Source organism: Cornus florida, unplaced genomic scaffold, assembly GCF_030987335.1.
Source record: "Cornus florida cultivar Cherokee Brave unplaced genomic scaffold, ASM3098733v1 CherokeeBrave_3.0.0_Hap2_Chr10, whole genome shotgun sequence".
Lineage (NCBI taxonomy): Eukaryota > Viridiplantae > Streptophyta > Magnoliopsida > Cornales > Cornaceae > Cornus > Cornus florida.
Window position 1 is genome coordinate 93,536,657 of NW_026775580.1, and position 64,221 is coordinate 93,600,877.

General features: G+C 33.3%; 4 protein-coding genes and 1 pseudogene across 10 annotated transcripts in view; 1 reads left to right on the forward strand and 4 right to left on the reverse strand.

Moving 5' to 3' along the window:
- Positions 1-8,931, reverse strand: part of LOC132275931 (uncharacterized) — a 9,469-nt gene extending 538 nt beyond the window's left edge. The window contains exons 1-9 of one of the 5 annotated variants that reach the window (XM_059777137.1): positions 8,839-8,931; positions 8,587-8,668; positions 7,312-7,430; positions 6,387-6,469; positions 4,525-4,646; positions 2,327-2,494; positions 1,514-1,607; positions 667-726; positions 1-102 (exon numbers count right to left, since the gene is read on the reverse strand). The exon at positions 1-102 is cut by the window's left edge and continues 135 nt beyond it. In XM_059777137.1, the coding sequence (XP_059633120.1) occupies positions 1-102; positions 667-726; positions 1,514-1,607; positions 2,327-2,494; positions 4,525-4,646; positions 6,387-6,469; positions 7,312-7,430; positions 8,587-8,617 (779 nt within the window). In that variant the 5' untranslated portion in view covers positions 8,618-8,668; positions 8,839-8,931. Of the gene's footprint in view, positions 103-666; positions 727-1,513; positions 1,608-2,326; positions 2,495-4,524; positions 4,647-6,386; positions 6,470-7,311; positions 7,431-8,586 lie in introns of all 5 variants that reach the window. The other 4 variants (XM_059777138.1, XM_059777133.1, XM_059777134.1 and 1 more) reach the window with 4 other exon arrangements.
- Positions 8,932-12,749: 3,818 nt separating this feature from the next.
- Positions 12,750-25,310, reverse strand: LOC132275932 (uncharacterized). Of its 3 annotated transcripts, none has more exons than XM_059777141.1 (8): positions 25,032-25,310; positions 23,497-23,615; positions 21,342-21,424; positions 19,468-19,589; positions 16,171-16,335; positions 14,600-14,693; positions 13,213-13,382; positions 12,750-13,060 (listed from the first exon to the last, which is right to left on the reverse strand). In XM_059777141.1, the coding sequence occupies exons 1-8, from the start codon at positions 25,201-25,203 to the stop codon at positions 13,053-13,055; spliced, it is 933 nt and encodes a 310-aa protein (XP_059633124.1). In that variant the 5' UTR covers positions 25,204-25,310; the 3' UTR covers positions 12,750-13,052. The 3 variants fall into 3 exon arrangements, with proteins under 3 accessions (XP_059633124.1, XP_059633122.1, XP_059633123.1); XM_059777139.1 differs by having other exon boundaries at positions 13,146-13,382; XM_059777140.1 differs by having other exon boundaries at positions 13,201-13,382; positions 25,032-25,309.
- A 2,730-nt stretch (positions 25,311-28,040) lies between these two features.
- LOC132275929 (probable pre-mRNA-splicing factor ATP-dependent RNA helicase DEAH5) lies at positions 28,041-34,953 on the reverse strand. Its single transcript, XM_059777131.1, has 3 exons — positions 31,140-34,953; positions 29,749-30,389; positions 28,041-28,465 (listed from the first exon to the last, which is right to left on the reverse strand). The coding sequence occupies exons 1-2, from the start codon at positions 34,418-34,420 to the stop codon at positions 29,996-29,998; spliced, it is 3,675 nt and encodes a 1,224-aa protein (XP_059633114.1). The 5' UTR covers positions 34,421-34,953; the 3' UTR covers positions 28,041-28,465; positions 29,749-29,995.
- Positions 34,954-41,955: 7,002 nt separating this feature from the next.
- LOC132278142 (putative transcription factor bHLH041) lies at positions 41,956-45,965 on the forward strand. The gene is made up of 8 exons (XM_059779957.1): positions 41,956-42,282; positions 42,445-42,540; positions 42,681-42,786; positions 42,925-42,939; positions 43,030-43,092; positions 43,185-43,940; positions 44,305-44,697; positions 45,487-45,965. Exons 1-8 carry the CDS (start codon positions 42,167-42,169, stop codon positions 45,553-45,555), a joined length of 1,614 nt encoding a protein of 537 aa, XP_059635940.1. The 5' UTR covers positions 41,956-42,166; the 3' UTR covers positions 45,556-45,965.
- A 4,591-nt stretch (positions 45,966-50,556) lies between these two features.
- LOC132278143 (DNA repair protein recA homolog 3, mitochondrial-like) lies at positions 50,557-60,701 on the reverse strand (annotated as a pseudogene).
- Between the last annotated feature and the right edge of the window lie 3,520 nt (positions 60,702-64,221).

Consider the following 64,221-nt stretch of genomic DNA (forward strand, 5'->3'; position numbering starts at 1 on the left):
CCTTCTACCATGTGTAATTTGTGGTTAGGTATGATTTTGGCGAACTCCAAAGCACCTTTGACCGGGATAACTTCATCAGCAGATCCATGGACCGTCAAAACCCTGTATGTACAATATTCAACACGAACCATAAAATAAATAAAAAGGTCATGTGAACTATGACGACAACTAAACAATCACTGCAATGAACAATCAACCGAGCAGGGAGAGTAACTTTTCAAATACATACATATGTATATGCATGCATATATAAACATATATCAAAAGGTATAGTTTAAAATCCAGCTGTACGAGTTATTATTATTTGCAATAGCTAACTTCACTGAGCTTATGAGGAAACAACAGGTTGTTGGACTGAGTTTGTCTGAGAGCTCATTCCTCGCCATGGCTTCCTTCCAGCGTGTTTTTTCACAGTATATGAAAATATGTCATGATTTGGTCAGTGAAGATACCTAATGCAATTTTATTTTCTACAACAGCAAAAATGAGTCTTCTTTGATGGAAAAAAATCACATGGCATTGTTATTATGGCAGTAAAAAAAACTGATAATGAAAAAAAAAAAGTTTGCCATAATTGCACATTACAGACATGAGGGTGTTAGAGATTGATACAAGGCAAGTCAAGAGATGATAGGATTAAAGAAGATTCCAAAGTAAGAATTATACCAAGCTCTGTCACGATGAGAGAAGCTGAAACGGTTTAGCCATGCAATAGAGACCAATGAACTGAGAACGATACATTACCAATTGAGCATAAGAATAGTGAAAAGAACAGGGGCTGACTGGTCAAAGGAAGTGAGAAAAGACATTAAGACCTAGAAGTTGTGATTAGTGCTATTTGACATGAGATCAGAAAAGAATATTGCATGGGAATTTGTCAATTTAAAGTTTTTTTAGTAACATGAGGAGTTTTAATTAACATTGCTGAAATATTCATTTTTTAAAATTTTAGAGGTTTTAGGGATGCAATTTGAGATTTTATATGTAACCATGAGATTGGATATATTTTTGGTTACTCCCACTTAGTTTTAGGATGTTCTGATCTTAAGTTGTATAATGTGACAGGCAAAAGATGAATAAAGTTTGATAATATACATACATATATATAGATACTGGAAGAGATTCTCTCTCCCCCCTACCAAATGGATCATAAATTATGCCCTTGGGAATTATAAGATAGGATGGCAATAACAAACTCCATTCAATCTGTCTGCTGAGAAAATTGCTAGCAATAAACACAAATAATTAAGCACATACTTTTCTTTCTCTGGAATTGTTCCAACATATAATATTTTAAAATATCATCAGATAATTTTTTTTTTTTTTTTTTTTTTTTTTTTTTCCTAGTTGGTACTCACACACACGTCTCTTCTGAGACTTGAACCTCTGACCTCCCTTTGGGAAGTAAGAGGCTGATACCGCTAGGCCACTGGCCCGTTGGTTATCATGAGATCATATGATGGTACGTAATTATAATCTATAAGATGGAATTGACTTTGTTCTGAGTCCTGACCTGCATCCCTTGTCAATTTTGAGGCACGCTTCATGCATATTTGTGTTTAAGCGATCCATCAAACTTTCCTCAGTCACACGAAAATCAACTTCTCCTACAAAAGGAGCATTTCTGTCATCAGTCATTTATATATTTATAAGTGCATAAAAAATCATTTTGGGAAAATCAGAAAACCTGCAATTATGTGAGAACTTTCCTATCTTGTTGGGAGCATTTGATTGATTTTGTAATATATATATTTTTTTATTGTCGGGAGCATTTATATTTTTAATGATACAACCGTCAAATATCAACACAACTCATAATATTTTTTTACTTTTTATTCCTTTTGCTTTGTACAGTGGAGGTATACTTTCACTTTTGCCTTTGTACTAGGGGGTATACTGTTTTCAGTCTTTCATTAATACAATTTTATTTAGGGGGAAAATATATATATATATATATATATATATATTGTTAGTCAAGGCACACCATAACACTTATAACCATTTACAGGAAAGTCACATACTCCTACAGCCTTCATCGAAAGAAATACAAATTGGTTGAAGAAACGCTATCAAATTACATGTATATAAATACAAAGTTTCATGGCAGGCATAGGGCTAAATTATGAGTAAACATGTAAAAACATGGTAATAAAGCATATCAAATCCATATAATGCTAGAGAGAGCAAAACTAACTGGACTTCTTTAATTTTGAATTTAGAGGCATACAAAATTAATTAAAATATTCATGCATATATTGGACATGAACTAATAGAAACTAAAAACCAAAATTAAAATTACATATCCACAAAAGAATCTATAAGTTACCTGATCTATTTTTAACATCAATAAAACCATCCTTCTTGATTCTCTCAATGAAGTCTTTACACAACAAGCGATCTTCTACGCCTTCCTTCAGATTATAACGGCCAGAAACATTGACCACCGTGCGGACATCATGATATTTAGATGCGTATAGGAGCACGACATTGCCTCCTGCAGGGATTGCTTTCAGTGATACAAATTTTTGCAGAGAAAATAATGTGGACGAGTAAATGGTTACCGAAATGGATTTCACAGCTGACCCTTGTGAAACAAAATTGAAAAATTTGCCTCCTGCAGGGATTGCTTTCAGTGATACAAATTTTTGCGGAGAAAATATAATGTGGACAAGTAAATGGTTACCGAAATGGATTTCACAGCTGACCCTTGTGAAACAAAATTGAAAAATTACCGAGCTAAAACTAAAAACTACACGTGATGTATGGAGTTTTTACTTCTTATCACACTGGTTTCATATGAAAAGAAAGCATCCCCCATCCTTTGATGGTTATGTAATGCAGACCCAGTTCATCTTTAAAATGTAGTTGTCATCCTAGTCCTCAAAAATAAGACAACCATGTGTGGAGTATTTACAATTCAATAGAGTTGTGTTTCATTTTAAGAATCGTGAGCAGACTTGGTTGGATTGAGGCCTGAAATCCAACTCTTGTTTGGGGTGCAATAGTTGGAATCTATGTGAATTCTACCACAAAACTAGGACATGGATTTTATTTAAATGAAGATAAAGGAAAAAGGTATGCCCTATATACAACTCAGGGCTGACCCAGAATGTATCAAATGGAGCGGAATGTTATTGAAGGCTGTATACAGCTTTATATTGTTGTTCTAGGACAATACTTCAAAAACTCAATAATGCTACCTACAATTGACCATATGGTGGTGTAAGCTATGGAAAGTGTGTGGGCTATATATCTAAAACAGTGGAAGACTGGCTGTAGGTTGTGTGCATAGCAAAACAATGGTCTTGCCTAGGTTTTTAAGATGATACATTTCTGGATTTCTAGAGAAGATTTACGACATGGACAGCATATTTTTTTTTATATAAAGGGCTTATAGAATAAAGAAAGGCTTGGGTTATGAAATAAGCCTTTGGGCCCGAAAAAAAAAACAACCGCGACTGAATCAGAGGAATCTGCTTGGCGAACTGCAAAGAGCTGGAGGAAATGTTTTAGTTATTACTCCTAGAATCCCCATAAGCATCATACACCTAGGGTTTATATCAGACAACTCCCACACAGCATAATTTCTCAAATTCTGTTCTAAATGGTTAGAGATAAGTAGGCTCCCAAGTATTCTGAATTTTAACAAGACTAGTACTCCAAATTTAAAAAGTATGGAGAACTTGGAAATTTCAACTAGCACAGTTGATCTTATGACTACTTGAGGCCACTTAATATATATATATACATACAAGAACATACAAAAGACCCAAAATTAGACACATGGCCCACCACTATATTACACGTCTTGGGAAGTTTTATATTTGGAAAACTGATGCAAATCATTAAGGGTACTTTAGTCAGGATTGAGGCAGTCAATGGTGCCTTGGTAAGTGCCTTGAAGAAAAGTCAAAGAGTCCTTCTTGTTTTACCAAGCTTTGGAATTACTAAGTATACTTAGGACAGTGGTAAAGTCTTATTAATGTTGTGTGGGAATTCTTATAAAAAGGACAGACCTCTATATCTGCTATAATCAAGTTTTTATCAACATAATTTTGAGATATTATCAGAGTTTATACTTCTCTAAGGCTGTCCCCTAGATTCCCCTATAGAAATCTAGGCTCAACGGTGATTGGAGTATTTCTGGTCTTTCTTACTGTTGTAAGAAGACTTCTTTCTTTTTTCTGTTTGCTTCAAAAACACCCATGTCTAAAGTTAAATAAACAAATAACAACAAAACCAACAGCATACTACCTAAATTGGGGGGGGGGGGAGGGGGAGGAAGGACTTCTATTAAATTCGAATTCATCAGTTCAAGTGGGACTGCCAAGTAACTTAACAGTCTTAATCAGTTATTACTTCTATCTTGTTTGAATTTGGTTATTCTTGATCTTCTAACAGACTGAACCAATTGTTCTAACTTGGAAATCACGTGTTTTAAATTTTTAAGCATAAACCACATTTTTCTCCAGCAATTTCAGTGGGAAAAATTGTAGATTGGATATCTAGTATAAAAAGGCACACCTTTACTATGTCCAAGAATTGCACTAATTGGCCGGTTTGCCCCACTGAAGTGTTGAATTACAGCATGCAAGTCTTCAGCCTCTCTCCAATAGTTACCAAACTGAAATGAACCTTCACTTTCCCTAAAAATCAATATTAATCAATATAAATTTAGGTCAAATGTGAAGTTGTGCTCAGCAATATGACTCCACTAATGCAGAATGGAAAACTTATATAAGTACATATAAGCATCATAAAGTTGCCTTAAGAACTCCAACATGAAGCAAGGTACAGTATCAATCATTTCCGGATCATAATATGCCAAGGTTCAAATAGTGTCGCGTCAGAAAAGGTGAAATGAATTTTCTTTTACTAATGCACAAAATCTAACCATGTTATAATATGTTTGGTAGATGTAATTTTAGGTTGCTTGACAGCTTAGTTAATTATTTACACGACGATGTCATTCTATAAGGTTTTGGCTTATTTACAGACAACACATCTCTATCTAATATGATGGAAATTCTCGAAAGAAATTGGTAGACTAGATTTTTTGTATTTTTTGTTATTTTCTTATAGAAAATAATTTAATAAACATTAACTGAAGACTAAGGTGTGCCAGTGGAGAAGACCCTTCCCAAGAAGACTGCAGAATAGGAAGATGAAAGGAACAACAACCCAAACTAATGTAATCACCAAACAGCAACAAGAGGATTCCAGGGTTAATACTCTCCTATTAGAAAAGAAAAAATACATATCGGAAGTTGCACAGCAGAAAATTAAGGAAGTCAGCTCTCAAATACTCCATTAAAAATGAAGTGGCTGCATGTCCAAGAAACCGGAAGAGATAAATGCACCACATTTGACAAAACTCCATGTAATAGTAAGGTCCTATCTAATTTTCTTATTATTTTCATTTTATTTTTAATTTACCTTTCATTTGTGTGTGCTTGTGAGTACCTTTGTTACTTCTCTTCCATGCATTGAAAAGAACAAGACATTTCAATTCTTTTTTCATTTCCTCTTTGTAAGGTTACATTATATCTCGGCTCTATTGATTCACAACTCTGCCGCGAAAAGAACAAGTCATTTCAATTTTGTTTACCTTTGTTACTTCTATTCCATAGATTGAAAAGAACAAGACATTTCAATTCTTTTTAAGGTTGCATTACATCTCGACTCTCTATTGACCCACAACTTTGATAAGCATCACACAGATTGATCACACTTTGCTGCTTACAATTCATGCAACCACTGGAGCACTGCATATTGCTAGCTCACTACCTCCACGTGACAAAAGTTTAGTGACATTACTGTTATATATTTTTCTAGGAAATTATTGGGGTGTGTCTTGCTAACATAATGGACACGAGTAGGAATTCTTCAATCACTTCTAAATGAGAGTAGATAATTGTACAAGTGTGCATTTTTTTTACCTCTCACTACCAACAATCAATATTTCTTCAAAAAAGATATTAACAAAAAGTATACCATGATCATTGAAGTAAAGAAATATCTATGTATCTAAAGAAGCTAGAACAGATTTATCTTGGAGTGAATCAAAATTTTAGGGAAATAAAATAAAAGTTCAACATAATTATTGAATAGTAAGGAATAAAGTGTACATATGTAATTTGGATCCATATATTACAAAAATGATACTATGCTTTTTCGCCAGAGAGGTGGTCCTTTCTTTTTTACTTTTATTGATCAGCATAATTAATTCTAATTAAAAATATATAAAAAAGAAGAGACGAAGTGAATCTACAAGTCAGCCAAAAAGAAGGCCAATGTCCAAGCTAAGAGCTAGGATGAAACACCACCAAATGAGTGGTAATTACAAAGGTCATGGTTTCTACAACCCTACAATTCTAGAAGCTTACCCATTTCCAGCAAAGTCGAAACGGAAGGCGCTGATTCCTTCATTTTCTAAAGCAACAGCAAGGCTCACCATAGTGTTGTTCTCCTGGAATAGAAACACGAGTGGTGAGATCATTTCTACAATCGAGCAAAACATGAGTCCTCAAAATTTACGTGAACTATTGAGGGATGTACAACTTTAAATTCTCAAAAAACAAAAAAAAAAAAAAAAAAGTATTACTCAAATTTGGTTGCACAAAATCTGCACAAAAAAGTCAAAAGAGCTCAGCATTATTGTGCTACGTTTTGTTTAAAGCCATTATTATTCCTGATCGTACTCGGTGGAACTTGACGTAAGTCGTACCAATTCATCCAAACACAATAAGCAAAACTAAGGGCTTAAACCTTTAGTTTGAGCTTAAAGAAAAAAATTGCCTCACAAGTGATTGTTCCCATTTTATATTTAATCCATAGTACATGTTGAGAATGGTGTCAATGCACAATCACAATTGTTTGTCATTTCCCACACAAGTCATTTCCAAAATCCAATAAGGATGCTAAGTTAATAAAGCTAAAAATAGTTTACCCCTTTTATTTTCACACTTCTCTTTTTCCATCATAAACATGATTGCTACACTTCAAGCACGCAACAGAAACATATACACCGAAGTTTTGCAATTTACAACATCTGACAGAAATTTTGCTCTCTAAAATAGAATTTCACCCTTGCTAGACTAGTGAGGTAGAAATAATTTTTGGCATTTGACAGTGTAACTAGGATTGATATGCTAGATGGAAAAGTTAACAGTTAATAATGGAGAAAATGGATCATAATCAAATTGAAGCACAAGGATAAAGCTTTAAGTTAATAAGTTTCATAACACCACCCATGCACCCCACGCACTTTGTAGAAGAAAAATAGAGCTTCAAGTATCACAGATTACTGACCTTTGAATCTCGAAAACCATGGCACAAGATTACGATCTCTGTAGATCCAGTTTCATGCAATATACCAACAAGTTTCTCACTGTTGTTGTTTGAAATTATGATTTTCTGTTGCTGTATTACTGAAACATTGCAACTTATTAGCACTATAAAATATCTTAAATGGTTTTAAGAAGTAAGCACAAGTAATCATCATCCAATGCATCAGAATTTAAAATTAGTAATAACTGTATGCACTGACTCGACTTACTGCATACCATTTTTCATAACTAAAATTTCTTCATCCAAGTTCCACTTACAAATATCACATTTAGAGTTCCAACTTTATAAACTAAAATATCTTACATTTCATATTTCTTGTTAGTAGTTATTTAACTTGTTTCTATTAGGTTCCAAGGATTCAACAATATTTCAAGAGAACTTTTCCAATAATAAAGGACTTTGATGTTCTCTAGTCCTGAGATATTTGATGTGTTAATATCATGGACGTACACATTGTTTAAAATGTACATAGAGATGACCTGCCGTACAAATCAATCAACATTTAATTGGAACCGAGTAGAGAAGCACATCAAAATAACATAATAGAAACTTTTGGAAGACCGTGGAAGAAGAAAAGGATGACAACCCTTATAAATTTATACATTTGAAAGTTTACTATGAGATTTATTTTCCGGGTGAGGCAATACTGAATTATGAAATAATTGTTCCACAAAAACTTTTTTCTAACACCTCTAAATAACAAATCATATCTGAGGCTCCCAAGTAGAACCACAAGGATGCATTCTTTTGAATACATTCTTCCTTCTTCACCATTTCAACCCACCCTTAATAAAAAAAAGTGAATGGTAAAAATATCTATAAATCGAATTTGAGAAGATAAAATGTTCAACTTCTAGCAACAAGTTAAACCCCATGAATCTGTCCACCCAATGCCATTTATTTTCAATACGTCGAACAAAGGTAACTACCCAGTGTCATCCTGTATAATTCATGTTTAACGCTCCAAGTTTTTACCACTAGAATTATTTATCATATTACAAGCATTGAAGTGCCATTAGCATACCCAGGTTAGCTCCTTCAACTAATAAAAGCTTGTGTCGAAGCATTTAGAACATCAAAAGTCATGTATTTGCAATCACATATTATGCATACTAAAGTTAGTTAGTATTAGTTATTCCCATTGTTATTTGATCCATCCATATACAGAAAATATAAGAAAATTCTTAAAGAAAAGGAAATCAACACACACACAGATATAAAAAGGAATTTTCTTACTTGGGTTTTGTGTAGAACTTTGCTGGGCCATCTTCAATGTTCTTATGATGATCTGAGTGCGTGGAGGAATGAAGGAGCAGACCTGGTGAAGAGAAAAATCTGATGAAGGGGGTCTTTTAGTAATAAATGAATTTGAGAGCAGTGAATGATAATTATACACAATAATTCCCATTTTTTAATTAAAATGTGGCTAAGCATTAAATGAAAAAGCAAATGGAGTTGAAGCGAGAAGGAGGATCAGACGATTCAGACCCAGCGTGCTGAACTGAGCTCTAGCCTTTGGTCTTTACGCTAGAGTGACTTGGAACAGATAAGAGACGAGAATGAATTGAAGACCTAATTATGTTGTCATCTTGCTAAATTACTTTCCCCGTTGGTCAAAAAGTCAAAGATATATCACTGGGCTTTTTTTATTACAGTATTATTTTATGGGCCTAAGTGCCAAAAAAAAAAAAAAAAAAAGTATTTAACTTCTATATTATTCATCTTTTTGATCAAATTGAATAAATATGATGAAAAATAGCCATTGGTGATGTAATTTTTTTTATCTTAAACTCCAAAAGTACTTTTTTTTTTTTTCTAACAAGAACGCTCCTACTAATTTTGTATATATTTTAAAAGTGAATAGATTTGTTTGAATGTACTTAAAGACCTATCCAAGAAAATCTTTCTCTCTAATATTATTTTTCTCTCTAAAATATGTTTATGTTGCCGTTTGCCAGTTTGTTTCCAAGAAGACATCATTTTTATTTTTTATATTTTTTGTTATGATACTATATTTTATTTGGTTTGTCCATGAGTTTCTAGCAACTCTACATCATTTTTAATTTTTAATTTTGTTTTTTTTAATATTATTTATTTCAATATATATATAGAAACATGATCGTTCTTGCAAATATTATTTTCTAATTCTATAACTTCTATCTATTCTCGTACTATAAGAAAATATAATAATATCTCTCTCTAAATTTTATTTTTCTCTCTAAAATTTCTCTATGCTATCTCTTTCTAAAATAATGCACTCGGAATCAGTAGAGAGTCAGAGAGTACAACTTGGGAAGATGTTGCTTGACCCGTTCCAAAAAATCAGCAATCCAATTTCAATCTTCTCAAGAAGATCATGAGAAAAAAATTAAGAATCAATTACAAATTTTCAATATAAATAAATAGAAATCATAAAAGAAGAAGAAGAAGGAATATATAAAAAATTGAGGAAAAATTAGATAGAAAATTACTTATTGTATTTAGATGAGGCCATGTCACATCAATATTAGGAAGTTTGGATCAATTCTATGAGTATTTTCATTTGTGTTGACTTGTTTAGTTTTTATTTGCAAATTTTTCCATTTACATGCGATGCAAGCAATGTTGTCTCAATCTTTTATAAATAGTTTATTTACTATTATGAAATAAAAGATAAGGTTGGTGAGTGCGTGAAATACATATACAAAGAAGATTGTGAGACCTGAAAATTGAGATTGAAGAGAGATATATGGAAGAGAGAGAATTATGGCAAGCGAAGAAGAAAAATATGACTTTAAGGTTATTTTTGACATTTGGCCTTTTGCTTCTTCTTTTTCTTTTTCTTTTTTGTTAATAATAAAGTAAGGTTAATTTAGGAATTTTATTATCAAAAATATGATTTGTCCTTATTTGCACCAATTGAAAAAAATAAGAAGTTTTTCAAACAATATGGGTCTTGACTTCTTTAACTAAAAAAATATGGGTCTTGACATCATAGCATTAGTTATGAATACATATGTTCAGATTTTACGTACACAATTGATAAATATAACATATATTTATTTCAAAAAATTTAATTACACGCTTTCTCTTTTCGCAAATTAAACTCACTTTTTCTTTCTACAATAATTTCTCTCTCTACTTAGACACATCTCTATTAATTTATAGAGTATTAAAAAAAATCAATTTCTTGTTGGACAAAAGTTTTATAACTTACTACAAATATTAGTCTTCAACTATAAAATAGGAGACACAACTTTTTACTCAAATCTTTAGCATATTTTTTTAGTCTTCTAACTTCCAAAACTAACTAGGAAACCAAGTCTCCTGGCTTCTAAAATGGATCAGAAAACCATTTCTCGCACTTTACAAGTGCAATTCCACTAAAATATAATTTTTATATCTTAAAGACTTAAACAAATCAATAAGTAAAGAAGAAAAACAAGATTGTAAATGGAACTACTATAAAATTTTCTTTGTGATCAAGGTTCAAGGATGTAATCCCGTGATACTTTCAGGTTTCATATGAATTTATTATCAAAGTAATAAAAGTAATAAGTAAAATAAAAAATAAATAAAAGAACAAAAATAATATTATTTATATATGTACTAATAAAACGCATGTGCAATACGTGAGTGAAAATATTTGTATCATCTTAAAGTAAAAAATTATAAAGAATAATAAAAAAAGAATAATTTTGTGTATAGAATTATTAAGACTATAAAATAAGAAAAATAATTTGAAACTCAATAGATAAATAACGTATAAATAAATAAAAAATAATCTGAATCTCGATAAATAAATAATGTATGAATAAAAAAATGGATTATAAAAATAAAAAATAATCTGAAACTCGATTAATAACTAATGTATAAACAAAGAATCAAATAAAAAAATAAAATAATGTACTAAAAGTCCTTGAAACTCTTCAAAACAAAGTTATAAATTAATTTTTTAACTTCAAAGTATATAAATCCTAAACTATATCAACTACTCCTAAGAATTTTATATGCAAAATTATTCTTATATTTAATTTTATATAATATTATTTATATTAATAAATATATAAAAACAAACTCATTCCAAAATATATATATCAATTACTAATAAAATCCTAAACCATTTAACGACTCTTAAGAATTTTATAGACAAAATTACTCAAATAAGAAGACGACAAGAGGAAGAGGAGGCGTGAATTAGGTAGGTCATACTCTTAAGTTAATTATTATAATAATATTATTTAATTAATAATTGATAATATTAAGGAAAGAATTAGATATATAGAAGAAATCCAAGTAGCAAGTGAATTAGTATTTTATTTATTTTAGTATTTTTTTTTTTTTCAAAATTTATTTTAGTTGGAAACCCAACTAAATTAGTAAAGTTAATTATTATAATAAGACACAATCCAAGCCTCTAAAAAATTGAACAATAAGGCACGACGTAAAATAATTTTCTTGAAAATAATTTTTTTTTCAGGTAAAATATTTTTTTATTTTTATTTTTTTGGTGAGTAGTAAAGCGTGTAAAATAGTTTACTGAAAATTGATAAATAAATTATTTTTGTTACGTTTTAATATATTTTTTCTTCGTAAATATTTTACAATAATCAAACACAAAGAATACAGAATATATTTTATAGTCAAATAAAGGGAGCCTAAATAGAAAAGATGTAGCTTTACCAAATTGCAAAATTTAAAAAATTAAAAATAAAATTTTATCCCGCGTTCAAAACCGCCGTACAAACTACTGGGATAGTCTCTACCCATAGTTCATAAGAAATGCGGATTTTGACAAAATAGACAGGCAGTTTTTCCAAATTTGTCGAAAATAGTTGCAAATTTCTGACAGTTTTATTGCTCCCGGTAAAAAAAAACCGCGGGACAATATTAAAACTCTTTTAAGCATGCCATTTTTAACCTAATAGGTGTGAATGGAGGAACGATGTTGCTTTTTGTATGGTGGCATATCACATGCAGTGGCTTTCTCCCATTATTAGTGCCAATCAAAACTATATTGTTCCCTCCATCATAATAATTTGATTATGCCATTCACATATATTATTAGTATTATTTGGCCAAAATATTCAGTGGGGCAATCATTTTAGGGTTCTACAGTTGAATAGTTTTAACTTTCAAGGGGAGAAAGCAAGCCTATTTCTAACACTGGTATTTGAGGGTTTCTCTTCTATCTTCATTGGAAGCAGGAGACTTGTGTTACATTAACTAAATCTTCTTGTGAATAAACTGGATATTAGGGCTAATGTAAAAAACAAGGTTTAAGATTTGGCTAAATTCAGCCGCGACGGCTACAACATTTCTGCACCTAAGTCACTTTTATGGGGGATCAGATTAAATAACCAAAAACCAGTCATTCTGGAGGTTAACCCCTGGATTTATTGGTTGAAGATTCTATGGAGGGTAGAAAAAGAAAATGTATATACAAAGTTAATAACAATTCTGAAATTCAAGCTTAACCACAACAAATGTTGCAAGGAAACAAGGGGATGAGGAAGGAGTAGTTTCCTGCTTAATTCATTATGCGTCAGAGAGAACATAGTGTTGGTCGAATCAGCCGTGTATCAAGTAGCAATTGATGCTTAAACCCTAATTCTGTTTATCAGGAACCAACAATGGGGATGATGGAGGAGGAGTTTCCTGCTTAATAAGCTCCAGATGCAGTTTGGCTCAAACATCTCTCACAAAATCAGTGGTCGTTTCCGCTAAGAACCTGTATATATATAATTGAGTTAGTATCATGAGAAAGTTAAAGAAGTTGAACTTCTATATAGATCTAAAATCTCTTGAAATCCTACTAAATATGTAGGTCTGTTGGTCACTGGACACAAGAGTACTGAGAAATATCCTTGCCTTGCTGCAGACCTTCCTTGATGAACGGGATAACAACAGAAGCTAATTCAGTTTGATGTGAAGTATAACAATGATCTGCTCTTTCTACCATGTGTAATTTGTGGTTAGGTATGATTTTGGCGAACTCCAATGCATCTTTGATCGGGATAACTTCATCAGCAGATCCATGGACCGTCAAAACCCTGTATGTACAACATTCAACACGAACCATAAAAGAAATAAAAAGGTCATGTGAACTATGACAACCAACTAAACAATCACTGGAATGAACAATCAACTGAGAAGGGTGAGTAAGTTTTCAAATCCATAGATACGTACACACATGCATATATATACAACTATCAAAAGGTATAGTTTAACATCCAATTGTACTAGTTATTAATTGCAATAGCCAACTTCACGGAGCTTATTGGACTGAGTTTGTCTGAGAGCTCATTCATGGCCATGGCTTCTTCCGAGCTTGTTTTTCACAGTATACGTAAATAGTGCATGGTTTGGTCAGTGAAGCTAATGCAATTTCATTCTCTATAACGGAAAAAATGAGTTCTTCTTTGATGCAAAAAAATCACATCGCATTGTTATTATGGGGGTATAAAAACTGATAATGAAAAAAAAAAAAAAAGAAGCCATAAAATGCACATCTGACATGACGGTGTTAGAGATTCAATACAAGGCAAGGCAAGAGACGATAGGGTTAAAGAAGATTGCATACTGTGAGAAGAATTATACCAAGAGTCAAGATTAGAGTAGCTGAAACGGTTTAGCCATGCAATAGAGATCGCTGAACTGAGTACGATACCAATTGAACACAAGACAAGTGAAAAGAACAGGGGCTGACAGGTCAAAAGATGTGAGAAAATACATTAAGACCTAGAAGTTGTGATTAGAGCATTTTGACGCGAGATCCACGAAGAATATTGCATGGAAGTTTGTCAATTTGAAGTTTTTTTCCCAGTAATATAAGGAGTTTATAACCTTGCCGTAATATTCATTTTTAAATTTTTTAGAGGTTCTAGGAATGAAATTTGAGGTTTTATATGTAACCATGAGATTGGATATATTTTTGGTTACTCCCTCTTAGTTTTAGGATGTTCTGATCTTAAGTTATTTAATGTGACAAGCAAAAGATGAATAAAGTTTGATTATATACATGTATACACACACACACACCACCAGAGATCTCTCTCTCTCTCTCCTGCCTACCAAATGGATTATAAATTATGGCCTTGGGGATTAAAGATAGGATGGCAATAACAAACTCCATTCGATCTGTGTATTTTTTTCCTACATATAATATTTTTAAAAAACCTGGTGATCATGATAGTACCCAATCAACATAATTTTAAAAATGGAATAAACATAATTATAATCTATAAGATGGAATTGACTTTGTTCTGACCTGCATTCCTTGTCAATCTTGAGGCATGCTTCATGCATATTTGTGTTTAAGCGATCCATCACACTTTCCTCAGTCACGCGATAATCAACTTCTCCTACAAAAGGAGCCTTTCTGTCAACCGTCATGTATATATATTTATTATACACAATAAGTGCATAATAAATCGTTTTGGCAAAATCAGAAGACAACCTAAAATTATGTTAGAATTTTTTTTTGATAAGTAAAAATGTATTAGAAAGTGTTCAAAAGGGGAACGCGTCCCAAGAGCTGTACAAAACAAAAAAGAGAGAAAGGGGAAGACCTACGGACCCAAAGAACCCAAAAAGTCCACGAAATCATCTAAAGATGTACAATTTCTCTCCCAACCCCAACAAAAAAGAGAACAGATAATAGAGAACTTCAACGCCCCAATGGGAGCTTCCTCCCCATCAAACGATCTTCTATTCCGCTCTTTCCAAAGGCTCCACCAAACACAAAGGGGGGTTACCCTCCAAAACTCCCGAACATGCGCCCCCACCCTTTGGCCCCTCCAAATGTCAATCAAATCCCTTGAGGTCCGGGGCATGACCCACTGGACACCAAAAAGACCCAAAATGAGACTCCAACAGTCATGGGCCATAGGACAATGCAAAAGAAGGTGATCCACGGACTCTCCATCATTCATCATTCTTACACAGACAACACCGATTGACAATGATTTGTCTTCTCCTCAAATTGTCCAGAGTTAAAATCCTACCCCAAGCTGCAGTCCAAACAAAAAAAGCCACCCTAAGAGGCGCCTTTGAATGCCAAACCGTCTTCCACGGGAAAGTGGTACCGTGAAACCCAAAGAGACAGAAAAAGGAGGACTCAAACCGTCTTCCACGGGAAATTTATTGATTTCGTAATAAATTTTCTAGGATTCATTTTATTGATTTGCTAATAAATTTTTTAGGATGCATTTTATTGATTTTTTATTGCCAGCCCTTCGGAGAACATAATTTAATGATGCAACTGTCGAATATCAACAAAACTCGTAATCTTTTTTATTTGTTATTCCTTTTGTGTTGTACAGCGGAGGTATGCTTTCACTTTTGCCTTTGCACTATATTGTTTTCATTCTATCATTAATACAATTTCAATTAGAGAAAAAACAAGTTATCAATCAGACACGCCATCATCTCCATAACACTTATAACCATTTGCAGGAAGTCACATACTCCTACAGCCTTCATCGAAAGAACTACAAATCGGTTGAATAAACATTATCATATTACATATAAATAAATACAAAGTTTCTTGGCAGGCATAGGGCTAAATTAAGAGTAAACACGTAAAAACATGGTAATAAAGCATATCAAATCCATACAATGCTAAGGAGAGCAAAACTAACAGAACTACTTTAACTTTGAATTTAGAGGCATACAAAATCAGTTAAATTATTCATGCATATATTGGACATGGACTAATAGATTACAATTTTTCCTATAACTTTCATAAAACAAAGACAGAAGAAAGGAAGGGGGAAACTAAAATTCAAAAGGAAAAAATACATATTACGTAAGAGCTCCACAAAAGAATCTATAAGTTACCTGATCTATTTTTAACATCAATAAAACCATCCTTCTTGATTCTTTCAATGAAGTCTTTACCCAAGCGATCTTCAATGCCTCCCTTCAGATTATAACGGCCAGAAACATTGACAACCGTGCAGATATCATGATATTTAGATGCATATAGGAGCACGACATTGCCTCCTGCATGGATTAATTTCAGTGAAACAGATTTTTGCAGAGAAAATATGATGTGGACAAGTAAATGGTTACCGAAATGGATTTCAAAGCTGACCCCTTGAGAAACAAAACTGAAAAATTACCCCACATGATTTATTGAGTTTTTACTCGTCACAATGAATTCATATGAAAATAAAGCATCCCCCCATCCTTTGATGGTTACGTAATCGAGATCCAGTTCATCTTAAACAAGTAATTGTCATCCTAGTCCTCAAAAATAAGCAACCATGGGTGAAGTATCTACAGTTCACTAGAGTTTTGTTTCATTTTAGGAATTGTGACTGGATTTGGTTGGATTGAGGCCTACAATCCTAATCTTTTTTGGGCTGCAATAATTGGAATATATTTGAATTTTACCACAAATCTAAGACATGGATTTTATTTAAATGTCGTTATACCAATACTAAGGAAAAAGGTGTGCCCTACACACAACTCAATGTTGACCCAGAATGTGTCAAATGGAGTGGGATGTTATTGAAGGCTGTATGCAGCTTTATATTGTTGTTGTAGGCAAATACTTCAAAAACTCAATAATGCTAACTACAATTGACCATATGATGGTGTAAGCCATGGAAAGTGTGTAGGTTATATATCTAAAAGATTGGAAGACTCGCCAAGGGCGGAGCCAGGATTTTGCAGTTGGAGGGGCCAAACTTTGAAGCAACATTACCATAAGACTATTTCAAGCCAATTTTTATTTTTAAACTATTCGTTATATTCATACAAATATATATCTAGCCAACTTTTTGTCAATTTGGTAAAAAAAAAAAAAAAAGAAAGTATGAATTGCAACATTAAAAAAGAAAATGTTGAAAATTTTAATAATACACATATATTATATGTATAAAAAATTGTGTCTGCGTGATGAGGAGACAGTGGATCACCTTTTTTTACATTGCAGTTTGGCTAGGGACTGTTGGGATTTGATGCTTGGGTTATTTGGGATTCCCTGGGTCATGCCTAGATCCTCTAGAGGGTTGATTGAGGCTTGAAGAGGTTTTTCAATGGGGGCTCTCATTCGAGATGCTTGGAGGGTTACGCCTCTTTGTATTTGGTGGTGCATTTGGCTCCAGAGGAATCGGAGATATTTCGATGGAAAGGAGAAGCCTATTTCTATGCTTAAGTTCTGTATTATTTTCATCTTTTTTGTTTCAGGGAGAGATTATAGATCTGTAGAGGAAATTGTTGTTTTTTTGGCCTCTTTGAAGGCTTGAGGCGTTTTTTGACCTTGTGTGTTTCTTTGGGATTTGCTCCCCTTTTGGGGGCCTTTTATAAATTTTTACTTATCCAAAAAAAAAAAATGCATAAAAAATTATTATTATATACTCCCATCGTCCCAAAATAGTTGTCTGCTTTGGGACAGATGGAGTAATTTATATGGTATTTGAGAATCTGACCTATTCATTACCCAATTTCGATCTCAACTCAAGAGTGAAAGAGATTTTTTTGATTTTGCAAGTTGGAACCGAATCTTTGAATCAATTAATAAAATTTGGGGAAAAGTATATATTGACAAAATGAGATTTGTTTAATTGATTGATAATGTTATATAAGTTATATATATATATATATATATTCCTAATCTATGGTATAGAAATAATGTATAGAAGAGTATTTGAAAAAAAAAAAAAAATAGGGTTTTTAATATTGACAGAAGCTTCAAACGGAAAAGCAAAACAGAAGATAAAAGGAGAAAGAATGGGAACTTACATATTCACATCCGTTTTGCCTTATTATAAAAAATAAAGTTAAAATTCTTATTTAGTCATCAATTTGAAACAACTAGCCTATCACTATCAGACTTCTCCTGCTTACAATCAGCATATACAACAACCATAGAAAGCTTGAGTATAGATCTATTGAGGAGATCGTTGTTTTTTTGGCCTCTTTGAAGGCTTGAGGCGCTTTTTGGCCTTGTGTTTTCCTTTGGGTTCCGCTCCCCTTTTGAGCGTCTTTCAATAAATTTTACTTATCAAAAAAAAAAAAACAACTATACAAAGCTTGAGTATATTATATATATATATATACACACAATCTTATTATATTGCAAATGAATTTGGGCCTAAATTTGTTAAAGGCCCATTAGAGAAAAAAAAAATTTTGGGGGGGGGGGGGGGGGGGGGGGGGGGGCGCCAAGTATAGACCATCCCATATAAATTTTCTTTTTTCCCTATACTAATTTTTTTTTTTTTTCCTATACTTAAAAAAAAAATTCAAAATTTTTGGGGGGGCACTGTAGGTTGTGTACATAGCAAAACAATGGTCTTGCCTTGGTTTTAAAGGTACATTCGTGGATTTCTAGAGAAGATTTAGGATGTGGATGGCATTTTTATTTTATTTTATTTTAATACAGGGCTTATAGAATAAAGAAAAGCTTGGGTTAAGAATAAGCCTTTGTGATTAAAAAAAAAAAAAAAAAAAAAAAAACAACAACAACAACAACAATTGAAATTGAATCAGAGGAATCTGCTTGGCGAACTGCAAAGAGCTGGAGGAAATATTTTAGGAATCACTCCTAGAATCCCATAAGCACCACACACCTAGAGTTTATATCAGACAACTCCCAAAGAGCATAATTGCTCCAAATTTTGTTCTAACTGGATAGAGATATGTAGGCTCCAAAGTATTCTGAATTTTAACTGGTAATTTCGACCAGTACAGTCAATCTTATGAGTACTTGAGGCCACATAAAATATATATATATATACATACAAACAACATACAAAAGACCTAAAATTAGACACATGGACCACCATAGTACACGTCTTGGGAAGTTTTAAATCATGAAAACACCCATGTCTAAAGTAAAATAAACAAATAAAAACAAAATCAACAGAATACTACCTGTATTGAAAAAAAAGAAAGAGAAAAAAAAAAAAGGGACTCCTATTAAATTAGAATTCAACATTTTACGTGGGTTCGCCAAGTAACTGAAGCAGTTATTTTCTTCTATCTTCTTTGAATTTGCTTATTCTAGATCCTCTAACAGACTGAATCAACTGTTCTAACTTGGAAATCACAAATTTATTTTTAAGCATAAACCGTGTTTTCAGTGGGAAAAATTTGTAGATGAATATCTAGTATAAACAAGCACACCTTTACTATGACCAAGAATCGCACTTATTAGCCGGTTTGCCCCACTGAAGTGTTGAATTACCGCATGCAAGTCTTCAGCCTCTCTCCAATAGTTACCATACTGAAATGTACCTTCACTTTCCCTAAAAAACAGTATTACTCAGTATAAATTTTAAGTCAAATGTGAAGTTGTGCACAGCAATATGACTCCAATAATGCAGAATGGAAAACTTATATAAGTGTATATAAGCATCATAAAGTTGCCTTAACAACTCCAACATTATGCAAAACATTACTAGTATGGATGGAGTACTGTAGCAATCATTTCCGGATTATGATATGCCATGGTTCAAATAGTAAAAGGTGAAATGGATTTTCTTTACTAATGGACCCAATCTAACCATGTTATAACTTGTTCGGTAGATTCAATTTAGGTTGCTTGACATCGTCATTATTTATTTACACGATGATGTCATTCTATAAGGTTTTGGCTTAATTACAGACTAAACACATCTATATAAGAAGGAAATTCTTGAAAGATATTGCTAGACTAGATTTTTAGTTGTTTTCTAGAAGAAGAGAGTTTATTAAATTTTAACTGATGAGTAAGGTGTGCAAGCGGAGAAATCTCTTCCAAAGAAGTCTGCAGACTAGGAAGATGATAGGAACAACAGCCCAAACTAATGTAATCATCAAATAACCACAAGAAGATTCCAGGGTTAATACTCTCCTATTAGAAAAGAAAAAATACATATCGGAAGTTGCGCGGCAGTTAAAGAAGTCAGCTCTCAAATACTCCATTAAAAATGAAGTGACTGCATCTCCAGGGAACCGGAAGAGATAAATGCACCACATTTAAGAAAACTCCATGTAATAGTAAGGTCCTTTCCAACTTTCTTTTTCTTTTCCTTTATTTTCTATTTATTTTTCATCTGTGTGTGTGTGAGTACCTTTGTTACTTCTCTTCCATGCATCGAAAAGAACAAGACATTTCAATTCCTTTTTTAATTTTATTTTTTTCTCTATCGAAGGTTAGATTACATCTCGGCTCTATTGATTCACAACTCTGTTATGAAAAGAACAAGTCATTTCAATTTTGTTTACTTTGTTACTTTTCTTCCATGCACTGAAAAGAACAAGACATTTTAATTCTTTTTTCTTTTTTTTTTTTTTTTTTTTGAAGGTTACAATACATCTCAACTCTATTGACGTACAACTCTGATAAGCATCACAAAGATTGATCACCCTTTGTGGCATACAATTCATGTAACCATGGGAACACTGCATAATGCTAGCTCACTAATCCATGTAACAAAACTTTTGTGATGTTACTTTGTATATTTTTCAATGAAGTTATTGGGGTGTGTCTTAATGGATACAAGTAACAATTCTTCAATCACTTCTAAATGAATCTAGATAATTGTACAGATGTTCATTCATTATTTCAAACTCTCACTGCTAATAATCAATAAAGCTTCAAAAAAGATTTAACAAAAATTATACCATGATCATTGAAGTAAAGCAATATCCATGTATCTAAAGAAGACATAACAGATTATTTGGAGTGAATCCCATTTTTAGGAAAATATAATTAAAGCAAGTTCAACATAGTTATTATATAGTAACGAATAAAATGTACATAGGTAATTTGGATCCATCCTTTACTAAAATGACTATACTTTTTTGCCTGAGAGGTGATGTTTTCTTTTTTAATTTTATTGATCAGCATAATTAATTCTTTTAAAAAATATATAAAAAAGATGCAAAGAAATAAAACTACAAGTCAGCCAAAAAGAAGGCGAAGGTCCAAGCTAAGAGTTAGGATGAACACCACCAAATGAGTGGTAACTATGAAGGTCACGGTTTCTACACCCCTACAATTCAAAGAAGCTTACCCATTTCCAGCAAAGTCAAAACGGAAGGTACTGAGTCCTTCATTTTCTAAAGCAACAGCAAGGTTCACCATAGTGTTGCTCTCCTGGAATAGAAACACGAGTGGTGAGATCAATTCTATAATCGAGCAAAACATCAGTCCTCAAACTTTATGTGAACTCTTGATGGATGTACAACTCAAAAAAGTATTACTCAAATTTGGTTGCACAAAATCAGCACAAAAAAGTCAATGAGCTCAGCATTATTGTCTTTCATTTTGTTTAAAGCCATTATTGTTCCTGAGCGTACTTGGCTGAATTTAAAGTAATTCCAGTGATTATGTACATACGCACTAACCAGGGTTTGCCCACCCCTAGTTCCATGCACCAGGGTGTTGCGAAATTAAACAAAAAGCACAAAAAAGGGATCAAACGCACACAACAAGAACTCAAATTTTACTTGCTTCACCCAAAATCTAGGGCTACGTCCAAGGGTTGTAGGGATTTCACTATGATCAAAACAGTAGCGGATATGGAGAGCTCAGAATGAATAAATACCCTCTCACTAGGGCAACATAACAAGTGCAGAAATTACCAAAATACCCACCAAAAAATTTGGGTATTTTGGTAAGTTGGATCCGTGGAATTGGGCCTTGGTGTACAGTATCTACCAGGCTCCACACTATCCATCACAGGGTTGCATATTAGGAAAAGCCTTTAGAAAAAAAAGAACACTCAATATGTATTGTTTAGTATGTTTCGTTTATTAGTAAAGTTAATTTGTGGTAGTTCATAGCAGGAGCATCTAATTGGATTGGACAATCCAGTTGTTTGACCCATGAACCAATACCTATTTACAAATAGTTAATGGTTTGGTTCGGTATCATCATCATCCTTTCCTTAATCCCATATGAATGGGGGATTTGGTTTCAATAAAATCACTTAAATAGTAGAGAGCAAGAGCAACAACTTCAACAAAACTATCATCAGTCCAAAATAAGAAATCTTGACACAATCCAAGAGCAGACAAGCACTAGCAACTAGATGCATTCCAATGTTCAACAATTGGATGCTTAGCCAAGTATTAAGCTCTAACAAGATGCTCAAATGGCCACTGATTCACCTGCCTAAGCTACCAAGCATTAAACTAGGAGAGTTTTAAATTTTACTTCAATTTTTTGAATCAAAACTATGCCATCAACAAACAACATAAACCGCAGGATTTCTTCCTTAATATGCCAAAAAAAAAAAATGCATTGAAAACCAATTTAAAAGATTAGGGGCCAATGTAAACCCATCATATGAAAAATGAAAAAGAAAAAATTACAGAAATTTTAGCAGACACCACAGCTCTTCCTAAACATGGCAAGAAGTCATTGATAACCAACAAAAAAAATAAGAATTCGTGTTGATAAGTCATGTAAAAGAAATTATAAATTTAGTCTTGAATATAATAATCAAATATTCAATTAATCCAAGCACAATAAGTATAACTAAGGGCTTAAACCTTTAGTTTAAGCCTAATGAAAAAAATTGCCTCATAAATGATTGTTCTCATTTTAGATTTGATCCGTAGTATGTTGAGAATGATATCGATGCACAATCACAATCTGCTCAAGTTATATCCAATCCCAACAAGGATGCTAAGTTAATAAACCTAAGAATAGTTTACCCCTATCATTTTCACACTTCTCTTTTTCTGTTGTAAACATGATTGCACACTTCAAGCATGCAGCAGAATTACAATATATGACTTCTTCAGGGTGAAAACAGCAAATAAAAAATTTTACGCCCTGAAAATTCTACAAGATGAGCAGCAAGGAGTACATGCATGCATTGAATGTGAACAGTGTATCCACATTATGATATAAGTTGAAATTTTCAAAAGCACCTACTGATCTAGTCTGCAATCTACAACACGTGAAGTAATTTTGCTCTCTAAAATAGGATTTCATTCTTACTAAACTACCAAAGTAGAAATAATTTTTGGCATTTGACAGTGTAACTAGGATTGATATGCTAATTGGAAAAATTAACAGTTAATAATGGAGGACATGGATAATAATCAAATTGAAACATAAGGATAGAGGTTTAAGTTAATAAGTTCAATAACACCACCGAAGCATCCCACATACTTTGTAGAAGAAAAATAGCACTTCAAGTATCACAGATTACCAACCTTTGAGGATCGAAAACCATGGCACAAGATCACGATCTCTGTAGATCCAGTTTCATTCAATATACCAACAAGTTTCTCACTGTTGTTGTTTGTAATTACGATTTTCTGTTGCTGCATTACTGAAACGTTGCAACTTATTAGCACTAGAAAATATCTTATCCAGTTTTAAGAGGTAAGCATAAGTAATCTCCAATGTGTCAGAATTCAGAATTAGTAATAATTGTATGCGCAACCGACTGGACTTACTGCATACCAGTTCTCATAACTAAAAAGTCTAAAATTTCTTCATCAAAGTTCCCCTTAAAAAAAAAATCATATTTGGAGTTCCAACTTTATAAACTACAATATCTTACTTTTCATTATTTTTGTTGATGCTATTAGTAATTATTTCTATTAGGTTCTAAGGATTTAACAATATATCTTGGGAACATTTCTAAAAATAAAGGAGTTTGATGCTCTTCAGTCGTGAGATATTTGATGTGTTGATATCATGGACACATTGTTTAAAATGTACATAAAGATCAATCAACATTTAATTGGAACCGGGCAGAGAAGCACATCAAAATCACACATAACAGAAACTTGTGGAAGATCTGGGAAGAAGAAAAGGAAGACAACCTTTATAAATTTATACGTTTGAAAGTTTATTACTAGATTGATTTTCAAGGTGAGGAAATACTGAATTATCAAGTGATTGTTGCACGAGAACTTTTTTCTGACACCTCTATATAACAAGTCATATGGAAGAAGCCTGTTTTAAATTAAAGCAACTATGTAAACTGAATTGAAGGTTCAAAAATGATTTTGTTTGAGAGGCATCCCTAATCATTCCGGCTCCTTAATAGATTATGAGGGATATAAAAAATTAATAAATAAAAGAGGGGTAATTCATCTGCGGATGCATTCGTTCAGCTACATTCTTCCTTCTTTAACTTTTCAACCCACCCTTACTGAAAAAACAAATAGTAAAAATTCGATAAATCAAATTTAAGACCATAAAATGTTCTTCACCTTCTAGAAACAAGTTGAACCCCCATGATACTGTCCACCTTTATTCTCAAAAGGTCAAAGGTCACTACTCACTACCCAGTGTCATCCCGTCAATGCAGCATACTAGGAAGGTAGAATGAGATCCCAGCCCAACCTTAGGCATCATGTACACATTTCATGCCCTCAAACTTGAAGTCTTGAACCCACAATTAATGCTTAACACTACAAGCTTTTACCACTACAATCAATTACCATATTATAAGCATTGAAGTGTCAATAGCATATCCAGGTTATTTAGCTTCAACTCATAAAAGCTTGTGTTAGAGCATTTAGAGTCATGTATTTGTAATTATCCACTTCTGGATGTTATCTGGTTTCTTGTAAGAACTACATCAGTTATGAACAAAAAAAATCCCACCTAATATGCAGGTTAGTTATTCCCATGTTTATTTGATCCATACAGAAATTATAAGAAAATTGTTTTGAAAAAATATGAAATCAACATTCTCACACACACACGGAGATATGAAAAGGAATTTCCTTACTTGGGTTTTGTGTAGAACTTTGCTGGGCCATCTTCAATGTTCCTGTGATGATCTGAGGGCGTGAAGGAATGAAGGAGCGGACCTGGTGAAGAGAAAAATCTGATGAAGTGGGTCTTTTGGTAATAAATGAATTTGAGAGCAGTGAATGATAATTATACAAAATAATTCCCATTTTTTAGTTTTAGAATGTTATTGGCGATTCATTTAATGGACTTGAAGCGAGGATCAAACGATTCAGACCCCGTGTTTGCTCTAGCCTATGATCTTTACGGCAATAATGAAATTGAAGCGGATAAGAGACGACGGTAAATTGAAGATTTTTTAATTTTTTTCCCCCAAACTTTTAGGTTATTTCAATTATACTACTACGTATTATTTATGCGCGAGATATATATATTTATATATATATATATAAAGAATATATTAATTAATTCAATTAATTAATAATCATTTAATAGAATCTAAGAATGTATTAGTTAATGATTATTTATATACATAAATTAATATTGATAAATTAAAATTTTATTTAATGGGCTATGGTTAAAAAATAAATAACTTTAGAAAATTTAGAGAAAATCTTAATTCGCGAATCCGATCCGTCAATATACGCATAACTAACTAAATATTTTTTATTGTTTAACAAATTATTTAGTTAAGAAGAAAAACAAGATAAATGGATATATTTTACAATTTGATTATATAAATCTTGAACTTTGATATCGTATTTATTCTAAATTAAATTAATCATGATCAAAGAATGTAGTCTAGTGATATGTCCTCGCCTCTCAAATAAAAGGTGATCATTGCGGTCTTACCTAGAGGAAATAATCAAATCGCCTTCACAACAAAATTGAAACGAAATAAAAGAACTATACAAGACAATGGAGAACTCATGCCCAAACTCTTACACACGAATTCCACTTGTAGAAAATTAAAAATTCTACTTCGAGTTCAAGTCTCATATTCATTGTTGAATTTTATTGGATTATTGTTTGAGACAATATTTAAAGAATCAAGCACAAAAATGCAATTGAAATATGAGACTAACTACTTTGTTCCAACTGTACGAAGATTGGTTTTGTATCTAATGTGTCCCTTCCAAGACTAACAACATCTACATACCCTGTTGTTGATGCCCGGTTCAATTTTCAGTTTTTAGAGTCTAATAATCTATTTAGTTGGAAAAATTATAAAATTGTTTTGAGAGAATAAAAACTGATAAATCTGTTTGGTTGTTTCTACTCAAAATAATTTTTTGAACTAAGAAAAAAAAAATTACACCACCCTTTTATTTAATTCGTTTTAAAAAAAATTTAACTACTAATGTAAAGAAAATTCTCTCTACTAATGATTCATCTAGGTATTCTTGAATTAATAAAAATTGCACAAATTCAATGTCACACAAGCTTAAATAGAACAGGAGAGGTACGTGGCTTGGTTAAATTAAAATCTAATAAAAGATGTACATTAAGTTCAATTTTACACAACCAAAACAAAACAGTAAATGATTTCATCTGGATAGATATGATGCCCACGTTAATCCCTCAATTTGGTGTCTATAAGCTGCCACTTCATCGTATAAGTAAGTGCATTCAGTCAACTTGGGCTACCAGTCTCTTCACCAACGAAATTAACATCTATGGTTATTTGTTGAAAAATATAAAAGTCTGAGAGAGAAATTAAACATGAACACAAGTATATAACGGATTTAGTCGTTAGAACCTACATTCCCGATACATAAACCCAAAGGGCTATATCTCTTTCATTATATGATATAAAAAATATTTTTAAAATCAATGCACTTCGTATCAATCAATATTCAGGAAGAGTGATTTAAGGCTTTAATCACTCCTATAATAATGATATTCTCCAACATTGTTCAATCTGAATTAGTTGTTCAAGAACAAATGGTTAGGAAGGTCAAGATCATTGCAACTAATAAAAAATACATCAAAGTAGAGACTTGGCTCCGTTTGTTTGGATGTAAAATATTTTTTTTATTTTCTGGTATTTGATTGTCGTAAAATATTCACGAAGAAAAAAATTATTAAAATCTAATAATAATAATTTACTCATCAATTTTTGACAAGTTATTTTACATGTTCCGCCTAATGAACGTGACCTCGACCTTAATCTCGACTTTTGCCAAATACAAAAAAAAGTAAAAAAATAAAAATAAAAACATATTTTATCTGAAAAAGAAAAATCTTCGGAGCCTAAAAGAAAAATCTTCGGAGCCTAAAAAGTAGAATCAATTGAGCACCAAAGACAGTGATGACTTTAGTCTTTTGTCTGAAAGAAGGCAATACTATTCTACATTGGCAATATAAATATTTTACCTGAAAAAGAAAAATCTTCTACCAGAAAAATATTTTGCTTCTGAAACAAAGACACAGAGCCTAAAAGTAGAATCAATTAAGCACCAAAGATAGTGATGACTTTAGACTTTGTCTAATAGAAGGCAATACTATTCTACGTTGACAATAAAAATGAGCACCAGCCAACAGCCAACCATTTTACAAAATCCCAAGACATTTTGATCATCCCATCCCCAGTCAAGATGATTTCGATTCTAGTAACCAACCAAACACATTATAAAAATTGCACTCTGCGTCTTGTTACACTGATCCAAATCAATATCCTCAAAAATATAGTCCCATTTCACAGCCTCCAAACATGCTTCTATGCTGATCTATTTACACGTTGCAGTTAAGAGAATGAGAACACTAGTTACACTACAGAACAGTTTTCATTCTGCTTGGTTATATATATACCGAAAATAGTTTTCTGAACTAAGAAAAAGAAAAAGAAAATAAAAAATTGTTCATCACTTTCTTATTTATTTTCTTTTGAGATGTTAACAATAAATGGCTAAATGCAATGATTTTTTTTTTTTTGTCAAAACCTACTAATGCAATCTTTATTAACAAGGGATAGAGACACACAAAGTTCAGCATTCAGAATTCTATCCTTGGTGCAATGTCAGCTTCTTTTGAGACAAACAACCAATTAAAGTTTTATGTGAGCCATATAGCTCAAAGTAATACACACTTCATATTATCACTTGATGAAAAAGTTAAAACCAATTATATGCAGTGACTTCACCATCCCATCCTATCTAGAGTTCCAACAGTTCACAATAGCATAGCAAGCCAAAGCTATTAACCATATTAATAGTCACAACATCATTTTGCATAACATTTCTTGACTCCCATTAAAACCAAAAAAAATATGAGCAAAAAAAATGTCAGAACTATCTATGGCCTTGCTGTTCTCTAGATTCTGTCTCCCTCACACTATCTCCTATGTATTGGATCTTCTTTTATAGGACTCTGCCCTTTAATGTGCTCAAAAACCAATTCCAAATTTGCAGCTCACTTTTTTCTTAATGGACAGCTGCTGGGATATAGTTCCAGGATTTTATCATGATCATTCTACAAAAACAAGACACAAAAAGGTAAGTTGCAGTACAAAATAGGGGTGTGATAACAAGATTTATATTGATTTTTGCCAATACATGGGGGGCAAATCTGGACAGCCCAAACAAGCAAAATATTTTATTTTATGCAACTAAGCAAAGATGGATTTTGTCAACCTAAATACCAGCCCAAGCAAGCAAAATAATATCTTTTATAAAAAGTTTGACACTTGAATTCCAGTTTATTTATTGATATCACACAATAAGTCACCCTAAACCGACCTTGTCAGGTCTTTCCTACAATTTGTGGCCATGACTCCTTTAGTATAAATCCATTATAAAGATATTTTGTTTTCAAAACAACAGAAAGTCCAAATGAACACACTCCTGATTGATACATTATAAGAGCATTCTACCAGAATTTGCAATAACAAAACAAAACAAGTCACATTCCTCTCAACTAAGTCCGCACGTACAAAGTACCAAATCAATCAATACAATCATTAACTAAGATATATATTTTGAGACAGTGAATAAGCGCAAAACCAAAATCTACACAAAAACCTGAAATAGCACCATTGTCAAGAACAAAATTACCATGGAAAAGTCCATGGTCTGATTTTTTAAAAGGCCATCTATATATATATATATAACACCATTTTCTTGCATAATCAATCATTTACAGTCGCCTGGAGCTATCATCTAATAGTTGTTCTCATATAAACTAACTCAAATTCTAAATGAACTATATTCGTCTAAGCCTGTTAATTGTCAAGGAGAATTTTGCTACTTCATACATGTCATCCTAGCTTATATTTGGAAATTTTCCATGTATCCTAGCTTGTATTCGAAAATTTCCCATGTCATCCTGGCACTAGCAAGAGTTAGGCCGAATCAAGTCATTGCTATAATAATCTTTTCTGGTATAACTAATCAAGTTGTGCCATCAATGTATATATACATCTCTGTCTGAGTGTATATAAAACGATGCTACCACCCAAGCAAACAAACCAAATAAGAGATCAAACAAAAAAACATAATCATGAACATCTTATGTGACCATGAAGACAAAGCAAATAAACCAAAAAGAAATTAGCAGATATCAAATGAGGACCCAAAACCAAATTTGAAAAACAAAACAAAGAAAGCCAAATAAATCCATGAAATTGAAATACCCATGAGACAATCAAATCCACACCCAAATCCATCCAACCAACCAAATCCACCACAAATTCCACAAATTGATCCATCCAACCAAGAAAACCTGCGTAATGTTAGAGACAGAGATCGATGGATTACCTGAAAGAGTGTCTTTAAACCAGTCGATCGCGAGCCTTTTCCGGTCTATTGTTAGCCCGACACGAGTGAGAAATCCAGAGAACATGATGAGATCTAACAAAAAAATTAGGCTATACACCTAATTTTCCTGGAACTGTAGTTCAATTAATTGAAGCATTATATATATAGAGAAAGAGAGACCTGCTGCACATGGAGCAAAATCGAAGTGAATTCTGCACCAACCCACTGATAGCAAATGAAGCACAAATCAAGCACGTCTTTTACTCAAACGCCAAGAGTTAGGTTCATGATATCTGTCATAAAGTGGTTCAATACGTTCTTGACGCTTGCGCTTGCTCATTTTTGTAGGATCTGCCACTTTGAAAAATCTTGGTGCCAGTTCCACAAGCCACTTGGGGTCAATAACTGTGACCTCACGCATGTACTCCTTTGTAGTCATTACCAACTCATGGTAGATCACCCAATCTGGTTGTCTCTGAAAAAGAGCACTGCTTGGGTGAATATAAACTGGCTGGTTCTCAACTAAGGTTCGGTAACCCTCCTGTGGATCCTTTCTCGCCCCATGGAAAAAGAATCCTGCCGTTATCGCCTTCCTTATTTTTGTGAAATTCTTCCCAGCACTCACAACATCCAATTTGTACCTGAGCCGTTACAAAAATGAGTTAACTTAGAACCAAATATACAAGGCATTTAAATCTTAAATTTTAAGTATCAATTTTTTCCAGATTCTTCCTATCATAATTATGGACAAAAGCAACAGATGACTCATTTGCTTAAAAGCCTCAACTGCGGATTAAACATCTAGAAATATTTTATCTTTTTTGCAGGTAATCTAACATATTATCCAAAGAACGGATATCTACTACACAGGTTCACTGTTCACATCAATAAGAACTGAACAGGACGGTCACATAACACATCTGTGAAAAACTTTAAGGTGCCTAATGCAGCTACATTGAAAGAAAAATCAAACTTAAAGAACATTAGCTGGTAATTTGGCATCTAGCAAAGGCCTGTCTAATTAAAATGAAAGACATTCAGAAGGAAAGCATTATAAGACTAGATTTCTAGAAAAGCAGGTCCTCAAGAAAATTCACTACTAATATTTTGCCAAGGAAAACCTTGCAAAATTGATGGTGAGGCAGTGAAAAAGGCTAGCAATAGGCCTTGAAAACACAGCTTGCTCAAACCAATTCATACCCAAAATAAAATGACACAGCTTGCCCATGAAAGCAGTGAAACAAGAAAGAAGGCTATACGGCAATAACATAGATCTCATGCAGCTATGATATTATACAACAAATGTAAAAACAACAAAAAAGTGGCAAAAAGCCCACAACAAAGAAACAATAAAGAGACCAAAATAAAAGAAATAAACCAGAAGTACGTACTTGTCCATGACGGTAAGAAGCTGTTTTCGGACATCCTGTGCCCTCCTTAATGAACGAGACTGAACAAAGTTTTCAAAACACCAAGGCCCAGAAAAATTCTTTGCTTTCCAAGCCTCATAAACAGCAAGTAAAGTCAAATGGTCTCCTTCGGGCTGAAAAAACTTGGCTCTCTTTTGATCTGCTTGAGCTTGTTTTTCCCTTGGCCTGTAGAAGATATTTCCAGTTTGAATCATTGCAATTATGGTCAAGATCTCATCGCTGCATCCAAGGTCTACACTAGCAAGAAGCATCTTTGATAATGGTGGATCCAGGGGAAATTCTGCCATTTTCCTACCTAATTTAGTCAAAAGTCCCTCCTCATCTAGAGCTCCCAGACTGTATAGCTGTTCCATGGCAGAGATAAGAGCTTGAGGAGAAGGTGGATCCATAAAATCAAAAGACAGAAGATCATTTATTCCCATAGCTTTCATATTAAGAGTCGTAGATCCTAAATTTATCCTCTGGATTTCAGGAATTGAGGTAGGGGACATCTCATTGTGAAAGGCACTCTCTGTGTAAAGACGGTAACATTTTCCTGGCCCTGTACGCCCGGCACGCCCAGCTCGTTGCTTGGCAGATGCTTGTGAAATCGGAGTTATGACCAGTGAATCAAGCCCTTGTTTGGGATTATACACATTTTGCTTTGCAAAGCCCGGATCAATGACATAAAAAATCCCATCAATAGTCAAAGAAGCTTCGGCAATATTGGTTGCAACAACCACTTTCCTCTTTCCAGGAGGGGCAGGATCAAAAATCCTGGATTGCATTTCACTAGGAAGAGCACTGTAGACTGGTAAAATAATTAGTTCAGGAACATTTTTACCTATCCCTTTCATCCTCTCATAAAGACACTGGCAGGCGTGGTCAATCTCTTCCTGACCAGTCAAGAAAAGGAGGATATCACCCTCAGGTTCTGTCAAGTGGATCTGTAGAACAGTGATCAGAGCAGCATCTAGGTAGTCACTTTCCGGCTGCTTGGTGTAGAGTATTTCTACAGGAAAGGTCCTTCCAGGAATGGTGAAGATGTTACAGTTGAAGAAATACCCTGAGAATTTCTCTGCATCCAAAGTGGCAGATGTGACAATCAATCGAAGGTCGGGTCTCCGTTCCACAAGCAGCTTTAGTAATCCAAAAAGAACATCAGTGTGGATAGTCCTCTCATGAGCTTCATCAAGCATTATCACAGAGTATTGGGATAAATTCTCATCAATCAAAATCTCCCTTAAAAGCATACCATCAGTCATATACTTGATAACAGTCTCTGGACTAGTACAATCCTCGAAACGAATGGCATACCCAACTTCCTCCCCTAAACGACAGCCGAACTCCTCAGCAACCCTCTTGGCCACGGACATTGCAGCCACCCTACGGGGCTGAGTACATCCAATTTTGCCCCTGGTAGTGTACCCTGCTTCAGCTAGATATTGCGTCACCTGAGTTGTCTTCCCAGATCCTGTCTCACCAATTACTACCAGAACCTGATTATCATGCACAGCCTGAATCAATTCTTTCTTTAGTTTATAAATTGGTAAGCTCTGCCTCTGTTCTTGGATGGAAAGCTTTGATCTCTGCCCAAATGTTAGGGCTTTTCCAAAAGCATCCTTTTTCCATTCAGGCATGTCATAGGCAGATAAGCCTACACCCCTGAGCTCCTGTGCAAGATGCCTCTCACCTGTCTCAGGCATTGGGTCTTCCCATGGTCGATTGAGATCTTTAGGGATAGAATCAAGCATTGTTCTCTGCTGCTGTTCGCGTACTTCTCTTCGTTCCTTTATAAGAGCAGACTGCAGGGCTGCTGCGCGGCTCAAGGACCCTTCCGGATTCTTGAAGATCTTAACAGGTGACATGTCTATAGAGTATCGACTTTGCCCCTGCAAGAAGGCTGGCTCGTCTTCATTTAACTCAATCTCAAGCTCCTCCTCAGCACCCTCTTCTTGATAGAGCATTCCGTCTCCTTCATCATCATACATGGGATAATCCCTAGGATCCAAGACACCTGAAGCAATCAGCTGTTTAGCTTCCCATATCTCAGGTGAACTCATTCTCTTCAATGGCCGACGTGACGGAACAGTACTGTCATCTTCAGTGATCCTGATCCCTGAAAGACCCGTCCGAGTTGTTGGCCCCTCAGTATTCGATCCTGAAGGGTTAATCCGAAAGGTGTCCTCCCCCGAGCTCTTCTTCAACGGAAGTAAATCTTTACCACTGTTCTGATCAACATCCCTCATTGAAAGACTCAACTTCTGGCCCGACACTGAAATCACTTTAACAAAAACCTCTTGATCCCGTTTCACAATGTCCTTTGCATTAGCAACCCTCCTAGTTGCAATCTGCGAAACATGGACTAAACCCTCTTTACCCCTAAAATCACTAAGCTGAACAAAGCAGCCCGTGTCCATAACTCTTGACACCCTGCCCTTATACACCTGATACAATTCAGGTTCAGTTGAATGATTCCTACCATTCTGCCGGTCCCTCCTACCATCATCCTCCCTGTTATCCCCATCTTCTTCATAACCACCCCTCCTATGCTTGTCTTCTCTATCTCTATACCTTCCCCTGCTCTTATAATCACCTCTCCTACCATCATCCTCCCTGTTATCCCCATCTTCTTCATAACCATCCCTCGTATGCTTGTCTTCTCTATCTCTATACCTTCCCCTGCTCTTATAATCACCTCTATCGTCTTCATCCCTATCTCTATGCCTTTCCTCCCAATCTCTACGCCTTTCGCCTCTATCACCTCTCTCATCCTTGTCTCTCTCCCTATGCCTCTCTCTCCTTTCTCTGTCTCTGTTTCTATCCCAGTCGTCCCTGCGTTTTTTACCCTCTTGTTCTTCTACTCTTCGCCTTCGATCCTTTGTTTCCAGCTCAATTTCTCTTTCCAGATCCTTCACTCTCTCTCTACCATCCGAAATTCCCAAACCCGGAAAGTCAGATTTCTTACCTTCAGAACCATCATCCTTCTTCGACTCCTTATCGGACTTGGGTTTGGGAGGCAAAATTGCATGAATTATTGTTAACAGGGTTCGAACAAAGTAATCGGGCATTTCAGCACCATTTTCCTTCAATTTGGCGTCGAATTCATCGACTGTCTCGCAGGTTCGGCCCATGTCGGTGATGAATTCGGCCAATACCTTGTCCCCAAACCCTAAGTGGGATTCTAACTCGGTGCAAACCTTGGACACCAGTGAGAGGTACTCCAGTTTCTTCAAACCATCGTCTTGGGTGACGGAAGCCATGGTTGCACACAAAACTGTATATATCGATGATATGTGAAAATTTATATAGGGGTTGAATCGTACCTGAAAACGAGCACAGATGGAGAGCCGAGAACGAGATTGAAGCCCTAACACCGGTCCTGAAATTGAAACCCTAACCGGCCCTGAAATTGGGGTCTCCAAGCCCTGTCTGTATTTGGTTTCAGAGTAACACAGGAACACAATGTGGACTGAAGTGGATGGGTAAGCCAAAAAAAGTCTGAAAAGTATGGAGAAAGAGTGGACAATGGGCAACCTTCAAGGCAACAGATTAAGATGGTAGAAACATGAGCTTGTAGATATTCAGTAGAAAAGAGCCGGACCTCCACTATGCTGAATTACAGGGAGAAGGATTCGGGACCCCTGCGGCACAAAGCAAACCAGCTCGAATACAAGTGTCATGAATTCCCCCGATGCTTTGCCGCAAGGCGTCATCGTATAGACGGAGGAGGGTCCAATTCAAATCATGCGCCCATACCTACAAGGCTTCCCCAAACAAACACGTATTCAATGAATTTTTTTGTAGGTTTTTGGTTGGTACGGTGAGATGTATGTAATATGGAGTAAAGATTGCTGCATCAATAAAAATTAGATGGGCTGAGCATACGCTTGGGTTGGATTTGGTGTAAACTGAGATTTGGGCTTTACTTGGATCAAAATAACATTGGCCCAGCTCAAATGAAAAAACAAAACTACATGTGTCCGTATGGACCGTGTCGCGCTAGCGACTGAAGCCTTTATTAACGTTAGTCCATCTTTTTAGTATCAAAACTATGAATGAATAATTGTAACATCTATATCAATATCAATATCTATATCTATATTTATATCTATATCTATACATTATTAAAAATATAAAGAGTTTCTGTATTTCAGTATTTTAGTATTTTTTATTAATATAAAAAAATATTTTTTAATTGATATAAAATGAATTAAAATAAAAGAATTTCTATAAATAAAATGAGTTTCTGTAAACAAAAAAATTTAAAATAAATCTATTACTATTATTAAATGTGCAAAGAGTTTCAATAATTCAATGTTTCAATATTTTCGTATTTATTTATTAATATAAAAAAAATATTTATTAATTGATGTAAAAAGAGTTTTAGAAAATTACCTAATTTTTTTTTTTTTTTTTGAAATTTACCTAAAAATTTTAATTGATCTAAGAAGAGATTTTATAAAAATAGTTTGTATAAAACTCTAAAAATTACCTAATAAAAGTTAAATTACCTATCTATCTATTTGTTTCTAAAAAATTTTATACTATTATTAAAAGAGTTTAAAAAAAAAAAAAAATTGCCCAAAATTTTTTTAAAAAGTACTTAAAAATTTATTTAAAGAGTTTAATTCAAAAAATATACTATTATTAAAAAAGTTTCTATAAAACTGTAGCACAAAATATAAAAATATATATATATTTATTAATTGATATAAAAAGAGTTTCTATAAAACTCTAAAACTTATCTAATAAAATTCAAATTACATATTTATCTATTTGTTTCTAAAAAAATCTATACTATTATTAAAAGAGTTCCTATAAAGCTGTAACACAAAATATAAAAAAAATATTTATTAATCGATATAAAAAAAGTTTTTATAGAAAGAGCTTCTATAAAACTCTAAAAATTACCTAATAAAATTCAAATTACCTATTTATTGTGTGTGAATAGTTGTTAATATGTAAAAAAGAAAAAATACTTGTTAATAAAAATAAAAGTTTTTGTAAGCATAACAATGAAAGGAGACCACCAAGGGGCTTAGTAATATTTTCTCAATCTTTTAAGTGAGAGATGAAAGTTTAAATCTTCATAAGAACAAATGTGTGTATGAGTTTTTTATTAAGAAAATAAATATTTTCGAATGTGGACTAGGCATTTAGAAAGAAGGGGCTAAACGAAATCATAAATTAAGTTTTTTTTATTAGTATTATATATATTTTTTTATGAGTAACGCCTTAGTAACACATTTGTCTAAATGAAAATTTGAACCATTATTATTATTATTTTCTCCCATTAAGGCCAAATTTGGAGCCTAAATTTGCCCCAACCTTACCCTATTATTGTTTTTATTTTTAAGCAAACTCTGTTTAGCTACATTAGTTAGCTAGCGTTACTTTACTTATACCCAATAATCTTAATTTATTTTCTTTCCAAAAAAATTTGCCAAACATCATGAAACATGGTTTAATCCAAGGGATTTTCACGAGTCAATAATTAATAAGTATGTAGATTGATAGTCTTGCATAAGGGACAATGATGATTTAGCATTTCACGATCACGGACCATAAGATCAGTGGACTCTTTTTGTTGTTGTTGTGCAATAAGAGATGTTTCACGATCACGGATCATTATGAGTGGACACTTTTTGTTGGCGTGCAATAAGAAATTGTCAAAGTCATATTTGCCCAGTTGGGTCAAAATGACCCGTAACCATTGCTTCATGGATTACAGTAGCAAATGGGTCCATTAAAATTGCCATTGGGTTCGAGATATTGGACCGGAGGACCTGTAAGTATACATAAGAGACGAAACTTCAATTCCAGTCTAGTCCCATTTTTTACGAATTTTAACAATAATTTTTAGAATTATCTACAATTAGAGTTAAGTTCAGATTAAAAAATCTCAACCTAATTTAATTAGGACTAGACTTAAGGCCGGACAAATTCAAACTTTATTTTGTATATATATTTTTTATTTTCTAAGGCTTTGTTTTCAATTTTTTAAAATAAATTTAGTTAAATTTTTTAGAAAATTTATACTGGAGAGTAATCTAATATAAAATTCATTCGAAAAAAAAAAATATTTAATTGAGTTGGACTTAGATTAGAGAACTTGAGTTTATAACTTGAGTTGGACATTGATTAAACCCTCAATTCGCCAGAGTTACCCCGTTACTCAAAGGTATTATTGATTCTATTGAGATATTAGTTGTTCCTTTACACCAACAAAATATATATATATACACATACACATTAGGAAAAGGTACGTGAACGCACATGGTGAATATTTTGTAATTTATCAAATTTTTTATTTTATATATTTTTTAATTGTTTATAATTTTCGTTGTATGATATTGTCATATATTAAATGAATTCATATCAACAATGTTTAGAAAGTAATAATGGTCACTTGAAAAAAAAACAAAATAAGGTTTTTCATTGATTGATCAATCATCTGAGTATGATATATTTAGAATGATTTGCCCTAAAATTGTATGCGTGTGTGGTCTGTACGTGTGTGACTATATATATTTTTGTATATAATATATATATATATATATATATATATATATATATATATTAAAAAACTAGTGAGAAACTAAATTCACTTTCTGCCACGGTGCCTGCACCGTAGTAGAATAAATTACTACCACGGTTTTGTATTAACCGTGGTAGAAAGAGTGGTAGAAAAGAATTTGAGTGAAAAAATTTCACTTTCTACCACGGTTAATGGAAAACCGTAGTGAAATAAATGTACTTTTTGCCACAGCTGTTTTATAACCGTGGTAAAAAATATAATTACTATCACGATTTTTCATTAACCGTGGTAGAAAGGATCTTCTACCACCGTTTTAAAATAACCGTGGTAAAATATATATTTTCTACCACGGTTATTTTAAAACCGTGGTAAAAAGTGCATGGTAAAAAACTATTAGTAAATATATCTTTGTCTAATGTGATATAGTTTTATTGAAAATAAAATAGGTAATTTGTGGTAGAATTATTCTTGTCTAATTAAATTTTATTTTATTTTATTTTATAGAAACTCTTTTAATAATAGTATAGATTTATTAGGTAATTTGTAATTTAAATTTTATTAGGTAATTTGACTTTTATTAAGTAATTTTTAGAGTTTTATATCAATTAATAAATATTTTTTTATATTAAAAAATAAATACTGAAATACTGAAACACTTTACAAATTTAATAATAGTATAGATATAGATATATATGATGCGAGAGGGAATGATTGTTAGGAAGAAGGGAAAAAGGACTGAGTTGGGCATTTTTTTTTTCCCTAGTTGGTACTCACACACACATCTCTTCTGAGACTTGAATCCCTGACCTCTCATTGAAAAGTAAGAGGCTGATACCGCTAGGCCACTGGTCCGTTGATAGTTGGGCCCAATGTTGTTAGACCCAGGCTTGAACCCATAGGATTTTAAATAGAAAATAAGTGGGCCATATTTCGACACACAACACTCACGCATCTACTTTGTTCATTTGGAGATTCGAACTCTTACCATTTACTTTGCAAGGCAGATGAGATATCACTGATTACACAAGTCCCTTAGTACATATACCATACACATACCAAACATATACGTAAATGTAATTTGATTCACAATTAGTAGTGGAACACTTAAAATGAAAGATTGTAATTCCTATCATTTTTAAACAATTGGTACAAAGTAAGGTTTAATCAAACTTGCCCTACGCCCCAATTCCGTCACGTTGCCATCCCTACTTTTTATCGTTATTTCCCCTCTGTACATATTTTATGTACACACATTTATCTTGGGGCAGCACGACCCAAGTGGATCTTCAGTTGGTCGGGGTTTTCAATATATGGTCCGTATATGGAATGAAGTAATGAACACACTAATTTCATACATATACTTGCATCTTCGAGATGTTGTGTTGTAATCCTTGCAGTGGTAGTGTACATTTATCAACATGTTACATTTAATTACTTTTCAACACGCTAAGAACACCAATAATAGGAAAATGATTTTAAGACTAAGGAGTTAGGTACTCTATTTGTCTCATATTAGATGTCTCCATTAGGGAGTAAAACTTTTTAAGAAGGACATGTAATTATTGCATTGTCCCCTTTAAAAGTTACAAAGCTATCCTTTCAAGTATATATATATATATATATATATAAAATCAAGTTTAAAATTTTAAAAAATTTTAAGGATATTTTATGGAAAGATGTGAAATATGTTGTTTAAACTTAATAAGTGAAAAAGTATTTTGGGACAACCCAAAAAAATAAGATGGACAACTAAACTGAGATGGAGGGAGTATAATTTTTTAAATTTTAATTGGTCAATAAATGCCAAATATTAAAAAATGGAACAATTTATTTCTTTATCTCTTGCATTATGACCAGTATTGGTTCATGAATTCTACTTAATTATTCAACCAAAATATTACTACTCTTAGTAATATTATGGACAATACTTAGTTTCTTCGTACTCACTTCCTAGACTAATAATAAATTAATATATTTTATTTTCATTACCAAATTATAAATGGTGACTTACCATCTCTGATTTAATAAGTAGGTAGGTATCTACCTCATCATATTAGATTTGATAATGAAAAATAATTCATTTATTTATTATTAATCCAGATAAATATAATGTAAATTTTTATTAATGAGAACTAAGTATCGTTTTAATATTATTATGAATAATGCTGCAAAGTCCGACAACCCCAATACCAGTCATCAATGTGGGAGGAGATTCGGTCTGCACCCCCTCCCACACTCAGAATGGATGTCGGGATTATCGGGCTCGAGAGTATTTTCCACAACTAGACTCAATTCCCCTTCCGCGCTCACAGTCAGTCTCGGTGTGGTCGGGCAAAATACAACTCTTTACTTTTGTTATGTATTGAAAAAAAGTTGGTTGTCAGTGTCAAGCACTACAGTTATACAAAGATACAATATATATATACTATATATAGAAAGAGACTAAGAGAGGGGCAGTACTGTAATTGTATTAGTACAATTAATATCCCTTGCATGCCGTAAAATGGCGTCCATTAATTGGTGGACCCAACCTGCAATTCAAATCTCCACGCAATTAACCAATGAAACTTAAACGAGGTTAGTCCGATTATGTTAGAGTGCTAGGCTCCAAATTCAATTTAATTATAATCGTGTTAGACTTTGACTACCTACTTTTTAATGCTATATAATTTCTAATAATAATGTAGGTTTAGATAGATTAATCATGTTTTTTTGGGTAAAGATTTAAATTCCAATCCAAAATCCAATCATTCCAAGTAAAAAAAAGTAAAAAAATTCAATCCTTCCAAGTAACAAAAAGAGTTATTTGAATATTTTCAGAAATCATATTCGACCTAGGTTGTCTGGCATTGACATACGCAAATTTGTACAGGTGATGTCAATATTTTAAAAGAGTTGCTTATTGTAATTTTTATGTTAATTTGCCAATTTTCATATAGATAACAATCAAAAATTAAATTACTAGACATATAAGAGAATTAACTAACATTCAACTAGATCCAAACTCATCAATCAATCCAATTCACATAAAAAATTAATGACTTATCTCAATATATATATATGCAAATTAAATATCTAGAAGAAGGTAAAATAAAGATAGGTATTCAACTCTTCTTGATATTAAATAAAACAACGTTCACACTTGCAATAAAATTCAAGGTCAGTTACAAGTACCTCACCTAATAGTGGAAAACGAAAGTACTTACAAAAAAAACTCTATAGGACCTCTCACCTGGCCTACATATTTGATTGCCACTTTTAGCAATTGTCCTCTACTTGATAAGAGAAAGTGTCATAAGATCAAGTGGCAATCAAATGCATAATTTATTATGCATTTGTTAAGAATTGTCTTGTGCATAATTGTCTTCTATTGGTTTTTTTTTTTTTGAGACAAATCTTTAGATTAGTTGTAAACATATAGAAGTTTCCAAAGTAATTTATTTATTTTATTATTAATCAAGAATTTCTTATGTATGTAAGAATGTCCTCTTATAAATTGCAAATACTAATTTGTTAAGAATTAATCGAATTGAAATTATATATTGTTAGTTGGAATTCAAACATCTGTGAAATTCGAAACACTGCACCGTGTATGCACTGTATATTCATTGAGTATTGATTAACAGTGATTACAATATCGGGTACTCCATCATATCTGGCCCGATTAGGAAAAAAATACAAAATAAAAATTGAATTAAACGAGGGAGGGAGGTAAGCGAGGGAGGTAAGGGGGCACATTAAGAAATTTAGAGAGACATACAATATTCGAGAAAAGAAAACAAAGAGTGATAATTATGAAAAAAAAAAAAAAAAAAAAAGTGAAGATTGCGAGGAAGGACCATATATGTTACTTGGCCTTCCCCTCTTGACTCTTTTCAAACCCTCGCTAGGGTGGACTTTGACCATTACTTTTCAGACCACATCGATTCATCCAGCTTGCTTAGCTCAGCCTCCCTCTATCTTCCCTTTCCCTTTCCCTTTCCCTTGCTAAAGACTGACTACTTTTCAAGCTTCAATTCTTTATAAGTAAATAATAATAATAATTTTTCTCTCTCTCTCTCTCTACTAATTTTCACGTTCACACTGTCCCAAACATCTCTCTGTGGGCTCCTAATATTTTTCTCTCACAATTGCAGTGGGACCTGTCATTCTCTTATACTTTTCAAATCTCTCTTCTCTCTCTCTCTCTCACACACACACACACTATATGCAACTTTTCAAATCTCACCTTCTACACCAACTCATGAATTATGGACCTCGTCTTCCCCAATTTTAAACTGACTAGTTTCAGGACCATCTATCTCTCTCTAGCTCTCTCTCTCTAGTTCTTGATATAATACTACTGCACAAGTGTGAAATCATAAATTTGTTGAAGATGAGAGGGTATAAAAGGAGGATAGAGATGGATCCAAAGAGGGCACTCATGCAGCAAGCATAAGGAGGCCAAGCCTCTCGAAGCCCTAAGCTTATGGACTCCATCTTCCTACTTGATGAAGGAGGCCGCGCCAGTTTTCTCCACCACATAATGCAATCTTTTGGCTGCACCTATATTTGCATGCGATCATACTTGCCCCAACCATCTAAGTATATCATACTCTCTCTCTCTACATCTGCATCTATTTTTATATGTATATATGCATGTAGATATATACCACAGAAAACAGTACTTATACCTAGCTAGATAGATGCATATATATTTAATTATGCAAAAGATTTAATATTTTCATTTCGAATTGATCTCTGCAGCGTTTTGTTCTTAATGGGTGGATTCTATCATGAAGGAAACAACCAACCAAATTCCTTCGACGAATACAAGCACACCATTATCCCCGTTGAAAATGAGTAATATGCTTCACATTTTACAAGACATATGTGTTAGAAATGTACATCAAATTTAGCAAAACCCTAATATATGATCATTATTATTATTATTATTATTTTCCCGGTAATTATATGATCATTAAATTTTTTTTTTTTCGCAGCCGTGTTCCGGGATTAGCTTTTAAAAATAGTTTTCCCTACTTGGAGCTGAAGGACTCAGACCTTCAAAGGTTAGCATCTGTAGATGCACAATTGCGATTCTATCAGGTAATTAATGATGGATTGTCATATACTAAGTAATAGAGACAAAGAGTCACTACAAGCATTTAGTTAATGTTAATTTCTGTAAAGGGTACGTAGTAAAGCTAAGTAGCTAACTATAATTCTTTTGTGTGTGTGTAACAGGAAGCCAAAATTAAGGTTGGTTGAAGAACAATGTTTTGTACTTTGATAAATGTAAGCATGAGAATTAAATGAAGCGATCTAGCTATTTCTGAATTTTGATTACAGACTGCAATATTTATGGGGTGCAAGCTTGGAGAAATCGAGCTAGGCTTCTCTAATGAACCTCAGGTAAGATCTTATTTAGTCTTAATTATATAATCTAGCTAGTTAGAGGTATATATATGTATATAGTATCGAAATTATTCATGAAATTCAATTAGGGTTTTCAGCCTAACTTGAAGATGGAGATCATGAACTGGTTTCCGGAAGATTTCTTACAACAAACACCGGCTGCAGAGCTTCCCGCCTTCCCAGTTGATCAGAACAGGCCTTCATCATCTTCATCGTCGTTGAGATCGCTATCCTTTGAAAGCCCCGAGTGCTCACCTCTACTATTCAACATTCCAAGCACTTCCTACACTAATCCAGAAGTAATCCCATTAGAAGGTCCTCCTTTTGTTCAACCATTGAGACCATCATCAACCACAAGTGCTATGCTACTACAACCATTGATACCATCATCATCAGCCACACCTATTCCATTCCAACAAGCCATTCTAACCTTGAGCCAAATCCGAAACATTCAATTCCCAACAATAGAGAGCGAAAATGCAGCAATGACACAAGCCATTCTCACAGTTTTATCTTCTCCTTCTTCTTCTTCTTCATCACATCAACCCCCACAACAAAACTTACCTCCCAATTACCAAATAAGCCAAAAGGCCAGCGCATTCAAGCATTATAGATCGGCTTTAGCCCCCTCGACCCAATTATCAGCCAGAGTTCGAAGAAAAAATCTGCATAAACGAGCCATCTCCTTCTTTAGAAGCTTAAATTCAATGCGACCCCAAGAAAATGTGAGGGCAAGTAACCCTACGAGCACTCAGTTGCATCATATGATGTCTGAGCGAAGGAGGCGTGAAAAACTTAATGAAAGCTTCCAAACATTGAGATCACTACTTCCTCCAGGATCCAAGGTACATAACGATAACACACACATATATATCTTTTCTTTTGGAAAAAACTTAATTATATATATACGTACTGTCCTAAAGACACAACAGTCCGTGAATGGTTGTGGTTTTCATGCAATTTTAGATGTGTGTTATAGCTTTCTTTTGATAAAAGAAACTTAATTACTGTCCTAAGACATAACATTCCATCCATGGTTGTGGGAGGTTTTCATGCAATTAGATGTGTGTGTATAATAGTATATCACAAGGGAATACAATACATTTAACATTTTCTTATATATTAATTACTATTACTATAATATATATGTATATATACTAGCTAATAAATCCTAATTTCACTTCAATTTTTTTTGGATATATTGTATAGAAAGACAAGGCCTCAGTGCTTACAAGCACAACGGAGTATATGAGCTCTTTGAAAGCTCAAGTTGCAGAGCTTACTCAACGAAACCAGTTGTTGGAGGCGCAACTTTTGGCTCCAAGAGATGCTAATTACAATAGAGGAGTAGTGATCAGGGGCTCATCATCCAACCAAAGACTCGAGGTTCGGATAACCAATGTAGCTGAATCAACATCAGAAGCAAGAATGGTAGACTTGCAAGTGATTGTAAGAGGAGAATGTAGTTTGTTGGATCTGGCAGTTCGCATACTCGAGTTCTTGAAACAGGTTAACAATGTAAGCTTAATGTCTGTAGAAGCCGAAGCACAGATAGTAGAATCAAATCCTGTCAATCAGGCAACGTTCAGATTGAGAATTGAGGTATGGTTTTTGTTATCAGTAGTATTATATACCTAAACAACCCATCTTTCACACAATTGAATAGCATGGTGGATGGTGTTTCTAGGCTAAAATGAAGTTTAGCATAGATGAAAGTTCTTTTGTTAGGAAAGATATATATGTACCAAAAATCTGATATATATTACAAAAAATGAGTGGCAATTTATATATATATATATATATATATATATATATTAATGGACAAAGAGGCTAGTATGATTGTAATTGTGATCAAGATCGACAACCCACATTTTGATTTCAGCTAGCATCCACTTCTTATAGCCATCCTCAAAATGTAGACATATTTATAGATTCATATGCATGTAGTCACAATACACACAACCATGCATGATGCATCGTATTTAATAGAAGTAGTTCTTTAAGGGGAGAATTTTTATTTATTTATTTATTTTTAAATTAGAATTTAGGGTTATCGGTTATCACGAAAGATGATTATATTCTGTATCTGTCATACAGGATATTCTGTGCGTATATAGAAGGTAGAGATAATTTCATATAAATTATGAATGATCTCAACCTTTCTTATGCACAGACCGTTCCACATATGTTAATCCACGTTGCAAATAGCACATCATCAATCAATATGTACACCTTGCTAGTTTTAGTATATTTCACTTTCAATTGATGTGTTTAGTCTAGTACATGCATGTGTCACTAATTAGGAAATAAGAAGGAAAGAGGGCATAAAGTGAGGAAAGGCATTGATTGATTCTGATTCTAATTATAAATTTGATCACTTCTTTCTTGTAGAATGGTGAATGGGACGAGTCTGCCTTCCAAGAAGCAGTGAGACGAGTTGTTGGTGACTTGGCACAGTGACTAATACCCCAATCCCGCCATCAGCCATTACGTGTCAATGTGTCATACACATAGTTGAGAGAAATTACAATCTGCGGCGGCACCCCACTGTAGTTCATGGTGGTTTTCCCAATTTTGTTATACATCATACAACATGTTGTGTTCGTTTGCCCAATTTTGATAGCATGTATATGCAAAAGCAATATTGTATACTTAGATACACATAAATAATGTTACCAAAAAAAAAAAATGGTAGGTATTTTTGTGTGTGATCGGTTCCATTCAACAAAACTCTTCTCAGTATTAATTTAGGAGCCGCTCAATTTAATTTGGAGTCTTAGGCAAAAAATAAAAAATAGTTTTTTTTTTTTTTTCCTGAATAAAAAAAAAAATAACTTTTTCAACAATATTAATAAAATTAGTCACAACTCAAAAACAAAATATACAAATATAAATACACACAAATTTATAATAAAATTAGTCACAACTCAAAACAAAATATACAAATATATATACACACAAATTTATAATAACAAAAGTTAATAAACTTAAAAAATAATTAAAAGAAAAGAACTATTGAACCTAATTTAAAAAATACAAATTTAATACTTCTACAAATTTTTTAATAAAATAAAAATGCATTTATAACAACTGTAAACTTGTAATGAGAGTAGGAGGAGAAGACTTATTGAAAAGAAGAAGATAAAACATTAAAAAAAAAAGAGAGAGAGAGAATATGGAAAGTTTTCGCCATTTTTCCAAACAATAACATTAAATAGATATTTAATATTTACTGTTGATGTAACTTATCCAAAATTGTTTTTATTGCTGACGTAAAAAAACGTAAATGAATGAGAGAGAGAGAGAAAGATTTTTGGACCTAATATTAAATTTTTATATTGGTTAGGATTTATTATAAAACGTGAATGAGAGTGAAAAAGGGAGAGAAAAAAAGTCATGATGTAATTCTTTGGGGCAAATATTAAATATAGGTATGAATTAGAATTTAACGAACCATAAAAGAGAAAAAAAGAAGTTATTTTAGGATATAAATATTTGAAGTCTAATATAAAATCGAAACGAGTGAGAAGAGGCTTAAGGCTCGAGCCGGTCCTAAGTATTATATAAAAATTAAGAGTTGAAGATTCTTTAATCGAAAATATAAGAAAGTGAGAATTATAACTCAACCAATAAAAAATCAAATATTTTTGTTCGTAATAAAAATCGAACTTCTATGCTCTTCGTTGTGATTAAACACCATCATCCGTAATAGTATGCCATTGCATAATTAAGTACTTTATATTGTGTATGAAATATTCAATGTGTTGCCCTTATTGACTGAGATGTTGACAGACAACGATTGATATATCACATGCAGAAGAATTCAAAGAGGTCCAACGTCAGGAAAAAAAAAACCAACTTTTCAAGGTTTATACTCACCAAATCAACGTAGTTTTCATAATTTAATGTACTATGTATTGTCTACACATTTCTCCATATTATCTACTTTTTTTTTTAGGGAAAATTACATATAAATGGAGTCAAAGTTCCATATTTACTTAGAGGCTGAGTCAAAGTTCCATATTTCTCTAAAATGGATTGCTGAGGTGGCACATGGTTTTTTACTGTTTAGAAATTGTGGTGCCTAAAATACCCTTCCACGAAGGTACTACTTTTTCTTCGAAGGTACTACTTTTTTGAACTGAAGGTACTACTTTTTGGCGTCCAGGTACCATGTTTTTTAAACACCCGCGAAGGTACTACTTTTTTTCCGAAGGTACTACTTTTTTGAACTGAAGGTACTACTTTTTTGCACTGAAGGTACTACTTTTTTGTTAGGGAAGGGCATTTTAGGCACCATAATTTTCTAAACAGTAAAAAACCATGTGCCACCTCAGCAATCCATTTTAGAGAAATATGAAACTTTGACTCAGTCTCTAAGTAAATATGGAACTTTGACTCCATGTATATGTAATTTTCCCTTTTTTTTAAGCTAAGTACTGTCTTGGTTTTAAATTAGTAGTTTATTTTTCTCTTTTTATATATTCCAAATTAATTATTCTCTTTAAAAAGTCAAAGTATCTTTTCATTATATTTTCATCATTATCCTTTATCTTTTTAAAAAATTTTAATTTTTGTAACTATATATATTTAAATAAAAAAAAGATAATTTGATAATTAAAAAAAAGGACAATGTATTAATTGCATATCCTCATAAAAACTATAATTTCTAAATATGGATTTTTATTTAGGGACGCAGAGCGTAATGTTTCTTTTAATTTTTTTAACAATTTGAATGAATACTAATTCTTGAATTCCCCATGGAAACCAAAGTGTATGGAGACGACGGTTTTGACTAATATAGACTCAATCTGGCGATTTAAAAAAATAATAATAATAAAATAAAATAAAATAAAACATGAATATTTAATTACCTAAGTAAAATGTGAGATAAAGGGGCATAGTATCTTGGCCTAGTGTGTCCAAAATAACTGATGCTAACTATTTTTATCTTAATTTAGTTCATATTTTGTCTTTAAACTACAATCCATACAAGGAGCTTTCATATATATATATGTATAATATTCAGAGCAGTTAAGTTTATTTGTTTAAGTGAAAAATCATGATCCCTTTATTTATTTTTGGTTGAAGCAAAATGCATTTAGTATACCCTACATCCATATAACTACAACTAATAGAGAAAAGCAAATATATATGTATGTATGTGTGTGTGTGTGTGTGTATATATATATATATATATATATATATATATATATATATATATGTACATCCTAATTGTATTCAAGTTGTCTATTGAATTTTTAAGACCTCGTAGTGGGTGGTTCAGCTATAACGATCATGATTGTTTGGTCCGCTCCGCTCGTCCCTGTCCATTTATTCTCAATTGCTTTGCAACCGCAATCCAAAAAAAAATAATAATGCGTTAGAGCCGAATTTATTAATATAAAAGAAAAATATATATATTGCATGATTTATATAACAGTCATTTAAATCTGTTTAGCAGATAGTTAAAAAATAGTTTTGGCAACATTCATTGTAATTATTTGGGTTAATAAGTGTTGTGACAAAATTTTGTGCCAGGATAAAAAATAAAAAATAAAAATAAAAAGTGTTCTAAAAAAATCAATACGGTGAATAGTCAATGGAAATAAATTTCAATAACACAAAAAACAGAGTATTTTCGGCAGTAAACAACATAATAATAATAATAATAATAAACAAAATAAAAATAAAAATCTTAGGTGCAATGGTGACCGCATTTTAGTACATTAGTTTTCCTCTAACCATATTGTCCCATTTGAGAGTCTGATCACATTGGTAGCAGCAATTTTATTTGAACGCGTGACTGACCATTGAAAATGGAACCTAATGTTTCAATTAATTGGGGGTGAGAAAAGACATCTCCAATAATTTTTCTCACTCAACAATAGCTGGAGGCATCATTCAACGGTTACATTCAACGGTTACATAATACGTGTCATTTTATATTGTACATTTAACAGTTACATAATACGTGTCATTATATTGTTGTTGGAGTTGAGTTGTTGATAAAATTTTAATGCATCAGTCATGTCATGTTACCATTGTCATCAACTGATTATACATTGTGACTAATTGAACAAATGATGAAGTATTTTTTTATATTTGTTGGGCGGTTGAACAAATAATAATATGATACTTTTGTATGTTACGTGATAAAAGTTATTGAAGATTATCCATTTTTAACTGTACATGACGAATCTTCTGATACCATTTGCACAAATTGAGTGATGGGTATTTGAACAAAAAATAACATGACACTTCTATAACTGTTAAAAGTTATTAGAGATTATCCATTTCCAATAGTACATAATTTGTATAAACTGAGTAATGAAAAATTTATGTTAAATGTTATTAGAGATCATCCATTTTCAATAGTACATAATTTGTATAACTGAGTAATGAAAAATTTAAGAAATAATAACATGGCACTTCTATAACTGTTGAAGATTATCTTACATGAGAAAAAGATTATTCACGTGAGAAAAACTATTAAAGATTATCTATTTTCAATCGAATCTTTTCACATAATTTGTATAATTGAGTGATGGTAGTTGAAGAAATGATAAAATGACACTTTTGTAATTCTGAAAGATTATCTTACATGAGAAAAAGATTATTCAAGTGAGAAAAACTATTAAAAATTATCTATTTCCAATTCTAACGACTCTTTTGATTTCATTTATATAAATATAATAAAATATTATCAATCACACCGTTCAACCGTTGACGCAACGAAATTTTACCATTGAATAATGATGCATAGAAATTCAAAAGTCGCTCCCATAAATGATGGGCGCAAAAGTAGAGGTATCTACTAAACCTCAACTGAGTTCCAAGAATTTTCTTCTTGTTTTCTTAGTCTCCAATCCTTGTATCTTTCCAGATTTACTCAAACTTCATAATGTAGTGGAACCCACTTCTTGAAACTAAGATTTCAAAACTCTCTCTCAAAATAATACTGAGTGTGTGTATCTGCTGAATATCCAATATCAATACTAGAAGAAAAAGATTGCAAGGAAAGCGCCTAGAAGCAGGTAGCAAGTTGGGGGAGAGCAACCAAAACTTGCCCTGCGCTTAGGAAGCAGGTAAGAAAAGAAGAATACAAGTGTGTGTACATATCTCTCTTTGTGTGTGTACGCAAGTCACTTTCAATTTTCAATCAATTTTCAAATGAGATGTGTAGAGAAGATAATGACGGAACAAACAATTGACGAGTGTGTCTGAATGATATGAACAGACAGTGACATAATATACGAAAAACATTGAAGCACATGACATGAATTTGAATCTTGTTACTCGGACATACGATAAAAAATTGGAATGATACAAAGAACCACTAACCATTGAAGTTTCCGACTCTGGGATTATTAATCATGTATTCAAGAATAAAAAAGTCAAAAAACTTTTGAAAAGTACACCAACCCATAATTAACCATTAAAGGCGCAGCCCTTAAAATGCTGTCCTAATCTTTCTTCAAATCCAATATAACCAAGATCAGCATTCACACACACACACGTGAGAGTGTGTGTACGTGTGTGTGTATTGTGCACAACATAGGCGATGAATTAATTTATTTCACAGCTGGTGACTGGGTGTTAAGAAGCAATGAATCCCAAAAGAAAACAGCCAAAAAGAAAAAAAGAAAAAAAAAAAGAGGAAAAACATAAATGTAATTTTTGCTTATGCCTCCACTGCAGCTACTTCTTCATCACTAATATCGATCTTCAGTTGTGTCTCCGTCCACATCATCTGTTTCATCATTTGACTCCCTATTCATCAGCTTTTCCCTGAGCTTCATCATAATTTCCTCCATTACGCTTTCATTCTCTATCAGGTACTTCTTGACACCATCCTTGCCACGAAAGCTCTGACCATTCATATTGTACATAGCACCTCCACCCTTCGCTATGAACTTGTGTTTTGAGTCCCAAGTCTATGATCTCTGAATCACGACTTGTCCCTTTACCAAACTCGAGCTCAAATTGTGCAGTTCGGAAAGGAGGGGCATGCTTGTTCTTTATGATCTTCCCTGAACTTGACTACCAATAATCTGTACAATAGTATGGTATCATAAGACTACACTGATTACCAACATTTTATGACACGTCCCATAAGCTCATCACAGTCTGTAGCAATTTTAATCCTAGAGCTTTGATGAGTACAAGGACCCGTCTTACTTGCGGTTCACAAATAAAGATCAGAATACACTAGAAAACGGGTCCCCAGTATAATATCGCATGGTAAAAGCATTGAATTTGATTGCCATTAAAAGGGGGGAAAATCTGGCATTGCTATTTTTCGAGCACAGACCCATGATGCAGGTCGGGTTACAAAAATGCTGGCAAAAACAGAAATATCATTTAAACCTTGTGTACAATCCATAATTAGCAACGTTCCTTCAGGTTTTCTTTCTTTCTTTTTTTTGGTTGCCATTGCAGACAAAAGCTGCAACAATTTTTGTTACCTAAACATGATCACGTTAGTTAGTTAGTTACCCCAAGGGGTTGGCTCAAGTGGGTTAGTCAATCGGCTTTGAAGCCTCGGGGAGCATCAAGTCCAAGGTTCGACTCCTTTTGAGTGCAAACAATTCCTTGGAGAGGGGATTTATTGTAGTGGACAACATTAAAGTTTGGACCTCGTGCACAGGTCAATTTCCAAAGAGCACATGAACTGGATCAAATATTCCATTATTTCAATCAAGGAAAATAAAGTAAACAACTTGACGGATATCAATACTGTTGGGAAACGTGCAAGTTTTAAAAACTTTTCGAGGGATTTTGATTCATAGATCTTGATTCATCACATAGAGACAAGTTTTATGCAAAAATAAAAATATGATGTATCATTCAATTAATGGATTGAATACTTACATCAAAGGTCTGAGTAAACCTTTAAAACTTTCCTCTAAAGTGAATGTTCTCACTTATTGTAGATCCCTTAGCAAGATGCCTTCTCCTTGGATCTCCATCTTCTTGGTAATAATTTTGCTTTTAGGAATCACTCATAAGCCTCCATGAATTACCTTGGAAAACTAGGCTTGTGGGAGCCTCTATTAGATGAGACCATAAATCCTAATTTTCTAGAGAGAGAAAATTTATTCCTTTTTCCTTCTCATAAAAATCACCCCCTAAAATATACATAGACCATGTATATTTATAGGCAACATAAAAATAAAGAAAAGGAAACAACAAATCCTTCTCCATCTCTAATTCATATATCTCAAATCTAATATGATTCCAATATCAAGTTAGGCTATGAGTGAGAATCCATTGGGCCTATTATTTTATTGGTTACAATGAATTAATAATTGGCCCGGTCCATGGACCCAATTCAATTAATTCATAAATTAATTTCTACTCCACTAAAATAAATCAATTGAACTCCAATGAAATAATAAATAACCTCTAAGTCAATGTTGCACTTTGACCCCTCTATGCATAATTAGTTATCGGATAAATAATGCCATTAATCCGACTACTTAATTAATATATTTATTTTGGTTCCTTTGATTATTTCTGGCTCGATCACAATAAAACATTTGTTCGACAAAAATAATAATTTAAATAAATAAATATATAATAAATCATTTTGTCTAAAAACACACGAAGGCCTTCGAATTTACTTTGTGATCAACCATAATCAATACAAAATAAATACAAGTAGCAATGATGCAAATATTGAAAATATAACCCTCTAACTATTAATTACATAACTACCCAAAGTGTCGGTCTAAGGATCCCGAAGAATCCGCCGAACAAATCAAAGTAATTATTAATTAATAAAAGAGTCTATACTTTTCTCATGCTTAAGAGTCAAATGCCATGACGGTGATAGGGAGTAATTGCATACGACGGCTCTCGCAATATATTTCAACCTAACGCGGATCCAGTTCAAGTCTTAATTAATTATGAGTCCATCCATAATTACCGACTATGAACAATTTATAATTACTATTTATATATCATGCATTGATTGTCATCACATACATTTATATAAATATTTCTTGTAATTAAATGGACACTATCAATTTCATAGTGAATCGAAACATAATACATTGAATTCACCAATTATATAAATCATAAATATTTCAGATATGTCAGGAACATATGTCACTACAATCCAGATAGGAATTTGCTATGCCAGGGCATATAAATCCCAACAGCTCCCACTTGCCCTCATAGCCAATTCAAATTGCACCTAACTCCAATGTTATCCAGATGATGATCAAAATTATTGATCAATGACACCTTTGATAATGGATCAACAAAGTTGTGTTCCAATGCAATGTTCTAACTACATGTGCATTTTCTTGCCGGACAATATCATGTAGAACATGATACTTCCTCTCAGTGTATCTTGTTCCTCTATGGAACCTTGGGTCATTGGTTTGGACTACTTCTGCACTATTGTCACAACATAGCTCAATAGGCAGGCTAGTATACTCCACAACCTCTAAATCAGTGAGATCAAACTAATAGGCTTCCTTTGCCGCCTTCAAGGCTGCAATATATTCCACCTACAGGTTTGAGTCAGCAGTTGAAATCTGTTTAACAATCTACCAACTGATCTCCCTTCCATTAAGTGAACTTACACTGAGTCATGAACCTCATAGTATCTACTTCTGATTGAAAATCAGAACTAGCATACCTGACTATGACCATATCATCACATCCATAAATGAATATGATATCATTGGTTCTCCTTAGGTACTTAATGATATTTTTCACAATAGACCAGTTGTCAATTCCAGTATTGGACTGATCTCTACTGACTATCCCTACTATGTAGCGGATGTCCTGTTTGGTATAGACCATGGCATATATGAGACTCTCATATGCCGAAACATATTGTTCCAGTCTCATTTGCTCAATCTCCTTTGATAGTCTTGAAAAACTACTTACTAGAGAGAGCCATCCATATCAATAAAGCAAGAACTCATTCTTTGAGTTATGCATACCAAACCTGGTCAAAACTTTATCAATGTAGGATTATTAAGATAAGCCTATTTTCCTTTTAACCTGATCTTGCAAAAGCTTGATCCTAGGAATATAGCTTACATCTTAAAAATCCTTCATTTAAAAGTAATTGAACAACTACCTTTTTATTGATGACACAACTTCCACATCATCCTAAATGAGTAGGATGTCATCAATATATATAGAATTAGAAAAATAATGACATTCCCTTGCACACTCATGATTTATTCACTAAGAAATCTTCTGGTATCTTTTTGTAGATTAACTTGCCTTCCATAGGAATCACCCTACTAGAAAGTTCTACAAGATCCCAGAATTTATTAGAATACATCGATTCCAACTCTGATTTCATAGTAACTCACCAAAACGATCTGTATCCACATCAGTTCACGCTTCCGTGTAACTTACTGGGTCCAACTCATGTTTAACAGGGATGTCCATAATGGTCTCACCTAAAAACATGATTCTGTCGAATTGGATGATAATCCTCCCACTACATCAATGTACCGATGCAAGAATCTATGTAGTAGATGATGCTAACGCATCAATAGGGAATTCATATATTATTCTCAATCTCTATAATAAGTGTGTTCACATGTGGTACATCTGGTACTCATACCAAATTCTCTAACATTATGCTACTAGGTATGTGATTCATAATATGATTCTCCTATAGATAAACAGTGAGTGAAAACAATTAACTTTTATCTTTGAGATCATAAAATAATCCATCCTAGTGACATTTAGAGTAGCTATCAAATCTAGCATGCCTATGATCTGCTTCCAACTTACTTGTCCATATCAAGCGCACATGTGCAAGACTCCCCCATATGTGCATATGATTCAAACTAATATTTAGTAAAAAAAACACAGCTCAACGGTATCCTTGAGACAGACTAAGATGGAATGCAGTTCATAATGCGCATCGATGTCATTAACGCTAAACTCTTAAATGAAAGAGATAATGTAGCATAACTGATCATAGATCTACCCATGTTAAGTGGAATTCTGTTATTCCTATTTGACACCTAAATACATTTAGCGTCAATTGCGGAAAACTGGTACATAATACCCTCATTGACCATATAGTCTTTGCACTATCCCAAGAAATACTCATATCCTCGATCAGATCGAAGTGTCTTGACAAGTTTACCTAATATGTGTTCCACATCAGTCTTAACCTTCTCAGAAAATACCAAGAGTTTAAGACTTGTGTTGCATCAGATAAACTTATCCAAAACGTGAGTACTCTTGCTTGGATGTTCATAAGACCACACATGTCAGTGTGTACCGACTCCAATTATCCTTTATGTCTATTTCATCTGGCTGATTAAGCCCTAAGAGTTATCTATCCTTCAAAACAGGGTTCACAAGTTTGGTTTAGGCTCCCCTGCCTCACTAGGTAATTAACCTTCTTTGACCAATCTTTGAATCTTATTTTGATTGATAACAACCCAAAAATAGACATTAAAAATACAATGAGTCAGGAATAACAAATTTTCTCTTAACATTCAATCTAGAAGATGCAACATTAGTTTCTACATCCTGCAAATTTTAAGAGTTTATGATTATAGTATATTAACCATCTTGCAATACACCAGAAGTAATCGCATATCTATTCAATTTTATAAAACCAGTTTTACAAAATAACAACACAGTTTTTATAAACCACAAGTGAAACAAGAATAAGATAGCGTCTAACTTCTGTGCATAAAAATAGTTCTCTAATACTAATATCCTCATACTCTCTATTTTCAGATGTAATACTCTCACTGACTTAGCTACAACCTTGACATCAGGTTAAGAGATAAATATATTTCCATATCATTAAGGCTTCTGGATTCCTGAAATTCTTACAATAAATTGCAAACATGTTTAGTGGCTCCAGAATCTATCCATCAGGAATTAATAGACGCAACCACATAATATGGCTCAATGATTAAATATATATTTTCCTATGCCATGTCATTGCTTAAACAGTTCGTCCTTTAGTGTTTTAGTTAGCGACAAAAGAAACAGTTTCATTCGCCCTCAACATACACTGCCTTATTCCCTTTAACCTTTTAGATACCTATGTTTTGTGCTAGCCTAGTCCTATTATCATCCTTCTTCTTTACTTTGCCCGTCTACTTGGGCCTAGAAGAAGATGGTATAGACTAGGTTAGATTGATAGGAACGCCCAAACTCTTGATTATCCCTTCATCTGTTACCAATTATATAAGAATATCAGCGAGTGTGAACTCAAACTGATTCCTTATTTAGTTCACTCTAACAGAGTCGAACAAGTTTGGTAACAAGGCAATAATCATGTCAACTTGAAACTTAGCACCCAAGTCAACACTATTGATCTCCAACTAATTTTAAATAATAAACAATCATTTTCCAAAATTCGATTTCATACTGGAGTTCCTTAGGCTATCTTGATGCTATTCAAGTCTGATATAGTACTTTAGCATACTCTCTATCTAATCTCACCAAAACATCTTATTGACATTTAACATGATACTTGAAGAAAATAAAATAATGTAAATGTTAGCTTTGGAGCGTATTCGAGGTAAACTCTAGAATATTGCACCAATTCATCTCATTTGTCTTATTTCACTTATTCAAAGCATTAATGTTCTCTTGGGTATCTTAAAGTAAAAGGATTAGGTTTTAGGAGTAGTAAATACATTTGTACCACCACGTTGTGAATAAAATATCTAAGTTCCTTTCTCAGTCAATATTAATGAGATCTAGTTACATTGAATATGTAAGCAAGCAGATAAACTGGATTAGACATAATTAATTTAAATATAAATGCATTCATACAATATGCAAGGTGAATTATTAATAATGTCATGCATATTTAAAATTAAAATGAGCTTGTTAACCACATAATACAATAAATCTCAATCGAACAAGAGATCATTATCATTATTAGTGAACAATCCCTTTTAATTAATGCGGGTCCCTCAACTCTGTAGCATAATAAATCAACCAATCAATATGTCAATACCTTATCCTGTTGGAGGAGTTCATTATTACTATTGTTGAGATTCATTTACTATTAGGCGAGCACTTCCATTAAAATAGTATGTGGGTCCCTTAACCACTGCATGAAAAATCGAATCACCAATACGTCAATAACTTATTCGGTTGGCAAAGTTCATTATTGCTATTGGCGGGCAAATCCCATTATTTCCATATCTCTTAAGACAATTCCGATTATGTTTAGCCTTTCTAAAATCACCTAGTATAGATCACTCCGTTGGGGAGCTAACACTATTGATTTCAGATTGAGTGTATAACGTTATTAATGCTCTAATGAAAAATAAAACATTAAATATCTTGTCATTATAATCTAGATTCTTTAAATCATGCGTAGGGCCTTATTTTTAAAGATCTAATTACAATGAACATTTAATATTATTATTTTCATGAGTTAACCATTCTTGTAATATTAATACTCTTCAAATCATGCGTGGGGCCATATTTTTAAAGATCTAATTACAATGGTGTTAATAACAAAGGCCATGGGGCAATGTAAAAAATCCCCGCTCCCACTCAATTTTTAATCATTCATAATTAGGGTTTTCATTTTATTCATTTACATGATATAATGCATGCAAAACGTCTTGATTTTAATCCCATTAAATTTAGAAAATATTTGGACTTTAAATGATTCACTAATATTTAATTTGAAGCACACTTGAAAAATAATTTACAAAAATAATTTTTCGTTTCCCAATAAGTGCCCTCAAATTAATTAGTAATCTAATCCAATTAATTTTCATAATTTAATTAATGTAAATCAAGCCATTTAAATAAATATCATGGATCCAATGCATGAATAATAATTAATTAACAATTATATATTCCATGCATTCCATACATCGCATAAATAAATAAATAACAGACAAAGCAAATAAAATGGCCAATGGAATCAGCTTTTAACATTTAACTACTCTAAGTATTGCGGGAAGATCATCCATCGGCTTGCAAACACCCACATCAGGCTGGTTCGCACCGGGAGAAGCAAAACACCGTTTGGAACGCGCCTGGAGGGCCCCACACGCGCTCACACGCGCCTGGGGCATGCTGCAGGTGAAGACACGCGCCCCCACGCGCTGGCACGCGCGTGGAGCGCGTGGTCTCACCTCCACGCGCCTGCACGCGCGTGGAGGGAAGGTGGATTTGGCTGGTGCATGAGACCCACGCGCAAGCATGTCATCTACGCCTCTAGCTCCTAGCGCGTGCTTTTCACGCGCCAGGCTCACCACCATAGACCTGCACTTGATTCTAGCCTCCTCCGACGTCTCTTCTCGCCGCCGGTGATGCTCCGGCCACCGGAAAAACGCTGGAAAATCCAGAAAAATTAATAAAAATTCCCAGAAATTAAATTAGGCCTTAAAAAATTCCTGAAAAATTCGAAAAAATTCCAGAAAATTACTGAAGCATAATTTAACCCTTTCGGACCCTCTTGAAGCTTCATAGCATCCTTTGATGAATATTACATGGCTTTAATAAATACTTACAATTTGAAATACAATGGAAAAAATTAAATTACATCATTGAATTTTCAAACGGCTAAAACAAAGTCTTAATTACATTCATCCAAAAATAAAATTACATTCTATATACCTATAAGCTTCATCCATGACCCAAACACACATCATCATCCATTCACAATTATACATACGTCAACATGTATTAATATATATCAATATAATAAATCATACATCAACATATATCAATAATTATATATATGTATATATAATTTGGATCCATGAATATGATTTTTATAAACACATGTTCTCTAGTAATGAATCAAACCATGTGCTCTGATACCACTGTTGGGAAACGTGCAAGTTTTAAAAACTTTTCGAGGGATTTTGATTCATAGATCTTGATTCATCACATAGAGACAAGTTTTATACAAAAATAAAAATATGATGTATCATTCAATTAATGGATTGAATACTTACATCAAAGGTCTAAGTAAACCTTTAAAACTTTCCTTTAAAGTGAATATTCTCACTTATTGTAGATCCCTTAGCAAGATGCCTTCTCCTTGGATCTCCATCTTCTTGGTAATAATTTTGCCTTTAGGAATCACTCATAAGCCTCCATGAATTACCTTGGAAAACTAGGCTTGTAGGAGCCTCTATTAGATGAGACCATAAACCCTAATTTTCTAGAGAGAGAAAATTTATTCCTTTTTCCTTCTCATAAAAATCACCCCCTAAAATATACATAGACCATGTATATTTATAGGCAACATAAAAATAAAGAAAAGGAAACAACAAATCCTTCTCCATCTCTAATTCATATGTCTCAAATCTAATATGATTCCAATATCAAGTTGGGCTATGAGTGAGAATCCATTGGGCCTATTATTTTATTGGCTACAATGAATTAATAATTGGCCCGGTCCATGGACCCAATTCAATTAATTCATAAATTAATTTCTACTCCACTAAAAGAAATTAATTGAACTCCAATTAAATAATAAATAACCTCTAAGTCAATATTGCACTTTGACCCCTCTATGCATAATTAGTTATCGGATAAATATAGACATCAATCCGACTACTTAATTAATATATTTATTTTGGTACCTTTGATTATTTCTGGCTCGATCACAATAAAACATTTGTTTGACAAAAATAATAATTTAAATAAATAAATATATAATAAATCATTTTGTCTAAAAACACACGAAGGCCTTCGAATTTTCTTTGTGATCAACCATAATCAATACAAAATAAATACAAGTAGCAATGATGCAAATATTGAAAATATAACCCTCTAACTATTAATTACATAACTACCCAAAGTGTCGGTCTAAGGATCCCGAAGAATTCGCCGAACAAATCAAAGTAATTATTAATTAATAAAAGAGTCTATACTTTTCTCATGCTTAAGAGTCAAATGACATGACGGTGATAGGGAGTAATTGCATACGACGGCTCTCGCAATATATCTCAACCTAACGCGGATCCAGTTCAAGTCTTAATTAATTATGAGACCATCCATAATTACCGACTATGAACAATTTATAATTACTATTTATATATCATGCATTGATTGTCATCACATACATTTATATAAATATTTCTTGTAATTAAATGGACACTATCAATTTCATAGTGAATCGAAACATAATACATTGAATTCACCAATTATATAAATCATAAATATTTCAGATATGTCAGGAACATATGTCACTACAATCCAGATAGGAATTTGCAATGCCAGGGCATATAAATCCCAACAAATACCACTTCTCCCTTCTTGACTTGACCAATTCTCCTAACATTTAGGCGTATTGAAGCATAGAACTTCAAGGCATTACCACCACAAGTAACTTCACTGGGACCAAATCCAAAAGTAGATAGTTTTGACCTCACCTGAATGTAAATGTAATATTTTGGGAATTTCAAACACAAAAGATAACTACATGTGAAAAAAAAAAAAAAAAAAAAAAAAAATTGGAAAACCACATGACTGATTTTCTTAGACCAGAAAACTCTTACCTTTCAGAACTACAGGAGGACATTTCAGCAAACAAAACATATTCCAACTGACTAATTGTATTGTAGATCAAGGTGATTCACATTATAACCAACTAATTTCACTTCCATTCGTCAGATAGATAGCAGAGCGTTATTTGTGTCAGTTAAAGAACCTTTTTTCACCCAAAAAAAAACTTCAAGCTTTATTACAGTGATTGCCACCGTTCAACCCCGTGAGCAGATTCACATCATTTCTAGCCAAAAAGAAAAAAAAGCATGCAGGACAAGAAGTTTACATCTAAGACTACAAATTGGGAAAATCCCAAATACTTGGCCTAAATTGTTGACCTACTACCTGCTAGTGAAAGTAGAAAATTCATAAAATGTCCAAAATTTGGGTAAGACCTTACATCCAAAATGCTGTCTAAAACCATATTATATGAACCATCAAAACATGCAACTTTGACCCGTCCATGCCATCATTCTGCATGTTAGAGCTGAGAGGTACAGCAGAGAGAAAAAAAGAAAAAGGAAGTTCCTTCAAAAGAGATTATCCTGAGAAAATAGCAACATCGTAAAACTAGCCTACAAGATCGAGGGGAGAAGAGACCCGAGTTCCATAATTAATTTGAACAGTATAAATTCTTACTTACACTGTCCACAACAACAACATCAACAGAACCACTCCGAATAAGGGTATCTACAAGACTAAGAGCTTGTTCACGATAATCTGTGTAATATTTCTAATTTTCTGCAGTTTTTATTTTTCTAGAAATTTGTGAAGACAAGGGTATTTTCGTCCTTTCTCTTTTCGTCCGGGATTGTGGTTGGGTCCTGTTGCATTTTTCACATTTTAATTTATGTGAATTATGTGATAATTTTATGGTGATGTGTATTATTATTTGTGTGGTGTAGATAATTTTATGGTGATAAAGCAAAAAGAAAAGTTAGTGGCGGGACCCACCACTCACATCACAAAAGGTCTAGAGACCATTTATTTTTTATTTTTTTTGCTCCATCTTTCTCTCTCCCCGCTGAACTCTCTCTTCTCTATCATTTTCTTCTTTTTTCTTTTCTTTTTAGAACCAAACTTGGGATCTTGATTCCTTCTTCATTTCTTATCGGAATTGAGTGCCGTTTGAGGCAAAACGACAAGCACGACGAGCTCTACGTGCTAGTACCAGAAATTCCAGCTTTTGGTCCTCTTTGGAAGCTCGAATTTAAGAACCCATTTATAGGGATTTTGCTCATTTTGAGGTAGGGGCATCTTAATTCACTCATTTCTTGTTCTATTGTGAATTACACCTCCTTGTTGTGTCAAACATGTTTAATTGAGAGTTAATTGTATCTATGATTGTATGAATGATGTCTAGAGAATTTTCAAGATCTTGAATATGATTTGTTTCATGTGTAAAGTATGTTTAGATGTTGTTTTATCATGCCCACTATGTGTTAACAAGCTGAAAATGACTAATGAGAACATGTTTATTTAGATTGTGCCAAATTTTCCATTGTCATAATATTGAGATTATATGTATATCCATGCACATGTTATTGGGATGCATGAAATGGGAGAATTTGTCTTGAAATGAAAATGGGGAAAATTTTGGGAGAAGAGTTTTATGAAATAATTTCGATAAACCCGGTCGCTGCGGGGTTACCAACGGGTCGGATGTTAATATAGCCTAGAGGGGACTAGGGAGTCGCCCTAGCATGATTGAGTTATTCGGGCCCCTCGATAACACTGCCGGGTTACCAAAGGTCTAGGGACGATAGCCAATCCTCTTCTCGTGTCGCGGTGGGGTTACCAAATGACGGGCTGTATTAACATTTGAAAGTGATGGTTTTGTGAATGAAAATGGGGAGTGACATTAGCATGCATTGCATTTCATTGCACTACATAGTTTATAATTGGAATTGACGTGCATATTGTTTTAATTCCCTATATTGCATGATCCCTATTTCCCATTGGCCTATGCTTTGTTTGGATTCACAAGGACACAAGAATTGTGTCTTAAGTGTCACCTACTGAGCTTTATGCTCACCCTATTATTTAATAATTTTTTTCAGGAAACGGGAAAGAAGTGGCGGATGACATTCTACCACAGACTTAGTATGGATTAGGAGCTTATTTTGTTGTTCTTGTACTTGGGCCTCACTATTTTTGTAAGACTAAGCATAATGTATTTTGTACGACGACTTATGGACTTTTAATATTATAATCGTACCTATGGGCCGTAACTTTTGTATGAGCTATCTAAAAGTTGTAAAATATGGGCATTGAAATTAATCTTGTATTTTGGGACTGTAATTATGCTATCTGGATGATATAGTACGTGGTTGTACCACTATGGAATGCATTAAATTAAGGTATGATGAATGGATGAAAGGGATGCTGGAATATATATTTTATGTTTATTGTGCTAGGACAGGTTAAAAAATGTATTTAAACAGGTTGTGGTAGGCCCATTTTTAGGGGGGGGTCATGCCGAATTTTTTTTAAATGGTATTAGTTTAGGGTTGTTACAAATTTGGTATCAGAGCCATGATTCGAAAACCATTAGGACGACGGGTAGGGTTGTCTAGGAAGTCATTTGCATTGTTACTTCCTTATTTGCAAAAGTGTTTTGCTATGTGAAAAAAAAAAAAAATGCTTAACTGGTTACTTGCTTACGTGGTTATATGTTTATATGTTTATATTAATGTGTTCATTGCATAGTATTACATGCTAAATGTTGTATAGTATCATTTTGCGTTGAGTTGTTCACAGTTGGGCCTTAGTGTTATCGTTATTGAATTGTTTTCCTTGTTTTATAGAACGATGTCACGGCATGAGGAACCAAGGGAAGTTGGCCCTAGGCCAACAAGGGGTGATGTTGGCTAGAGCTCTAGCTCCAATCCGACGGAGCCAGTTAATGAGAACATACTTCTTAGGGACTTGATTCCCCCAAGAGCTGTTCCCACAAGAAGAGAAAACGTTGAAGCACCCGTAGAAGTGGGTGAAGGTTCAGCGGGATAGGTGTTGAACCAGTTGTTGCAAGGTGCCTTGAGAGCCGTAATCGTTGCTAATCCGCAACCGGCACCATAGCCCACAGTTCCAGTTGAGGAGAAGCAAGCTCAAAAGCGACTTAAGATCATTAAGGGGTTTTCTCAGTTGATGCCGATTATGTTCGAAGGCGGTGCGGATCCGATGGTAGTAGACGACTACCTTGACCAAGTTGAGACTCAGTTGATATCAATGGATGTGACGAAGGATTACTTGAAGATCATTCTAGCAACTTACAAGTTTTCTAAAGATGCCAAGGTTTGGTGGAAGTCGGTGACCAACCAATACAAGATTGAGGAGATGAGTTGGGACAGGTTCAAGGAACTGTTCTATGAGAAGTATTTTCCACTTTCGAAAAGATGCGAGTTACAAGATCAGTTTCATAACCTTATTCAAGGGAACATGTCAGTGGCTGAGTATGAGAATAAGTTCACCTCACTTTCTCGTTTTGCTCCAAAAATGGTGAAGGATGAAGCTAACAAGACTCGGAAGTTTGTTACCGGTCTTAATGACAGAATGAGACCGTTGTTAACGGTACAATTCATCAAGGTATATTCTGAAGCAGTGGAAAGGGCTTTAATGTTAGAAGCGGATAACAGAGAT

Excerpts from the sequence above, each read along its gene's own strand:
- LOC132275932 (XM_059777139.1), bottom strand. The coding sequence starts at position 25,203 with ATGGGAATTATTTTGTATAATTATCATTCACTGCTCTCAAATTCATTT. Across the intron at positions 23,616-25,031 it reads AAGTTCTACACAAAACCCAA|TAATGCAGCAACAGAAAATC; the intron begins GTAAGGAAATTC and ends GCAACGTTTCAG. Across the intron at positions 16,336-19,467 it reads GATTCTTGGTCATAGTAAAG|GAGGCAATGTCGTGCTCCTA; the intron begins GTGTGCTTGTTT and ends TAATCCATGCAG.
- LOC132275929 (XM_059777131.1), bottom strand. The coding sequence starts at position 34,420 with ATGGCTTCCGTCACCCAAGACGATGGTTTGAAGAAACTGGAGTACCTC. Across the intron at positions 30,390-31,139 it reads CTTCTTACCGTCATGGACAA|GTACAAATTGGATGTTGTGA; the intron begins GTACGTACTTCT and ends GTAACGGCTCAG.
- LOC132278142 (XM_059779957.1), top strand. The coding sequence starts at position 42,167 with ATGGACTCCATCTTCCTACTTGATGAAGGAGGCCGCGCCAGTTTTCTC. Across the intron at positions 42,283-42,444 it reads TACTTGCCCCAACCATCTAA|CGTTTTGTTCTTAATGGGTG; the intron begins GTATATCATACT and ends TGATCTCTGCAG. Across the intron at positions 44,698-45,486 it reads CGTTCAGATTGAGAATTGAG|AATGGTGAATGGGACGAGTC; the intron begins GTATGGTTTTTG and ends TCTTTCTTGTAG.